Genomic DNA, 72089 nt, shown 5'->3' on the forward strand with positions numbered 1-72089 from the left:
GGGACAGCCAAATCATGAACAATGGACGCTTGCAATTCACAAACAAAGTAATAGCATGGCCTGTTGTACACACCCCTTACAGAAACTCATCCCCGGGGGACAGGCGTTGGATTGCAACACTGTCCCAATTGCCATGTACCACAACAAAACACGTACTCATATGAATATGCATACAACTCATACATGCACATAACAGAAGCTCCAGTCCATTGTGCCTCTCTAAAAAAGCACGTGCCCCATCTCATTACCTTTGTGGATGCACATAAGTACCAACATGGACATGGGTATTGACAAGGTGATGCGTCTTAGAGAAGTGCCAAGTTCTAAAGCCATGATCTAGAAGTGGGTGTACAGGTCCAGGGGTGTTGGCATTGTTTGGCCTGCATGGAACAGCAAAAGACATCCAAAGTAGTAGCTGACATGCTAAATAATGATGCTCTGTCTCTTACATCAACATGCTGCATCTAAACTCTGTGCATGCTTGACGCACACATAAGAATTTTCACCGTATCCAGGATGTTGCGTGAAACTTACCAATGCTTTACACGTGTGGTGCCGGCAACACAAGACACAGCAATGGCTGTGTCAGTCATTGTCAAGAGATTGGAAGAATGTAAATACCCCATCGTACAATTGTTTTTTCTACCACTAAATACACAACTGTACAATGTCAACAATGTATAGCTTGTGGAACAGTGATGCTGATAATGGATAACCAAACCACATGTCACTTGATATTGCCTTAACAGTGTCTGTCTCTCCCACACACAGGGCAACGTGCGGATCTCCCCCCCAGCCAGGGGGGCCAAGGATCCCAGTCCCAGGCTCAGCAGGACCCAGACCCCACCGGCAGCGCCGTCCCTCAACGCACTGTGGATGACCCCAACCAACCTGGCTCCTCTGGATCCCAAACCCCTGCAGCAACTGTACCAGCTACATCTCTGCCAACCACCGGACCTATTCCCACCACATCCCAGCAGACAGGTCGGAGCCCTGCCCATGATTCACAAGAGAGCAAGTCTGAAAATGAGGGACACCCTTTGTTGGGCGCCCCTGAGGTTGGTGACAACCTCCACCCTCCCAGCACTCGGGGGGCCCGTCGATCGGATGTGCCCACAAGCGCAGGCCGTGCTCATGTGGGTCAGGGTGGTGGGAGTGGCGCAAGGCGGAGGCGAGAATCTGGCCAGTCAGCTGCAGGGCCCGGTATGCCTAAACTCACTAACATCCTTGAGGCATACCGGCGGCACACCAGGGAGGTAAGCCAGCTTGCGGAGACCCTCAACCAGGTCAGAGAACAGCAGGCAGAGCAAATAGCCAGGCAAGACCTGCATTATGGACGGGTGGAGGCACGCCAGGCTCAGCTCTTGATGGTGCATAGGGACATTTTCCAAGTGCTACATCAGATGGCTGCCAACATGCAGCCCCCTCCCTGTGTCACAAGGCCAGCAACATCACGGCAAAGTGCAACACCAGCCACAGGGAGGGAGGAGAGGGAGGAGGAGGAGGAACCCTCTGATGTAGCGTCCCATGCACCATCCATGCCTGCACATGAGGGTCCCCCAAGGAAGGTGGGTCGTCCACGGCGAAGACGTTGAGGGCCTGTGGCCCATGGACTTCTCCCAGGACACTGGACCTAGCATATTGCCCCTGGGTGCAACAGCATCCCCTATGAGACTCTCCCACATGGACTTGCTGGTCACAGTCTGCCCAATGATGTCAGGGACTGTGGGCTGGACTCTGTTGACTGAAACTGTAAGGCATCTCATCTCCAGCTGTGAATTTTGGATTCCACCCCTTTCTGTACAGCACCTATTCACGTTTCATGCACAAGATCACCCAATAAATAATCTAAACATCATACGCATTTGGTGAGTAATCTTTGAAACAGCATACATGTATATGTGTCTGCAAATGTCAAAAATGCAAGGTATACAACAAACAGCAGTCATCCACACACTTGGATCAGAATCTGAGTGAGGACACACATTGGTCAGAAATTTCCACAAACTACATACATGGATGGTAAGACACACCTGTGTCAATGCTGGAGTGGGGATTGAATCCCAATACTGCTAGCACAGGCAGGCCCAGGAGAGTCACTTTGAGGAGTACATGTCAGTGTCACAAAAGTAGTAGTCCATGTAGGGAGTACCTACAACTGTGTCCTCAGGTATGTGAGCTACCATCAGCATGATGCATTACTGTGTATGTGATTAATGCCACACAGGATAACGGTGGCAGGACAGGACAGACTGTGGGCAATGGGCTGGAGCACTCTAGACAAGCACACCTGATTACGTGACCTACCCCTATGGAGCTACAAGTACTATACTACTGTAATGGGAGCAACGCATACAGAACAACGACACAAATCAGACAAATACCTACCCCAGAACGGCCAAATCACACCACACCCAAGAGACAGGGTCATGGTGTGTGTCCCATGTGCCAACTTGACTGACTGTGACAGCAATGTTGAAGTGGTGTGAGCATGTTGTGTTCTGGCACGTGACTGTAAGCTAACAGATTTCTGATCTAGTGGTGTTGACAAGCTAACACTGTACAATATTGTGCCTATGTAAGGTGTGTGTGTGTGTGTTGGACACGGCACATGACCTGGTGGTACGTAGACCCAATGTCATGTGAATCTGCATAGTCGTGCCAGTATGTGTTGCACACACACGCATAGCAGCAGCTATGGCTGAGTACAAAGCATTTTTATAGCACGAGGGTGAATGTCTGGTGTTGTCTGTGTGTAGGGTGGCAGGAGCATGCTCTATTAATGGATGGAAGGAGGGTCATCCTGTAGGTGTATGTGTTCCTGGATAGTGTGCGCTGCATGGTGGCTGTGTATGCAGCTGCAGCAATGAGTGAAGACATGACGGCAGGAGGGGTGTGACTAATTGCTAAACAAACACATAACACAAGGGCACCCGCAATGCACAAAGTGACATGTGGATGTGAAGGCAGGAGTGTCTGCCTCACTCAGGATCACTGACAACAAAATGGCACAGTAATCACCACAGATCACAGTCACTGGATCAGGGCCCTTACGGTCAAGTGGGGCACAAGACACACAGCGTCAGCAGGTGTATACAAGAGCTAGTGTGTTCAAATCCAAACTGCACCAACAAAGACATCTACCTCACACACAACATAGTATTCTAACCTTCACCCACCCCATGCGTGTGGTCAATATACAGTTACACACATAACAAGCATGAGGTAACTACGTTCAAAATAGTATATGTGCACATTAGAAGGACATGTGTGTTGAGCCCCAAGCAGGCACAATATTCTGTAGGAGTCAGACGTCATGCACAACATGATAATTTACATTGTGAGCCCATGGAGCTTTCACAAACATACATGTGCATTGTCAATAAGTCCAATTTACACTAATCATGATGTCACCTGCAATGCCGCATTACGAATACCTACAAGGCTGTCAACGACTGGCCGTACCTTTCTTCATCAGAGTGGTGTGATGCTCTAAGGGTTCCACCTCCAAATAGCCCATTGGTCTGAGTACAAACTACAGACACAAAAGGGTGATCAGGCGAGGGAAGGAGAGGATGGGAACTGCTGGGAGGGAGACCTGAAACAGAGGCAAATAAGCATTAGGACAACATTCTCATGTCACAGACACTTCAAAAACCTCATTAGCTACACTGTACCAGTCACACCTGTGAAGTGTACTGACTGGTGAAAAATAATGATGATTAATCATGCCATCACATGAGATACGATGCTGTGACACAGACACATAAAAACTGGGACAGTCTGTCATCCATTAGAGTCATGTGTAACGCTCACAAGTGAGCACCCATGCAAAAAGATCTATGTAGTATAAACACATTCCCAGGCACAGATGAGGTGGACCTCAGTAACAAATGGAAACATATGGAAATCCAACTACCGCTAACTCTAAAGTCTGTATCTGATATTGGTTAGCCATAAGGGCCATGTTGGCTAACTTGAGCAAATCCACAACAGCTGTTAGTATCACATATGATGAGGAAGCTAATGATCGACATGCAATGAAGGCACTCTGTAGCCAGTCTTTTGGTGTGTCAAGTATGCATCACAATGCTAAACATGATATGCAGGTACAATAAATATTAAGTGCAAGTGATGTCCATCCAAGCTACATAATCAAACCCTACCATAGCACAGTAATGGTGCCGGCGACCAGAGATTCATGTGAATGACCGCACTCCACTGGTGCAACACAAAAATTCACATATGCATCTTTCACACTTTTTACTTAGTCATGCTAAACATACATGGCATCATGTGCATCTAAACATCACTGCTACTCACTGTGAAGGCTGGCGTAGCAGTATTCTCAACCTGCACTGAGGTAACGACATGACAGTGACATGATATACTGCTGCAAGGGGCAATGCATCCATGTTAACTGATTCACAGGACAGTTGTCTTAAGATGTGGAACATACACTGGGCAACACCGACACCACATGGTTTCATGGTAATCACACTGGACTGGCCCACAAGCTGGAGGTGAGGATCCAGTCACATTCTAATGCACACAGTGAGGCTGCAATCCCCCACAGAGTCCGTGGTTGTGACCTCTGACACAATGTCATGCCATGGTATGTGCAATGTTGCTGTGGCAATGTCTACACACATTGATGCATTCACCAGAGTATCAAAGTACAACAGATGACAGAAGGGGTGACTATCCTGTCATGGGAGTGGCCATACATGTCATAAGGTACATAATGGAGTAGCATGTATGCAAGGTGACACTACATGCACATGAACATGTACCACACGTTTCTACACATACCAACGCTAAACAGCCTTATATGAGTCCTTACCCAAATTGACTTCTCCACATGTCCAAGCATGCTCCGTTGATGTGGCTGACGTTGCAATCATAATGAGCAGTAGCAGGATGACCATGATGTACCCCAACGGACAACAGGCAGGGCGAGCTGTGTTTGAGAGTGGCACACAAGGGGTCAAGTTCTGTATAATGTCATTTTGTCAATGTCTGTTGAATAGCCAGATGTAGTATGACACCTGTACATTCCAAGTGCACACATAGCACGTATGTGTGTAGCATTACAACTGAACGTGTGACACAGCACAACACACATCCAAGTGATCTTGCTTACAGTCTGTTGCATACACAGCATGCTACCCATGCAACTCTATAGTCCATCTTTTACATAAAAGATGAAATGACTCACCATCATGAAAACATGTTGCGGATGAGGTGACCGCGGATATCATCTTCACCCTCCTCGTCACTGGCATCCTGGCCAAGGCCTTCATCCTCAACGGGCGGATGTTCCAGCTCATCAGGATCCAGGTAGAGTGGCACAGCCTTCTCCACTGCCATGTTGTGTAGCATGCAGCACACGGTGAAGATGTCACACACCTTGCTGTATTGGAGGGCTCCGCCTGTCTTGTCCAGGCACCTGAACCAGCTCTTCAGGAGTCCAAAGGTCCGTTCGATCACCTGCCTGGTCTTCACATGAGCATTGTTGTAACGCTGGTCTGCAGCTGTCCTGGGGTTGCGTAGCGGAGTCATTAGCCACGGCATGTTTGGATATCCAGCGTCTCCTGCAAATTGACATCATGTACAAGAGTGAATCATATGATGCAGATCATGAAGTTGTGACATACTGACATACAGAGCTCACAGTGTATACTCACCAACTAGACATGCCCGGTGGTTGTGCAGCTGCAGCATCATCTGTGGTACCCTGCTATGCCTCATGATGAAAGCATCGTGGCACGATCCTGGATAACGTGCACAAACATGTGAGATAATCATGTTGGCAAGACACACCACCAGGGCATTTATCGAGTGGTAGTGTTTCCTGTTGCGATACGCTTGCTCCTGAGCCTGTGGTGGGACAAGAGTAACAAGTGTACCATCAATTGCACCAATTACATGTGGCATGCGGCCCAGGGCATAGAATTCCCCCTTGACATCTGTCAACTCTTCTGGAGTAGGGAATGTAATGAATTCATCAAGGTGGAGCAACATTGCTCCCAAAACATCACCCAATACCCGGCTAAACATGGTCTGAGACATCCCTCCCACATCAGCTATGGTAAATTGGAATGTACCTGTGGCAAAGAAATGGAGGGCTGCCATCACCTTTACCTTGGGTGTCAGTGCAGTTGGATACCTGTGGCGTGGTTGTAGGTGAGCCTCAAGCTTGTCCGTCAGGTCCTTGATCAACTGTCTGCCGAACCGATATCGACGGATGCAATTGCGCTCCCTCATGGCTTCCAAGTCAGGCAACGGCCTTTCCAGAGGGGGTGCCCTGCAAGACACAATTGTGAGGAAATGTCTTCGACTGTCTGACTAAGACTATAACAATGTACATGGCACAAGCAACACTGCTTCAAATAATGTAGACAATTTGGAGTGTGGCGTGGGATACACACTGATGCCAGCTCCCACACACTCCTCCGTGGAGAAGGAAAATACCTGTAGTGTGTGGAATGGATGTGACATGCATACAAACAATCAGATGGAAAGGTCTTAGTGAGCATGACAATGTATCATGTCAGTGAGACACGTCATGTCAATGTCAGTAGGAGGTTGTCTGCACATCCAGACGGCTGACTGCAATACACACACACACCACATGTGCCATCATTTGCACTGTTCAGCCTTAGTCATGTTGCGGTGTGTACTTTCAGTTACAATTACATGACCATCATCCTACAGCATGATAATTACATTTGTCACTGATGGTCTGTGATGCCATCACACATGTGAACGGGTCATTAACACACGTGGCATGGTGTGTGTACATTAGTCACCCTGCCATCACAGCAAGGACACAACATAGATGCTCCTACAGCAGATGCAGAGAACTTTCAAGGACTAGTTACTTACCTTTTGTAAACCAATATCTGTAAGGAACAGTAGGCAGTAGCAAAGTGTCACATTTCAATACATACATAGCTTAGGACTAATTAGCCTCCCTGGGTGCCATCGATCTGACCAGTGAGTGGTGGCTATCCAGGCCACACCGGAACAAAACCAGTGTTGTAGATTGGCATCCAACAAGGGCGTGGCCACGTTTTGCCCGTACCTACAACGCATACACTGGCAGCTGTTACACAAACATATCCCACAGAGAGTGTGGGTAGCAGGCAAAGATGGATGTCAAGTAGCTAAACATCACTCCCAGAGTCAGGGAGGATGATGACATCTTTGCGTAGTGCCTGTACCTCTTGGATACCCTCTACAGCGTAGCTAACGGGAATGTGTTCTGTGGTTTTGAGGCCTGGATGCAGATGCTTCCTGGGATGGGGTGGTAGGACAGGGAACATGGTCAGCCCGGGTAGGGCAGTGGGGGTCTGACAACGTGCCTATCTACAGACAAAAATGCTGCGTGGCTGTACATTCTTGCCAATATACATACAGTACTTTCATCAAGATAGGCCTGCAGAGGCTCAGCGTAGCGTTAGTGTAGTTGAAGGACCTCAGTGACAAGTTGGTCCTCACCGCAGCAACAGGGAGATGAAGGGCCATGGTTCCAACCGCCCACATAAACACAACACTGTACGTTGCCCAATCATCCAAATACATCTTTTGAGTTGAGACATCACCAGTGTCTGGCTAGGTGTCCACAACACTCGCATCCCCCAGTCCACCTGTCCTGTGGTCTTGGGACTGACACTCACGTGCCTGTGGGTCTTCATGACCCTCCCAATACTCATTAGCGCCAATTGTAATGAGGTGTGGCCAGCTCATTGATGTTTACATTCCCATGCAGCATTAAGAGCGGTGTTCTGCCACACAGTTACCACAGCGGAGCCGTACAGTGTGTGGTATCGGGGCCAGCACCACCCCAGAATGGCGCCACGGCTGACACCTGGGGGAGATCTGGCAGTGAGGTTGTGAGTTGAACCAGCGGGGACCAGGATGAACATTCCGATCATGTCTGTCACAGCGGTTCTGGGACGTATGCACCGCCTGCGTCCGTCACTCAGCGAGTGATGGCGTCAGGGGCATATCAACAGAGGCGCTACTGCCCCCAGACGGGTACGGTGGGCCAGAAGCTGACGCTGAGTCAGTGGGCGGGGTGAGGGACATCATGGACATGAGGAAGTGCACTTACTCCTCCTGTGTCACATGCAGGGCTGGGACCGTAGGTCGTGGTGCTGGCTACGACGGCTGCAATTCTGATGGAGCCGTGTGGTCGATGTCACCCTAATCCCATGCAGCATTGCACTTGCATCGTGGTTATTTGTTAATGCAATTACACATCTCTGACTTCTTTTGTTTACCTGACGAGTTTGGCCTGGGGAATGATGTACTAATAAGGGGCTCACATGTCTCCACACCCACACACATGCACTCGTCCTACATCCCAACCATGAGCTATTGTGGTGCTGTGCCAACTGCTGGAGTCTGAGTGGCTTGTGGGACAAATCACACCTGGATTCATATGTCTGGTCCCCGCAATTGGAGCAGCTCTTGTTGTTGTGCCTGACGTGAAAACCGTGGAGACACAGACGGTGAGGGTCACTCACCAACATGAGGCGTTTTCATTCCTCACAGGCTTTGTAAGTGACATCCCTATTGGCACGGTCTTGAATATGACAATAAAAGGTAAATGCTCAGAAGTGTTTGTACAATGATTTAGGGTACAAAATGTGTAGGCTTTAACTTAGACCGGACCTGCGCTGGTGTTGAGAAACAAACAGAGGACCTGACGTGTGCACGCAGAGGTGACATATGACTACTCAGATAACGTCATCAGGGCACACACAACGCCAAGGACACTTGCAGAGCCAGAGGATTTACACACCAACACACAAGTGTACGGTATTACGGAAATTGCCATGTCCAGGATGACATGTGGGGATATACTGAGGTGAGTAATACGTTACTGACCTGTTCATCGCATATGCTAACAGCATGCACAATGTCGCACATGGCACACACATGACGTGGTCACACAGGGTCATGCTGTGCGGCTATGACACCTCTGTGACAGTGGGCATGTTCCTGTCATCATGTGCCAGTTCCCTGTACTGAATTGTGGGCCATTCGAGTGTTCATGTGCCTCGCAACATGTTGCTGACGTTAATCAGGTGGAAATTGTTGAATGCATGTGATGCACATGTGCATCATGATTGATGACATGTTGTGCAAGCTATTCACACATCAACTAAGGCACAGGGTCACAATCCCTGTGCTTCTTCAATGTCTGCCACACCTGGCACATCCTGATGTATGTGTGCCATGCTGATGTATGCATCCACATCGTTGACATGAGTGTAGACTACATCCCTGCTGTGTGATTTCCTGGTGTAACTCTCCCAATGGTGACATGAAGGTGGACAGGGACGCAGCCTACACAATCGTTCACTTGACCATGTCTGACGCAATGTACCCCAATGGTACGTGCGTGTGTACGCATCGTTTCCCTATCGCATTTCGGCTCTACGCGACCTAAGCGTACCCCAATGGTACGTGCGTGTGTACGCATCGTTTCCCTATCGCATTTCGGCTCTACGCGACCTAAGCCTACCCCAATGGTACGTGCGTGTGTACGCATCGTTTCCCTATCGCATTTTGTCTCTACGCGAGCTAAGCGTACCCCAATGGTACGTGCGTGTGTACGCATCGTTTCCCTATCGCATTTCGGCTCTACGCGACCTAAGCGTACCCCAATGGTACGTGCGTGTGTACGCATCGTTTCCCTATCGCATTTCGGCTCTACGCGACCTAAGCGTACCCCAATGGTACGTGCGTGTGTACGCATCGTTTCCCTCTCGCATTTCGGCTCTACGCGAGCTAAGCGTACCCCAATGGTACGTGCATGTGTCGGGCTCGTTTCCCTATCGCATTTTGGCTCTACGCTACCTAAGCGTACCCCAATGGTACGTGCGTGTGTACGCATCGTTACACCATTCAATGTGTAGCATTGGCAATGGCAATGTCACCGTACTTGGGTGTGAATTTTAAAAAATGCATAGGGAACAACTAGGGGAACAGTGTACTGTTCAAAATGCAACCAGGTTGTCATGGATACGGAGTTTTTTTAAACTCCTACAGGTGTCCTGGAAGAATCAGTTAGGAAAAAGTATACAATGTTGCGAAAGTTGTTGTTCAGCTCTGGCTCTATTTTCAAACCATGCATATGTGTGTCATGGGCTTAGGTGTGATGTGATTGGATGGAACATAGGATGCAAATTATGGTGGCCTATCACACACTACTCTTTGGACTCACAGACCCTCTGCAGCACAGATATAAGGCAGCATGTGGCTGTGGGAGGGCACTTGCCTGCACAACATTGGTGTGGTAACCACAGCTGCTGTCTCTGAATCCTCTGGACCCTGATTAGCTGAACATTGAGAGGGCACCTGCATTCACTGATGGTGAGAACAAGGCCCTGCTGGATGCCCTCCTGCCAAACTTCAGCAAGCTGTATGGGAGACCAGAGGATCAGGTGAGTGATGTGTGCAATATCTTGGAGTGTGCACCTGTTGTGTGTGTGACATCATAGCCACTGTGTAGTAATAGTGGATAGATGCAATGTTGTTGTGAGTGAGTGCCAGGGTGCACAGTGTTGTTACAAGAGAGTTATTTGTTGTAGTGTGGTGTGTGACACCATGTCACGTGCTGCATTGCACCCAGATATAGCATATATTGTTCAGTGAGTGCCATGCTCAAAGAGTGTTTTGCAGCCCTCATGTCATCTGTAGAATTTCAATGTCATGCAAAGCAGTTGTGTTTGCACACAGGCCACATACTCCTGGACAATAATGCAAATGTGTGTGGCATACGATGCCCTGTTGTCCTCATGTATTTTGTGCACATATGGGTGTCTTGGGAACATGGACCAGGTATACTGATGTTCTGTAACTTTACATTTGTGACAGGTATCTGCCTATGAGAAGGGTGAAATCTGGGTGGACATCGCCAGGGCTGTCCGGAGAGAGGGGGGGGCTCGCAGGAGGCTTCGAAATATAAAGAAGAGGTGGCAGGACATCCGGTGCTGGAGCCGCCGCATCGCCCGAGTCCAGCTGAAGCTGGAAGCTCCACGCCGGCATGGCAGCAGCCGCCACCTCACCCCCAACATGCTCCGGGTCCTGGAAGTGGTGTTCCCAGACCTCCATAGGCAGTTGCAGGAGGGACAGCAGCACGAAGGGGGTAGGTACATGTCTGTTTGTAGTCATGTGTGTGTGAAATGGTACCTGAAGAGCTCCAAGGCATGGTCACACTCCCATAGTTTGAGTGGTGTGGTCAGAGAGGCAGTTCATGCATTGGCATTTGATTGTCCCTCTGTCAGCAGCTGCTTCTTTACATGCCTTGCCCTACTCCACATTAGAGGTTTGCTTTGGCTAATGCTTGTTTTTGACATGTACTCCTATGGTGCAGGGTCTGAGTATGCATCTTCTTTTGCACATCATCATGTTGTAGGGGGGTATGTGACACCTGTTGGTACCTTAAATGTAGCACCCCATGTGCACTATGTCTGCCCTTCTTCATATTGTGGCACTGTTCTTGAGTCTCAACAAGTGTTTTATGCACAAGTCAGGCTCAGTGGCCTTTGTCCATGGTACACTTTCTAGTTATCTTGTGTTAGCTACAGGTGCACAATGTACATGTGCTATATTTTGGGCTTCTGCATACTCACACTGGGCAGTGCGTGTGTGCATATTCTCAACATCTGTTGCATGTTCTTTGTACATAGTATTGATGGTCTGCCACACAATGTGACTTTGGATGTACAAAGCTGTGATGGCAGTGTGAGGTGATGGAACACTTGTTTCAGGTCCCAGGATGGCATCACATGGCAGTTCACCCAGGACTTTTCTAATGTGGCACAGAGTCAAAGCGAATCAAACATGACCAGGTCTTGATTTGGGTGGCAGGGTTGGCTAATGAACTGTGATGCATCATCAGCTATCCTGTTGTCAGGCAGTGGATCATGATTGTGTCTCTCATACAAGTATTTTCCTTGCCTATACCTTGTCTCCTACCTTACATTGAGCGTTGTGTCTCTGACATTTGTCCACAAGTAGACTTGTCATTATGCAGAGTTCTGTGTCATGTGACTCATGATGCATGCCATGTTGAGGAATGAGGCCAAATGATTTGCAGCTGATATGTCTGATGTGTACAGGTGACTGATATGTTTTCATTCTTCTCCTTGCTCACAGCATCATCATCTGAATCTGGAGGAGAAACAGGCGCGGATCAGGCAGAGGGACACACCGACAGTGCCACCTGCTTTGAGGTGTCAGAGGGAGGCAGTGGCACAGAGTGTGAGGAGAGTCTGCAGGCCGGACGACATGTGACTGACACATCTTACCATGCCGACGACTCCGAGTCAGACTCTCAGGAGGGGGTGGAATATGCAGCAATGGTCACTCATTCATCTTTGGCTGCCCTCCCCTCCTCCAGTCTCATCTCCAACCTCCCAGTCCTTGGTGTGCCTAGGGTCCGTGCTAGCCCCCGTGTCTCCTTTGTTCCCGGCACCGCAGCCCCTGCCCCTGTGTCCCCTGCTGCCCTCAGTGCTGAGACTGTGGACCTACTCCGGCAGATTGCAGTAGGTCAGACATCCATGCTGTCTTTCCTCCATGGACATACACAACTGATGACACAGGTTCATGGAGGGCATGTCATCAGCCATGTCTGATCTGCGTCGGAGTGTGGCTGCCATTGAATCAACACTGACGGCACCTCTCTACACCCAGCAGCATCTGTCCCCCCTCCTTCAGGGCCATCCACCTCTGCCTCTCACATACCTACACAGCATACACGCACATGCCACAGGTCAGACACACCCAGCGCACACACACAGCATAAGAAGCTCAAAGCGCCACGCACACAGTCTCAAGGGCAAGTAGGCACACCCACAGGGAGAGGGGAGACACCTCACACACGCATCCACACACCCAGTAGGACAGACTCACAGCCCTGTACCTCCACCCCCAATGTGTCCCCGAGTTCAGGTGGTAGTTTTTCCGCCCTGGCTGAGGTGTGCAGCCAGGTTTTTGAATCTACTTTCGGCGATGCCCCAACCAGTGTGGATGAATCCACTACACCTGCACCCACTCCACCTGTCCTTCCCTCTCCTGTCCATGCGGTGCCGGAGGATTCCACAGATTCTGCCCCCATAGTCAGCACAGCTGATTAAACGCCATGTGCAGGCAGGTTTGGGTGAGATGACACCCATGGAGGCACAAACTGTTGCAGAGGCTCTATTGGACTGGCCATTGGCCTTTAATGAGCGAGGACTCTCATTTGCTTTTCTTTTGTGATTCCGCTGAATAAAGCTAATTTTTTCCTTTTCAGATTTGTAGTTTGTGTGATGATGTCTGTGACTGCTGGGTGCCTGGGAGCTGGTGTGATGTTCACATTTAGGTCTGCTAAAATGTGTATCTCCTGAGGGTAATGAGGTTGACAATGGTATGTTTTTGATATACGAGCTGGGCAGTGGTGGGCACTCTGATGCTGGGAAGTGGTGGGCACTCTGATGCTGGGAAGTGGTGGGAAGTGGTGGGCACTCTGATGCTGGGAAGTGGTGGGCACTCTGATGCTGGGAAGTGGTGGGCACTCTGATGCTGGGCAGTGGTGGGCACTCTGATGCTGGGCAGTGGTGGGCAGTCTGATGCTGGGCAGTGGTGGGAAGTGGTGGGCACTCTGATGCTGGGAAGTGGTGGGCACTCTGATGCTGGGAAGTGGTGGGCACTCTGATGCTGGGCAGTGGTGGGCACTCTGATGCTGGGCAGTGGTGGGCACTCTGATGCTGGGCAGTGGTGGGCACTCTGATGCTGGGCAGTGGTGGGCACTCTGATGCTGGGAAGTGGTGTGAAGTGGTGGGCACTCTGATGCTGGGAAGTGGTGGGAAGTGGTGGGCACTCTGATGCTGGGCAGTGGTGGGAAGTGGTGGGCACTCTGATGCTGGGAAGTGGTGGGCACTCTGATGCTGGGCAGTGGTGGGAAGTGGTGGGCACTCTGATGCTGGGAAGTAGTGGGCACTCTGATGCTGGGAAGTGGTGGGCACTCTGATGCTGGGCAGTGGTGGGCACTCTGATGCTGGGAAGTGGTGGGAAGTGGTGGGCACTCTGATGCTGGGAAGTGGTGGGCACTCATGCTGGGCAGTGGTGGGCACTCTGATGCTGGGCAGTGGTGGGCACTCGGATGCTGGGCAGTGGTGGGCACTCTGATGCTGGGAAGTGGTGGGCACTCTGATGCTGGGCAGTGGTGGGCACTCTGATGCTGGGAAGTGGTGGGCACTCTGATGCTGGGCAGTGGTGGGCACTCTGATGCTGGGCAGTGGTGGGCACTCTGATGCTGGGCAGTGGTGGGCACTCTGATGCTGGGCAGTGGTGGGCACTCTGATGCTGGGAAGTGGTGGGAAGTGGTGGGCACTCTGATGCTGGGAAGTGGTGGGCACTCTGATGCTGGGCAGTGGTGGGCACTCTGATGCTGGGCTGTGGTGGGCACTCTGATGCTGGGAAGTGGTGGGCACTCTGATGCTGGGCAGTGGTGGGCACTCTGATGCTGGGAAGTGCTGGGAAGTGGTGGGCACTCTGATGCTGGGAAGTGGTGGGCACTCTGATGCTGGGCAGTGGTGGGCACTCTGATGCTGGGAAGTGGTGGGAAGTGGTGGGCGCTCTGATGCTGGGAAGTGGTGGGCACTCTGATGCTGGGCAGTGGTGGGCACTCTGATGCTGGGCAGTGGTGGGCACTCTGATGCTGGGAAGTGGTGGGCACTCTGATGCTGGGCAGTGGTGGGCACTCTGATGCTGGGCAGTGGTGGGCACTCTGATGCTGGGAAGTGGTGGGAAGTGGTGGGCACTCTGATGCTGGGAAGTGGTGGGCACTCTGATGCTGGGCAGTGGTGGGCACTCTGATGCTGGGCAGTGGTGGGCACTCTGATGCTGGGAAGTAGTGGGCACTCTGATGCTGGGCAGTGGTGGGCACTCTGATGCTGGGCAGTGGTGGGCACTCTGATGCTGGGCAGTGGTGGGCACTCTGATGCTGGGCAGTGGTGGGCACTCTGATGCTGGGCAGTGGTGGGCACTCTGATGCTGGGAAGTTGTGGACACTCTGATGCTGGGCAGTGGTGGGCACTCTGATGCTGGGAAGTGGTGGGAAGTGGTGGGCACTCTTATTCTGGGCAGTGGTGGGCACACTGATGCTGGGAAGTGGTGGGAAGTGGTGGGCACTCTGATGCTGGGAAGTGGTGGGCACTCTGATGCTGGGCAGTGGTGGGCACTCTGATGCTGGGCAGTGGTGCGCACTCTGATGCTGGGAAGTGGTGGGCACTCTGATGCTGGGCAGTGGTGGGCACTCTGATGCTGGGAAGTGGTGGGAAGTGGTGGGCACTCTGATGCTGGGAAGTGCTGGGCACTCTGATGCTGGGCAGTGGTGGGCACTCTGATGCTGGGCAGTGGTGGGCACTCTGATGCTGGGAAGTGGTGGGCACTCTGATGCTGGGCAGTGGTGGGCACTCTGATGCTGGGCAGTGGTGGGCACTCTGATGCTGGGCAGTGGTGGGCACTCTGATGCTGGCAGTGGTGGGCACTCTGATGCTGGGCAGTGGTGGGCACTCTGATGCTGGGAAGTGGTGGGCACTCTGATGCTGGGCAGTGGTGGGCACTCTGATGCTGGGCAGTGGTGGGCACTCTGATGCTGGGAAGTGGTGGGAAGTGGTGGGCACTCTGATGCTGGGAAGTGGTGGGAAGTGGTGGGCACTCTGATGCTGGGAAGTGGTGGGCACTCTGATGCTGGGCAGTGGTGGGCACTCTGATGCTGGGCAGTGGTGGGCACTCTGATGCTGGGCAGTGGCGGGCACTCTGATGCTGGGCAGTGGTGGGAAGTGGTGGGCACTCTGATGCTGGGAAGTGGTGGGCACTCTGATGCTGGGAAGTGGTGGGAAGTGGTGGGCACTCTGATGCAGGGAAGTGGTGGGCACTCTGATGCTGGGCAGTGGTGGGCACTCCAATGCTGGGCAGTGGTGGGCACTCTGATGCTGGGAAGTGGTGGGCACTCTGATGCTGGGCAGTGGTGGGCACTCTGATGCTGGGAAGTGGTGGGAAGTGGTGGGCGCTCTGATGCTGGGAAGTGGTGGGCACTCTGATGCTGGGCAGTGGTGGGCACTCTGATGCTGGGCAGTGGTGGGCACTCTGATGCTGGGAAGTGGTGGGCACTCTGATGCTGGGCAGTGGTGGGCACTCTGATGCTGGGCAGTGGTGGGCACTCTGATGCTGGGAAGTGGTGGGAAGGGGTGGGCACTCTGATGCTGGGAAGTGGTGGGCACTCTGATGCTAAGCAGTGGTGGGCACTCTGATGCTGGGCAGTGGTGGGCACTCTGATGCTGGGAAGTGGTGGGCACTCTGATGCTGGGCAGTGGTGGGCACTCTGATGCTGGGCAGTGGTGGGCACTCTGATGCTGGGCAGTGGTGGGCACTCTGATGCTGGGCAGTGGTGGGCACTCTGATGCTGGGCAGTGGTGGGCACTCTGATGCTGGGAAGTGGTGGGCACTCTGATTCTGGGCAGTGGTGGGCACTCTGATGCTGGGAAGTGGTGGGCACTCTGATGCTGGGAAGTGGTGGGCACTCTGATGCTGGGCAGTGGTGGGCACTCTGATGCTGGGCACTGGTGGGCACTCTGATGCTGGGAAGTGGTGGGCACTCTGATGCTGGGAAGTGGTGGGAAGTGGTGGGCACTCTGATGCTGGGAAGTGGTGGGCACTCTGATGCTGGGCAGTGGTGGGCACTCCGATGCTGGGCAGTGGTGGGCACTCTGATGCTGGGCAGTGGTGGGCACTCTGATGCTGGGCAGTGGTGGGCACTCTGATGCTGGGCAGTGGTGGGCACTCTGATGCTGGGCAGTGGTGGGAAGTGGTGGGCACTCTGATGCTGGGAAGTGGTGGGCACTCTGATGCTGGGCAGTGGTGGGCACTCTTATGCTGGGAAGTGGTGGGAAGTAGTGGGCACTCTGATACTGGGCAGTGGTGGGCACTCTGATGCAGGGCAGTGGTGGGCACTCTGATGCTGGGAAGTGGTGGGAAGTGGTGGGCACTCTGATGCTGGGAAGTGGTGGGAAGTGGTGGGCACTCTGATGCTGGGAAGTGGTGGGAAGTGGTGGGCACTCTGATGCTGGGCAGTGGTGGGAAGTGGTGGGCACTCTGATGCTGGGAAGTGGTGGGCACTCTGATGCTGGGAAGTGGTGGGCACTCTGATGCTGGGCAGTGGTGGGCACTCTGATGCTGGGCAGTGGTGGGCACTCTGATGCTGGGCAGTGGTGGGCACTCTGATGCTGGGAAGTGGTGGGAAGTGGTGGGCACTCTGATGCTGGGAAGTGCTGGGCACTCTGATGCTGGGCAGTGGTGGGCACTCTGATGCTGGGCAGTGGTGGGCACTCTGATGCTAGGCAGTGGTGGGCACTCTGATGCTGGGCAGTGGTGGGCACTCTGATGCTGGGAAGTGGTGGGCACTCTGATGCTGGGCAGTGGTGGGCACTTTGATGCTGGGCAGTGGTGGGCACTCTGATGCTGGGAAGTGGTGGGAAGTGGTGGGCACTCTGATGCTGGGAAGTGGTGGGCACTCTGATGCTGGGCAGTGGTGGGCACTCTGATGCTGGGCAGTGGTGGGCACTCTGATGCTGGGAAGTGGTGGGCACTCTGATGCTGGGCAGTGGTGGGCACTCTGATGCTGGGCAGTGGTGGGCACTCTGATGCTGGGAAGTGGTGGGAAGTGGTGGGCACTCTGATGCTGGGAAGTGGTGGGAAGTGGTGGGCACTCTGATGCTGGGAAGTGGTGGGCACTCTGATGCTGGGCAGTGGTGGGAAGTGGTGGGCACTCTGATGCTGGGAAGTGGTGGGCACTCTGATGCTGGGAAGTGGTGGGCACTCTGATGCTGGGCAGTGGTGGGCACTCTGATGCTGGGCAGTGGTGGGCACTCTGATGCTGGGCAGTGGTGGGCACTCTGATGCTGGGCAGTGGTGGGAAGTGGTGGGCACTCTGATGCTGGGAAGTGGTGGGCACTCTGATGCTGGGCAGTGGTGGGCACTCCAATGCTGGGCAGTGGTGGGCACTCTGATGCTGGGCAGTGGTGGGCACTCTGATGCTGGGCAGTGGTGGGAAGTGGTGGGCACTCTGATGCTGGGAAGTGGTGGGCACTCTGATGCTGGGCAGTGGTGGGCACTCCGATGCTGGGCAGTGGTGGGCACTCTGATGCTGGGCAGTGGTGGGCACTCTGATGCTGGGCAGTGGTGGGCACTCTGATGCTGGGCAGTGGTGGGCACTCTGATGCTGGGCAGTGGTGGGAAGTGGTGGGCACTCTGATGCTGGGAAGTGGTGGGCACTCTGATGCTGGGCAGTGGTGGGCACTCCGATGCTGGGCAGTGGTGGGCACTCTGATGCTGGGCAGTGGTGGGCACTCTGATGCTGGGCAGTGGTGGGAAGTGGTGGGCACTCTGATGCTGGGAAGTGGTGGGCACTCTGATGCTGGGCAGTGGTGGGCACTCCAATGCTGGGCAGTGGTGGGCACTCTGATGCTGGGCAGTGGTGGGCACTCTGATGCTGGGCAGTGGTGGGCACTCTGATGCTGGGCAGTGGTGGGCACTCTGATGCTGGGCAGTGGTGGGAAGTGGTGGGCACTCTGATGCTGGGAAGTGGTGGGCACTCTGATGCTGGGCAGTGGTGGGCACTCTGATGCTGGGCAGTGGTGGGCACTCTGATGCTGGGAAGTGGTGGGCACTCTGATGCTGGGCAGTGGTGGGCACTCTGATGCTGGGCAGTGGTGGGCACTCTGATGCTGGGAAGTGGTGGGAAGTGGTGGGCACTCTGATGCTGGGAAGTGGTGGGAAGTGGTGGGCACTCTGATGCTGGGAAGTGGTAGGCACTCTGATGCTGGGCAGTGGTGGGCACTCTGATGCTGGGCAGTGGTGGGCACTCTGATGCTGGGCAGTGGCGGGTACTCTGATGCTGGGCAGTGGTGGGAAGTGGTGGGCACTCTGATGCTGGGAAGTGGTGGGCACTCTGATGCTGGGAAGTGGTGGGAAGTGGTGGGCACTCTGATGCAGGGAAGTGGTGGGCACTCTGATGCTGGGCAGTGGTGGGCACTCCAATGCTGGGCAGTGGTGGGCACTCTGATGCTGGGAAGTGGTGGGCACTCTGATGCTGGGCAGTGGTGGGCACTCTGATGCTGGGAAGTGGTGGGAAGTGGTGGGCGCTCTGATGCTGGGAAGTGGTGGGCACTCTGATGCTGGGCAGTGGTGGGCACTCTGATGCTGGGCAGTGGTGGGCACTCTGATGCTGGGAAGTGGTGGGCACTCTGATGCTGGGCAGTGGTGGGCACTCTGATGCTGGGCAGTGGTGGGCACTCTGATGCTGGGAAGTGGTGGGAAGGGGTGGGCACTCTGATGCTGGGAAGTGGTGGGCACTCTGATGCTAAGCAGTGGTGGGCACTCTGATGCTGGGCAGTGGTGGGCACTCTGATGCTGGGAAGTGGTGGGCACTCTGATGCTGGGCAGTGGTGGGCACTCTGATGCTGGGCAGTGGTGGGCACTCTGATGCTGGGCAGTGGTGGGCACTCTGATGCTGGGCAGTGGTGGGCACTCTGATGCTGGGCAGTGGTGGGCACTCTGATGCTGGGAAGTGGTGGGCACTCTGATTCTGGGCAGTGGTGGGCACTCTGATGCTGGGAAGTGGTGGGCACTCTGATGCTGGGAAGTGGTGGGCACTCTGATGCTGGGCAGTGGTGGGCACTCTGATGCTGGGCACTGGTGGGCACTCTGATGCTGGGAAGTGGTGGGCACTCTGATGCTGGGAAGTGGTGGGAAGTGGTGGGCACTCTGATGCTGGGAAGTGGTGGGCACTCTGATGCTGGGCAGTGGTGGGCACTCCGATGCTGGGCAGTGGTGGGCACTCTGATGCTGGGCAGTGGTGGGCACTCTGATGCTGGGCAGTGGTGGGCACTCTGATGCTGGGCAGTGGTGGGCACTCTGATGCTGGGCAGTGGTGGGAAGTGGTGGGCACTCTGATGCTGGGAAGTGGTGGGCACTCTGATGCTGGGCAGTGGTGGGCACTCTTATGCTGGGAAGTGGTGGGAAGTAGTGGGCACTCTGATACTGGGCAGTGGTGGGCACTCTGATGCAGGGCAGTGGTGGGCACTCTGATGCTGGGAAGTGGTGGGAAGTGGTGGGCACTCTGATGCTGGGAAGTGGTGGGAAGTGGTGGGCACTCTGATGCTGGGAAGTGGTGGGAAGTGGTGGGCACTCTGATGCTGGGCAGTGGTGGGAAGTGGTGGGCACTCTGATGCTGGGAAGTGGTGGGCACTCTGATGCTGGGAAGTGGTGGGCACTCTGATGCTGGGCAGTGGTGGGCACTCTGATGCTGGGCAGTGGTGGGCACTCTGGTGCTGGGCAGTGGTGGGCACTCTGATGCTGGGAAGTGGTGGGAAGTGGTGGGCACTCTGATGCTGGGAAGTGCTGGGCACTCTGATGCTGGGCAGTGGTGGGCACTCTGATGCTGGGCAGTGGTGGGCACTCTGATGCTAGGCAGTGGTGGGCACTCTGATGCTGGGCAGTGGTGGGCACTCTGATGCTGGGAAGTGGTGGGCACTCTGATGCTGGGCAGTGGTGGGCACTTTGATGCTGGGCAGTGGTGGGCACTCTGATGCTGGGAAGTGGTGGGAAGTGGTGGGCACTCTGATGCTGGGAAGTGGTGGGCACTCTGATGCTGGGCAGTGGTGGGCACTCTGATGCTGGGCAGTGGTGGGCACTCTGATGCTGGGAAGTGGTGGGCACTCTGATGCTGGGCAGTGGTGGGCACTCTGATGCTGGGCAGTGGTGGGCACTCTGATGCTGGGAAGTGGTGGGAAGTGGTGGGCACTCTGATGCTGGGAAGTGGTGGGAAGTGGTGGGCACTCTGATGCTGGGAAGTGGTGGGCACTCTGATGCTGGGCAGTGGTGGGAAGTGGTGGGCACTCTGATGCTGGGAAGTGGTGGGCACTCTGATGCTGGGAAGTGGTGGGCACTCTGATGCTGGGCAGTGGTGGGCACTCTGATGCTGGGCAGTGGTGGGCACTCTGATGCTGGGCAGTGGTGGGCACTCTGATGCTGGGCAGTGGTGGGAAGTGGTGGGCACTCTGATGCTGGGAAGTGGTGGGCACTCTGATGCTGGGCAGTGGTGGGCACTCCAATGCTGGGCAGTGGTGGGCACTCTGATGCTGGGCAGTGGTGGGCACTCTGATGCTGGGCAGTGGTGGGAAGTGGTGGGCACTCTGATGCTGGGAAGTGGTGGGCACTCTGATGCTGGGCAGTGGTGGGCACTCCGATGCTGGGCAGTGGTGGGCACTCTGATGCTGGGCAGTGGTGGGCACTCTGATGCTGGGCAGTGGTGGGCACTCTGATGCTGGGCAGTGGTGGGCACTCTGATGCTGGGCAGTGGTGGGAAGTGGTGGGCACTCTGATGCTGGGAAGTGGTGGGCACTCTGATGCTGGGCAGTGGTGGGCACTCCGATGCTGGGCAGTGGTGGGCACTCTGATGCTGGGCAGTGGTGGGCACTCTGATGCTGGGCAGTGGTGGGAAGTGGTGGGCACTCTGATGCTGGGAAGTGGTGGGCACTCTGATGCTGGGCAGTGGTGGGCACTCCAATGCTGGGCAGTGGTGGGCACTCTGATGCTGGACAGTGGTGGGCACTCTGATGCTGGGCAGTGGTGGGCACTCTGATGCTGGGCAGTGGTGGGCACTCTGATGCTGGGCAGTGGTGGGAAGTGGTGGGCACTCTGATGCTGGGAAGTGGTGGGCACTCTGATGCTGGGCAGTGGTGGGCACTCTTATGCTGGGAAGTGGTGGGAAGTAGTGGGCACTCTGATGCTGGGCAGTGGTGGGCACTCTGATGCAGGGCAGTGGTGGGCACTCTGATGCTGGGAAGTGGTGGGAAGTGGTGGGCACTCTGATGCTGGGAAGTGGTGGGAAGTGGTGGGCACTCTGATGCTGGGAAGTGGTGGGAAGTGGTGGGCACTCTGATGCTGGGCAGTGGTGGGCACTCTGATGCTGGGCAGTGGTGGGCACTCTGATGCTGGGAAGTGGTGGGCACTCTGATGCTGGGCAGTGGTGGGCACTCTGATGCTGGGCAGTGGTGGGCACTCTGATGCTGGGAAGTGGTGGGAAGTGGTGGGCACTCTGATGCTGGGAAGTGGTGGGAAGTGGTGGGCACTCTGATGCTGGGAAGTGGTGGGCACTCTGATGCTGGGCAGTGGTGGGAAGTGGTGGGCACTCTGATGCTGGGAAGTGGTGGGCACTCTGATGCTGGGCAGTGGTGGGCACTCTGATGCTGGGCAGTGGTGGGCACTCTGATGCTGGGAAGTGGTGGGCACTCTGATGCTGGGCAGTGGTGGGCACTCTGATGCTGGGCAGTGGTGGGCACTCTGATGCTGGGAAGTGGTGGGCACTCTGATGCTGGGCAGTGGTGGGCACTTTGATGCTGGGCAGTGGTGGGCACTCTGATGCTGGGAAGTGGTGGGAAGTGGTGGGCACTCTGATGCTGGGAAGTGGTGGGCACTCTGATGCTGGGCAGTGGTGGGCACTCTGATGCTGGGCAGTGGTGGGCACTCTGATGCTGGGAAGTGGTGGGCACTCTGATGCTGGGCAGTGGTGGGCACTCTGATGCTGGGCAGTGGTGGGCACTCTGATGCTGGGAAGTGGTGGGAAGTGGTGGGCACTCTGATGCTGGGAAGTGGTGGGAAGTGGTGGGCACTCTGATGCTGGGAAGTGGTGGGCACTCTGATGCTGGGCAGTGGTGGGAAGTGGTGGGCACTCTGATGCTGGGAAGTGGTGGGAAGTGGTGGGCACTCTGATGCTGGGAAGTGGTGGGCACTCTGATGCTGGGCAGTGGTGGGAAGTGGTGGGCACTCTGATGCTGGGAAGTGGTGGGCACTCTGATGCTGGGCAGTGGTGGGCACTCTGATGCTGGGCAGTGGTGGGCACTCTGATGCTGGGAAGTGGTGGGCACTCTGATGCTGGGCAGTGGTGGGCACTCTGATGCTGGGCAGTGGTGGGCACTCTGATGCTGGGAAGTGGTGGGCACTCTGATGCTGGGCAGTGGTGGGCACTTTGATGCTGGGCAGTGGTGGGCACTCTGATGCTGGGAAGTGGTGGGAAGTGGTGGGCACTCTGATGCTGGGAAGTGGTGGGCACTCTGATGCTGGGCAGTGGTGGGCACTCTGATGCTGGGCAGTGGTGGGCACTCTGATGCTGGGAAGTGGTGGGCACTCTGATGCTGGGCAGTGGTGGGCACTCTGATGCTGGGCAGTGGTGGGCACTCTGATGCTGGGAAGTGGTGGGAAGTGGTGGGCACTCTGATGCTGGGAAGTGGTGGGAAGTGGTGGGCACTCTGATGCTGGGAAGTGGTGGGCACTCTGATGCTGGGCAGTGGTGGTAAGTGGTGGGCACTCTGATGCTGGGAAGTGGTGGGCACTCTGATGCTGGGAAGTGGTGGGCACTCTGATGCTGGGCAGTGGTGGGCACTCTGATGCTGGGCAGTGGTGGGCACTCTGATGCTGGGCAGTGGTGGGCACTCTGATGCTGGGCAGTGGTGGGCACTCTGATGCTGGGAAGTGGTGGGAAGTGGTGGGCACTCTGATGCTGGGAAGTGGTGGGCACTCTGATGCTGGGCAGTGGTGGGCACTCTGATGCTGGGCAGTGGTGGGCACTCTGATGCTGGGAAGTGGTGTGCACTCTGATGCTGGGCAGTGGTGGGCACTCTGATGCTGGGCAGTGGTGGGCACTCTGATGCTGGGAAGTGGTGGGAAGTGGTGGGCACTCTGATGCTGGGAAGTGGTGGGCACTCTGATGCTGGGAAGTGGTGGGAAGTGGTGGGCACTCTGATGCTGGGCAGTGGTGGGAAGTGGTGGGCACTCTGATGCTGGGAAGTGGTGGGCACTCTGATGCTGGGAAGTGGTGGGCAATCTGATGCTGGGCAGTGGTGGGCACTCTGATGCTGGGCAGTGGTGGGCACTCTGATGCTGGGCAGTGGTGGGCACTCTGATGCTGGGCAGTGGTGGGCACTCTGATGCTGGGAAGTGGTGGGCACTCTGATGCTGGGCAGTGGTGGGCACTCTGATGGTGGGCAGTGGTGGGCACTCTGATGCTGGGAAGTGGTGGGCACTCTGATGCTGGGCAGTGGTGGGCACTTTGATGCTGGGCAGTGGTGGGCACTCTGATGCTGGGAAGTGGTGGGAAGTGGTGGGCACTCTGATGCTGGGAAGTGGTGGGCACTCTGATGCTGGGCAGTGGTGGGCACTCTGATGCTGGGCAGTGGTGGGCACTCTGATGCTGGGAAGTGGTGGGCACTCTGATGCTGGGCAGTGGTGGGCACTCTGATGCTGGGCAGTGGTGGGCACTCTGATGCTGGGCAGTGGTGGGCACTCAGATGCTGGGAAGTGGTGGGCACTCTGATGCTGGGAAGTGGTGGGCACTCTGATGCTGGGCAGTGGTGGGCACTCTGATGCTGGGCAGTGGTGGGCACTCTGATGCTGGGAAGTGGTGGGAAGTGGTGGGCACTCTGATGCTGGGAAGTGGTGGGAAGTGGTGGGCACTCTGATGCTGGGAAGTGGTGGGCACTCTGATGCTGGGCAGTGGTGGGCACTCTGATGCTGGGAAGTGGTGGGAAGTGGTGGGCACTCTGATGCTGGGCAGTGGTGGGCACTCTGATGCTGGGCAGTGGTGGGCACTCTGATGCTGGGAAGTGGTGGGAAGTGGTGGGCACTCTGATGCTGGGCAGTGGTGGGCACTCTGATGCTGGGCAGTGGTGGGAAGTGGTGGATGTGTTTACTATACACCAGTTAGACAAACGTTGATATAGCAGTCGTATGTCCCATACGTCTATTGCACTGGTGATGTGCGGTGACTTACCATACCCCGTGGTCGATGACGTAGGTGCGGCCTGTCACCGTATTACACTAGTGATGTGCGGTGACATTCCGTACCCCGTGGTCGATGACGTAGGTGCGGCCTGTCACCATATTGCACTAGTGATGTGCGGTGACGTTCCGTACCCCGTGGTCGATGGCGTAGGTTCGCCATGTCACCGTATTGCTCTACTGATGTGGGGTGACGTTCCGTACCCCGTGGTCGGTGACGTAGGTGCGGCCTGTCACCGTATTGCTCTACTGATGTGCGATGATGTTCCGTACCCCGTGGTCGATGACGTAGGTGCGGCCTGTCACCGTATTACACTAGTGATGTGCGGTGACGTTCCGTAACCCGTGGTCGATGACGTAGGTGCGGCCTGTCACCGTATTACACTAGTGATGTGCAGTGGTGGGCACTCTGATGCTGGGCAGTGGTGGGCACTCTGATGCTGGGCAGTGGTGGGCACTCTGATGCTGGGAAGTGGTGGGCACTCTGATGCTGGGCAGTGGTGGGCACTCTGATGCTGGGAAGTGGTGGGCACTCTGATGCTGGGAAGTGGTGGGAAGTGGTGGGCACTCTGATACTGGGCAGTGGTGGGCACTCTGATGCTGGGCAGTGGTGGGCACTCTGATGCTGGGAAGTGGTGGGCATTTTGATGCTGGGATGTGGTGGGAAGTGGTGGGCACTCTGATGCTGGAAAGTGGTGGGCACTCTGATGCTGGGCAGTGGTGGGCACTCCGATGCTGGGCAGTGGTGGGCACTCTGATGCTGGGCAGTGGTGGGCACTCTGATGCTGGGCAGTGGTGGGCACTCTGATGCTGGGCAGTGGTGGGCACTCTGATGCTGGACAGTGGTGGGAAGTGGTGGGCACTCTGATGCTGGGAAGTGGTGGGCACTCTGATGCTGGGAAGTGGTGGGCACTCTGATGCTGGGCAGTGGTGGGCACTCTTATGCTGGGGAGTGGTGGGAAGTAGTGGGCACTCTGATGCTGGGCAGTGGTGGGCACTCTGATGCAGGGCAGTGGTGGGCACTCTGATGCTGGGAAGTGGTGGGAAGTGGTGGGCACTCTGATGCTGGGAAGTGGTGGGAAGTGGTGGGCACTCTGATGCTGGGAAGTGGTGGGCACTCTGATGCTGGGCAGTGGTGGGAAGTGGTGGGCACTCTGATGCTGGGAAGTGGTGGGCACTCTGATGCTGGGCAGTGATGGGCACTCTGATGCTGGGCAGTGGTGGGCACTCTGATGCTGGGCAGTGGTGGGCACTCTGATGCTGGGCAGTGGTGGGCACTCTGATGCTGGGAAGTGGTGGGAAGTGGTGGGCACTCTGATGCTGGGAAGTGGTGGGCACTCTGATGCTGGGCAGTGGTGGGCACTCTGATGCTGGGCAGTGGTGGGCACTCTGATGCTGGGAAGTGGTGGGCACTCTGATGCTGGGCAGTGGTGGGCACTCTGATGCTGGGCAGTGGTGGGCACTCTGATGCTGGGAAGTGGTGGGAAGTGGTGGGCACTCTGATGCTGGGAAGTGGTGGGAAGTGGTGGGCACTATGATGCTGGGAAGTGGTGGGAAGTGGTGGGCACTTTGATGCTGGGCAGTGGTGGGAAGTGGTGGGCACTCTGATGCTGGGAAGTGGTGGGCACTCTGATGCTGGGAAGTGGTGGGCACTCTGATGCTGGGCAGTGGTGGGCACTCTGATGCTGGGCAGTGGTGGGCACTCAGATGCTGGGAAGTGGTGGGCACTCTGATGCTGGGAAGTGGTGGGCACTCTGATGCTGGGCAGTGGTGGGCACTCTGATGCTGGGCAGTGGTGGGCACTCTGATGCTGGGAAGTGGTGGGAAGTGGTGGGCACTCTGATGCTGGGAAGTGGTGGGAAGTGGTGGGCACTCTGATGCTGGGAATTGGTGGGCACTCTGATGCTGGGCAGTGGTGGGCACTCTGATGCTGGGAAGTGGTGGGAAGTGGTGGGCACTCTGATGCTGGGCAGTGGTGGGCACTCTGATGCTGGGCAGTGGTGGGCACTCTGATGCTGGGAAGTGGTGGGAAGTGGTGGGCACTCTGATGCTGGGCAGTGGTGGGCACTCTGATGCTGGGCAGTGGTGGGAAGTGGTGGATGTGTTTACTATACACCAGTTAGACAAACGTTGATATAGCAGTCGTATGTCCCATACGTCTATTGCACTGGTGATGTGCGGTGACTTACCATACCCCGTGGTCGATGACGTAGGTGCGGCCTGTCACCGTATTACACTAGTGATGTGCGGTGACATTCCGTACCCCGTGGTCGATGACGTAGGTGCGGCCTGTCACCATATTGCACTAGTGATGTGCGGTGACGTTCCGTACCCCGTGGTCGATGGCGTAGGTTCGCCATGTCACCGTATTGCTCTACTGATGTGGGGTGACGTTCCGTACCCCGTGGTCGGTGACGTAGGTGCGGCCTGTCACCGTATTGCTCTACTGATGTGCGATGATGTTCCGTACCCCGTGGTCGATGACGTAGGTGCGGCCTGTCACCGTATTACACTAGTGATGTGCGGTGACGTTCCGTAACCCGTGGTCGATGACGTAGGTGCGGCCTGTCACCGTATTACACTAGTGATGTGCAGTGGTGGGCACTCTGATGCTGGGCAGTGGTGGGCACTCTGATGCTGGGCAGTGGTGGGCACTCTGATGCTGGGAAGTGGTGGGCACTCTGATGCTGGGCAGTGGTGGGCACTCTGATGCTGGGAAGTGGTGGGCACTCTGATGCTGGGAAGTGGTGGGAAGTGGTGGGCACTCTGATACTGGGCAGTGGTGGGCACTCTGATGCTGGGCAGTGGTGGGCACTCTGATGCTGGGAAGTGGTGGGAAGTGGTGGGCATTTTGATGCTGGGATGTGGTGGGAAGTGGTGGGCACTCTGATGCTGGAAAGTGGTGGGCACTCTGATGCTGGGCAGTGGTGGGCACTCCGATGCTGGGCAGTGGTGGGCACTCTGATGCTGGGCAGTGGTGGGCACTCTGATGCTGGGCAGTGGTGGGCACTCTGATGCTGGGCAGTGGTGGGCACTCTGATGCTGGACAGTGGTGGGAAGTGGTGGGCACTCTGATGCTGGGAAGTGGTGGGCACTCTGATGCTGGGAAGTGGTGGGCACTCTGATGCTGGGCAGTGGTGGGCACTCTTATGCTGGGGAGTGGTGGGAAGTAGTGGGCACTCTGATGCTGGGCAGTGGTGGGCACTCTGATGCAGGGCAGTGGTGGGCACTCTGATGCTGGGAAGTGGTGGGAAGTGGTGGGCACTCTGATGCTGGGAAGTGGTGGGAAGTGGTGGGCACTCTGATGCTGGGAAGTGGTGGGCACTCTGATGCTGGGCAGTGGTGGGAAGTGGTGGGCACTCTGATGCTGGGAAGTGGTGGGCACTCTGATGCTGGGCAGTGATGGGCACTCTGATGCTGGGCAGTGGTGGGCACTCTGATGCTGGGCAGTGGTGGGCACTCTGATGCTGGGCAGTGGTGGGCACTCTGATGCTGGGAAGTGGTGGGAAGTGGTGGGCACTCTGATGCTGGGAAGTGGTGGGCACTCTGATGCTGGGCAGTGGTGGGCACTCTGATGCTGGGCAGTGGTGGGCACTCTGATGCTGGGAAGTGGTGGGCACTCTGATGCTGGGCAGTGGTGGGCACTCTGATGCTGGGCAGTGGTGGGCACTCTGATGCTGGGAAGTGGTGGGAAGTGGTGGGCACTCTGATGCTGGGAAGTGGTGGGAAGTGGTGGGCACTATGATGCTGGGAAGTGGTGGGAAGTGGTGGGCACTTTGATGCTGGGCAGTGGTGGGAAGTGGTGGGCACTCTGATGCTGGGAAGTGGTGGGCACTCTGATGCTGGGAAGTGGTGGGCACTCTGATGCTGGGCAGTGGTGGGCACTCTGATGCTGGGCAGTGGTGGGCACTCTGATGCTGGGCAGTGGTGGGCACTCTGATGCTGGGCAGTGGTGGGCACTCTGATGCTGGGCAGTGGTGGGCACTCTGATGCTGGGCAGTGGTGGGCACTCTGATGCTGGGAAGTGGTGGGAAGTGGTGGGCACTCTGATGCTGGGAAGTGGTGGTCACTCTGATGCTGGGCAGTGGTGGGCACTCTGATGCTGGGCAGTGGTGGGCACTCTGATGCTGGGAAGTGGTGGGCACTCTGATGCTGGGCAGTGGTGGTCACTTTGATGCTGGGCAGTGGTGGGCACTCTGATGCTGGGAAGTGGTGGGAAGTGGTGGGCACTCTGATGCTGGGAAGTGGTGGGCACTCTGATGCTGGGCAGTGGTGGGCACTCTGATGCTGGGCAGTGGTGGGCACTCTGATGCTGGGAAGTGGTGGGCACTCTGATGCTGGGCAGTGGTGGGCACTCTGATGCTGGGCAGTGGTGGGCACTCTGGTGCTGGGCAGTGGTGGGCACTCTGATGCTGGGAAGTGGTGGGAAGTGGTGGGCACTCTGATGCTGGGAAGTGGTGGGAAGTGGTGGGCACTCTGATGCTGGGCAGTGGTGGGCACTCTGATGCTGGGCAGTGGTGGGCACTCTGATGCTGGGAAGTGGTGGGAAGTGGTGGGCACTCTGGTGCTGGGAAGTGGTGGGAAGTGGTGGGCACTCTGATGCTGGGAAGTGGTGGGCACTCTGATGCTGGGCAGTGGTGGGCACTCTGATGCTGGGAAGTGGTGGGAAGTGGTGGGCACTCTGATGCTGGGCAGTGGTGGGCACTCTGATGCTGGGCAGTGGTGGGCACTCTGATGCTGGGAAGTGGTGGGCACTCTGATGCTGGGCAGTGGTGGGCACTCTGATGCTGGGCAGTGGTGGGAAGTGGTGGATGTGTTTACTATACACCAGTTAGACAAACGTTGATATAGCAGTCGTATGTCCCATACGTCTATTGCACTGGTGATGTGCGGTGACTTACCATACCCCGTGGTCGATGACGTAGGTGCGGTCTGTCACCGTATTACACTAGTAATGTGCGGTGACATTCCGTACCCCGTGGTCGATGACGTAGGTGCGGCCTGTCACCGTATTACACTAGTGATGTGCGGTGACGTTCCGTACCCCGTGGTCGATGGCGTAGGTTCGCCATGTCACCGTATTGCTCTACTGATGTGCGGTGACGTTCCGTACCCCGTGGTCGATGACGTAGGTGCGGCCTGTCACCGTATTGCTCTACTGATGTGCGATGATGTTCCGTACCCCGTGGTCGATGACGTAGGTGCGGCCTGTCACCGTATTACACTAGTGATGTGCGGTGACGTTCCGTAACCCGTGGTCGATGACGTAGGTGCGGCCTGTCACCGTATTACACTAGTGATGTGCGGTGACGTTCCGTACCCCGTGGTCGATGACGTAGGTTCGCCATGTCACCGTATTGCTCTACTGATGTGCGATGACGTTCCGTACCCCGTGGTCGATGACGTAGGTGCGGCCTGTCACCGTATTGCTCTACTGATGTGCGGTGACATTCCGTACCCCGTGGTCGATGACGTAGGTGCGGCCTGTCACCGTATTACACTAGTGATGTGCGGTGACGTTCTGTACCCCGTGGTCGATGACGTAGGTTCGCCATGTCACCGTATTGCTCCACTGATGTGCGGTGACGTTCCGTACCCCGTGGTCGATGACGTAGGTGCGGCCTGTCACCGTATTGCTCTACTGATGTGCGGTGACGTTCCGTACCCCGTGGTCGATGACGTAGGTACGGCCTCCCTCCGTATTACACTAGTGATGTGCGGGAGTGTGTGGCGCAACATACCCAGACATTACAATCGTGCAATGGCGATGTGGCCATCTGGCTACACGTACAGGTATGTTGGACTTCGTTGTGCTCACCTTCTGCGCCGTCGTCGGTTTCTAAGTACGAGGTGGTTGCCGTACAGGATAGGGATGAGACGGACGATGGCGTTCATGTCCTCCTTGTCGTGTACCGGGTGCCAGTTTTGCCGGAGTGTGGGTTTACGGTAGTTTAGAGCTCTCGTAGCAAAAGAGCCGTACGGAGTGTGTTCAACACGGATCGTACTTCCTGGTTCGGAAGGCGCGGTCTATTTACGTACGGACGCTGCGTGGTGCGTCAGCCGACTGCAATTCGTATGGATTTTCGATTTGTAAGGTCTTTTTTACGAGTCGTACGGAGTGACGCTTTAATTTGTGATCGTACTTGCTGAATCGTACGGGGACGCCTACAGGTGTGATTCGTACGGGGAAAAACGCTCCGAACAGCAATTCAGAGCGCTTTTTACCGGATCGGAATGGACGCCTCAGTGTGATTCTGGACAGAAATTTTAAAACCATACATTTTACCAAAACACATTTACTTCAGTAAAGGGTTTAAGTGACAGAACACAGCCCATGTATATGAGCACTACATTACAGTACAGAAACCTGACTCATTTTCAAAATATATTTTTAATTGACAGCATTACTTTTTTGCCAGCATTACATCCAAACATGAGACAGAACACAACAAGAAAGAGGCCCAAGCTGCTTGTAAATCTGCCCAAGAGTGTATGCAGCGCTCTATCTATATTTACAGGTGCATTGTTAAGAGGAGGTATGATAAAACAGAGAGGATTAAGAGGGCAGAAGAGGGAGTATAAAAAGAAGGGGGAACATTAGGGGACAGGAAAGACAATGACGATAGAGGGAGACAAAGAAGACAGGAGGCAGTTTGAAAAGAAGCAGCACTATCAAGAAAGACAAGTACAAATATGGAAAGAGTGGAAATATCAGAAGAGAGAGGACAGTATAAGCAGAGAGAGGTAGACAGTGAGTAGAGACAGGTGAGATTATAGAAAAAGGTGCAAATATAATTCTTTCATTTACACAGACACTCAGTGTGATTCTGGACAGAAATGTTAAAACCATACATTTTACCAAAACACATTTACCTCAGCAAAAGGTTTAAGTGACAGAACACAGCCCTTGTATATGAATACCACATTACAGTGCAGAAACCTGCAGCATTACTTTTTTGCCAGCATTACATCCAAACATAAGACAGAATACAACAAGAAAGAGGCCCAAGCTGCTTGTAAATATTCCTAAGAGTGTATGCAGCACTCTATCTATATTGACTGGGGCATTGTTAAGAGGAGGTATGATAAAACAGAGAGGATTAAGAGGGCAGAAGAGGGAGTATAAAAAGAAAGCGGAACATTAGGGGACAGGAAAGACAATGACGATAGAGAGAGACTAAGAAGACAGGAGGAAGTTTGAAAAGAAGCAGCACTATCACGAAAGACAAGTGAAAATATGTAAAGAGTGGAAATATCAGAAGAGAGGGGACAGTATAAGCAGAGAGAGGTAGACAGTGAGGAGAGACAGGTGAGATTATAGAAAAAGGTGCAAATATAATTCTTTCATTTACACAGACACTCAGTGTGATTCTGGACAGAAATTGTAAAACCATACATTTTACCCAAACACATTTACCTCAGTAAAAGGTTTAAGTGACTGAACACAGCCCATGTATATGAGCACTAAATTACAGTGCAGAAACCTGACTCATTTTCAAAATATATTTTTAATTGACAGCATTACTTTTTTGCCAGCATTACATCCAAACATGAGACAGAACACAACAAGAAAGAGGCCCAAGCTGCTTGTAAATCTGCCCAAGAGTGTATGCAGCACTCTATCTATATTGACTGGGGCATTGTTAAGAGGAGGTATGATAAAACAGAGAGGATTAGGAGGGCAAAAGACGGAGTACAAAAAGAAAGGGGAACTCTAGGGGACAGGAAAGACAATGACGATATAGGGAGACTAAGAAGACAGGAGGCAGTTTGAATAGAAGCAGCACTATCTCGAAAGACAAGCAAAATATGGAAAGAGTGGAAATATCAGAAGAGAGAGGAAAGTATAAGCAGAGAGAGGTAGACAGTGAGGAGAGACAGGTGAGATTATAGAAAAAGGTGCAAATATGATTCTTTCATTTACACAGACACAGTGTGATTCTGGACAGACATTTTAAAACCATACATTTTACCAAAACACATTTACTTCAGTAAAAGGTCTAAGTGACAGAACACAGCCCATGTATATGAGCACTACATTAGGTATACACCTGTTACAACGCAATTTTTACTCCGCACTACCACTACAACGCGACCATTACTCCGCATACCATTACAACGCATTGCGCTGGGGGGCGCTCTAGGATAGGGAATAAGTTTAATTTTCTATCCAACACCTTCCCTAGTGTCCACGGGGACTGGAGTTGGAATAGAAAATTATACTTACCACTATCCAGCACCTCTAAGCGCTATGCGTTGTAACGGTATTCGTTGTAAATACCGCGTTGTAATGGTATGCGGAGTAAAAGTATGCGTTGTAACGTCATACATCCCTACATTACAATGCAGAAACCTGACACATTTTCAAAATACATTTCCAATTTGCAGCATTACTTTTTTGCCAGCATTACATCCAAACAGGAGACAGAATACAACAAGAAAGAGGCCCTACCTGCTTGTAAACCTGCCCACGAGTGTATGTAGCACTCTATCAATATTGACTGGGGCATTGTTAAGAGGAGGTATGATAAAACAGAGAGGATTAAGAGGGCAGAAGAGGGAGAATAAAAAGAAGGGGGAACATTAGGGTACAGGAAAGACAATGACGATAGAGGGAGACTAAGAAGACAGGAGGCAGTTTGAAAAGAAGCAGCACTATCACGAAAGACAAGTGAAAATATGGAAAGAGTGGAAATATCAGAAGAGGACATTATAAGCAGAGAGAGGTAGACAGTGAGGAGAGACAGGTGAGATTATAGAAAAAGGTGCAAATATAATTCTTTCATTTACACAGACACTCAGTGTGATTCTAGACAGAAATTGTAAAACCATACATTTTACCAAAACACATTTACCTCAGTAAAAGGTTTAAGCGACTGAACACAGCCCATGTATATGAGCACTACATTACAGTGCAGAAACCTGACTCATTTTCAAAATACATTTCCAATTTGCAGCATTACTTTTTTGCCAAGATTACATCCAAACATGAGACAGAATACAACAAGAAAGAGGCTCAAGCTGCTTGTAAATCTGCCCAAGAGTGTATGCAGCACTCTATCTATATTGACTGGGGCATTGTTAAGAGGAGGTATGATAAAACAGAGAGGATTAAGAGGGCAGAAGAGGGAGTATAAAAAGAAGGGGAACATTAGGGGACAGGAAAGACAATGGCGATAGAGGGAGACTAAGAAGACAGGAGGCAGTTTGAAAAGAAGCAGCACTATCACGAAAGACAAGTGAAAATATGGAAAGAGTGGAAATATCAGAAGAGAGAGGAAAGTATAAGCAGAGAGAGGTAGACAGTGAGGAGAGACAGGTGAGATTATAGAAAAAGGTGAAAATATAATTCTTTCATTTACACAGACACACAGTTTGATTCTAGACAGAAATTGTAAAACCATACATTTTACCAAAACACATTTACTTCAGTAAAAGGTGTAAGTGACAGAACACAGCCCATGTATATGAGCGCTACATTACAGTGCAGAAACCTGACTCATTTTCAAAATACATTTCCAATTTGCAGCATTACTTTTTTGGCAGCATTACATCCAAACAGGAGACAGAATACAACAAGAAAGAGGCCCAAGCTGCTTGTAAATCTGCCCAAGAGTGTATGCAGCACTCTATCAATATTGACTGGGGCATTGTTAGGAGGAGGTATAATAAAACAGAGAGGATTAAGAGGGCAGAAGAGGGAGTATAAAAAGTAGGGGGATCATTAGGGGACAGGAAAGACAATGACGATAGAGGGAGACTAAGAAGACAGGATGCAGTTTGAAAAGAAGCAGCACTATCACGAAAGACAAGTGAAAATATGGAAAGAGTGGAAATATCAGAAGAGAGACGACAGTATAAGCAGAGAGAGGTAGACAGTGAGGAGGGACAGGTGAGATTATAGAAAAAGGTGCAAATATAATTTTTTCATTTACACAGACACTCAGTGTGATTCTGGCTAGAAATTTTAAAACCATACATTTTACCAAAACACATTTACCTCAGTAAAAGGTTTAAGTGACAGAACATAGCCCATGTATATGCGCACTACATTACAGACTCATTTTCAAAATACATTTCCAATTTCCAGCATTACTATTTTGCCAGGATTACATCCAAACATGAGACAGAATACAACAAGAAAGAGGCCCAAGCTGCTTGTAAATCAATCAATCAATCAATCAATCAATCAAGAACATTTGCAAAGCGCGCTACTCACCCGCTAGGGTCTAAAGGCGCTGGGGGGGCTGCTACTGCTCGAAAAGCCAGGTTTTGAGTTGCTTCCTGAAGGAGAGATGGTCCTGGGTGAGTCGTAGCTGGGTGGGGAGGGTGTTCCAGGTCTTGGCTGCCAGGTAGGTGAAGGATCTTCCTCCGGTGGTGGTTCTGTGGATCTGTAGGATGGTGACGAGGGCGAGGCTGGCAGAGCGGAGCTGGCGGGTTGGCGTGTAGAACGTGAGGCGGTTGTTGAGGTATTCGGGGCCGAAGTCATGGAGAGCCTTGTGTGCGTGGGTGAGGAGTCTGAACGTGATCCTCTTGCTGATGGGGAGCCAGTGCAGGTCCCTCAGGTGGGCGGGGATGTGGCTGTGTCGGGGGATGTCCAAGACGAGTCATGCTGAGGCGTTCTGGATGCGCTGGAGTTTTTTCTGTAGTTTGGCGGTGGTCCCAGCGTAGAGGGCGTTCCCGTAGTCCAGACGGCTGGTGACGAGGGCCTGAGTGACCGTTTTCCTGGTTCCAGTGGGGGATCCAGCGGAAGATCTTGCGGAGCATGCGGAGTGTGTTGAAGCCTGGCCATCGTGAGGGAGGAGTCAAGGTTGAAGTCCAGGTTGCGTGCGTGGTCCGTGGGCTTGGGTGGGGGGCCCAGAGCAGGGGGCCACCAGGAGTCGTCCCTGGTGGAGATGGATGGGCCGAGGATGAAGACTTCCGTCTTGTCTGAGTTTAGTTTCAGGCGGCTGAGCTTCATCCAGTCTGCTATGTCTTTCATTCCATCCAGGAAGCTGGCTCTGGCGGAGGTGGGGTCATTGGTGAGGGAGAGGATCAGTTGGGTGTCGTTGGCGTAGGAGATGACATTGAGGTTGTGCTTGCGTGCGATGGCTGCGAGGGGGCTCATGTATACGTTGAAGAGGGTGGGGCTGAGCGAGGAGACTTGAGGTACGCCGCAGATGATCTTGGTGGCTTCTGCGAGGAAGGGCGGGAGACGGACTCTTTGGGTTCTGTCGGAGAGGAAGGAGGTGATCCATTCCAGGGCCATTCCTTGGATCCCGGCGTGGCGGAGGCGGGTTGTCAGGGTGCGGTGGCAGACCATGTCGAACGCGGCCGAAAGGTCGAGCAGGAAGAGGGCGGCGGTTTCTCCGTTGTCCAGCAGGGTCCGGATGTCATCGGTGGCCGTGATGAGGACGGTCTCGGTGCTGTGGTTCGCTCGGAATCCGGACTGCGATGGGTCGAGGGAGCTGTTCGTCTCCAGGAAGGCTGTCAGCTGTTTGTTGACGGTTTTCTCGATGACTTTTGCAGGGAAGGGGAGGAGCGAGATTGGGCGGAAGTTCTTGAGGTCTGAGGGGTCTGTGGTGGGTTTCTTCAGGAGGGCGCTGATCTCTGCGTGCTTCCAGCTCTCCGGGAAGGTGGCGGATATGAAGGAGTTGTTGATGATGTCCCGAAGTTTGGGTGCGATGATGGAGTCGGCCTTGTTGAAGATGTGGTGTGGGCAGGGATCGGCTGGGGAGCTCGAGTGGATGGTGTTCATCGTGTGGGTGGTATCTTCCGTGCTGACCTGAGTCCTGGCGCAAAGGGTGGTGGTGCGGGGTGTAGGTTCAATGGTGGGGTACGAGTTCTGAGCGCCGAAGCTGTCGTGTATGTCGACGATCTTACGGTGAAAAAAGGTGGCCAGAGAGTTGCAGAGGTCTTGAGAAGGCGTGATGTCGTTGTTTCTGGTGTTGGGGTTGGAGAGCTCTTTCACGACGTTGAAGAGTTCCTTGCTGTTGTGGGTGTTGTCGTCCAGTCGTTCTCTGAAGGATGACCTTTTGGTGGTGCGGATCAGCTGGTGGTGTTTGCGGGTTGCGTTCTTGAGGGCTGTCATGTTTTCCGTTGACTGGTTGTGGCTCCAGGTTTTCTCGCGGTCACGGCAGGATTTCTTGCAGTCTTTGAGATCGTTGGTGAACCACGCGGCTTTCTTGCTGTTGAGGTTGCTGGGAGGGTTTTTCAGTGGAGCAAGGGTGTCGGCGCAGTCGGTGAACCACTGTGTGAGGTTGCGGGCTCCTTCGTTGGGGTCTGTGGTGTTGGTGGGAGGGTTTAGGCTCAAGGAGGTGGTGAGTCGGTCGGTGGTGATCTTGCTCCAGCATCTTTGGGGGGTTTGTTGAGGAAAGAGTGGAAATATCATAAGAGGACAGTATAAGCAGAGAGAGGTAGACAGTGAGGAGAGACAGGTGAGATTATAGAAAAAGGTGCAAATATAATTCTTTCATTTACACAGACACTCAGTGTGATTCTGGACAGAAATTTTAAAACCATACATTTTACCAAAACACATTTACCTCAGTAAAAGGTTTAAGTGACTGAACACAGCCCATGTATATGAGCAATACATTATAGTGCAGAAACCTGACTCATTTTCAAAATACATTTCCAATTTGCAGCATTACTTTTTTGCCAAGATTACATCCAAACATGAGACAGAATACAAGAAGAAAGAGGCCCAAGCTGCTTGTAAATCTGCCCAAGAGTGTATGCAGCACTCTATCTATATTGCCTGGGGCATTGTTAAGAGGAGGTATGATAAAACAGAGAGGAATAACACCTTCAATGCTAAGGCAATTCCCCCCCCCGGTGCTGATGTCTCCTGGATCCCATTGTTCATGACAAGGTCAGCTCGTCATAAGCACACGACCAGTGTACTGCATGACGAGCTGAGCTCGTCATGAGCATAGAAGGGGTTAAGAGGGCAGAAGAGGGCGTATAAAAAGAAGGGGGATCATTAGGGGACAGGAAAGACAATGACGATAGAGGGAGACTAAGAAGACAGGAGGCAGTTTGAAAAGAAGCAGCACTATCACGAAAGACAAGTATAAATATGGAAAGAGTGGAAATATCAGAAGAGAGAGGACAGTATAAGCAGAGAGAGGTAGACAGTGAGGAGGCACAGGTGAGATTATAGAAAAAGGTGCAAATATAATTCTTTCATTTACACAGGCACTCAGTGTGATTCTGGACAGAAATTCTAAAACCATACATTTTACCAAAACACATTTACCTCAGTAAAAGGTTTAAGTGACTGAACACAGCCCATGTATATGAGCACTACATTACAGTGCAGAAACCTGACTCATTTTCAAAATACATTTCCAATTTGCAAAGAGGCCCAACCTGCTTGTAAATCTGCCTAAGAGTGTATGCAGCACTCTATCTATATTGACTGGGGCATTGTTTTTTTTTTTATAAAACCTTTATTATATTTATGCATAATACACAGCTGTCAGCCTACAACCCAATGGGCCGGCCGCTATGACATCGGACATTACACATTTCACGCAAGCGAGGCTCCCCGGCTGCCTACTCAGGGGTAGGCGGTGTAGCATTATAACCGCGCACATGGCGTAAAATCAAGAATCAAATATTGTAGGTTTTGATTTTGAAATTTCTTTGAAATTAAACTAACAACATAAAACACATTCACATTGTGAATAAACATGTACAGGGAGTCAAAGGGACAGGGTGGAAGGATCTGAACAGCACAGTATGATAGAACATACATCTCGGGATGAAGGGTGATGAGGAGATAGCTCAGTATACACTAATAGCAAATAGGAGCCTGGAACGCCAACTAAGGAGACAACTAGACGTCAAAGGTGTATTCTAGAGGGGGAGTGCAAAAATTCCCTCTGTAAGTGTTCCACAGGGACCAAATTCTACCCCATTTCTTGGGTTTGCCCTGGGCCACATACACCGTCTTTTCTCTGAACATACACCAGTCCATGTACTCCTTCCAAGCCGCTATAGTAGGTGATCTTTGGGAGCCCGAAGCTGTGCAATGTCCCTCTTGGCCACCATGTTACCAAGAGTCTCCCAAAAAGTCTGGGCCGTGTTGTAGTCCGTAGGTTCCCAGACATTGAGAATACATCGTCTGGCCTCAGGTAAGAGAGAGACCCCGGTGACTCGTCCCATTATAGCATGCACTCTAGACCAGAAAGCAGCCACATCCGGACACTCCCAAATAATATGCAAAAAGGTTCCACTCATACCACAGCCACGCTTACATAACCCATCAAGAGAGTAACCCATTCGCACCAGGCGCGGACCAGTGACATATATACGATGGAGGATCTTCAGCTGGACGAAACGGAGGCGGGCTGGGATGGCCACCTCCTTTGGGGAGGAGACGGCCAGCTGCCAATCCTCATCATCCAGCTCCAAGCCGTCTGCGGTCCACGAGGCTCTGAGGCACTCAAGCAAGTCAACTCTGTTATTGATAAGCTTTTTATAAAGCAAAGGTATTGTACTATCTGGCACGTGGCCATCGAGGATGAGGTCTTCTAGAGGCGAGGATTCAGGGATCTCCGTCCCCGTAGCGAAGACAGAGGTCAAGGCGTGGCGCACCTGAATGTACCTGAAATATTCCTTGTCATCTAGCTCATATTCAATTTTGAGCGCCTCAAAAGTCTTAACACTACCCTTGGACCAGAGATCCTCCACCTTGCTTATACCAATCGTGTCCCATTTATCAAATCCTTTCGTTCTCCACAAATTACCCAAACGGTCAGAATCATACAGTGGGGTTGCCCGTGTTAACCGATCACTCCAACCCATGGCAGCATTCGCGTCACGCCAGACTCGCACAGCAATTTTCGTGGGACCAGTCAGGGTACCAAGTGGCTTCCTGGAATACAGGGCCCTATTAAAATTCCCACCCGGAAGGAGATGTTTATCCATTGCAAAAGCAGGAGTATGACCAGGGGCGTATGTCACGTGATTGACAGCACTAAGCTGCGAGGCCCAATAGTAGCGTTTAATATCTGGGAGGGCAATGCCACCATCATTCCATGGCAGGGTAAGCTTGGGCAAAGAGATTCGAGCACGCCCATCCCAAATTAGTTGCCTCTGAAGGCCCTCAACTTCACGGAAATACCCCGGAGGTACAGGATCAAAGAAGTTCTGAAGTGCGTATAAGAACCTGGGGAGCGACATCATCTTAACCCCTTCGCTGCTAGGCCTCTTCCCCTCCTGTGCTAAGGCTTTTTTTAGCGTTTTGTGGTAGTGCGCGCTTAGGCCCTTGTAACTTTTTGACCACATAAGGTATCCACGCCAAATTTGCGTCCTTTTCTTCCAACATCATGTGGATTCTAAAGGCGCCCAGGGTTTGTGGATTCCCTTGGAGGGGTCCCAGAAATTAACCAAAATATAGTGATTTTTTTGTTTTTTTCAGAAAAATGGGAAAAACGGGCTGCAAATGAAAGCCTCTGGGTTTTTCCCTGAAAATGTTATCTAAAAAGGGTTTGTGGGGCTGAAATTTCCATTTTCTCAGCTTTTAGGGAATGACAGTCTTTTGTCAGAGAACCGACATTTTTCACACAGTTTTGGCATTTTTCTGGGACATAGCCTATTTTTGCTATTTTTAGAGCTTTCCACCTCCTTCCAGTTAATGGTCAAAATGAGTTTGAAAGCAATAATGGATCCTGGAAAGCTGTACATTTTCGAAAAGTAGACAAAATTCTGAATTCAGAAAGGGGTCATTTGTCTAAATCCATGAAGGTTTCTTTATAGAAACTAACAGTTAAATATTGGAATAATTGAAAATGTGTTGAAAAAAACAGCCTTTTGTCTCAACGTTTTCACCTATAACTTCTTGTAATTTTGACATCTCTTGGACCTGTTAGACCTTCCTGGTTATGGGGATATATAGGACTTGTAGTTTCACCAAGAACCCGACGAACCCAGATCCAAAAACTGAGCAGCAACTTGCAATGGTATTTTTTCATTTACTGGGTATAGAGCACTTTGTCCTGGAAAATGTATACATGGAAAAATCTGTATGAAAGACACCTATGTATTTCTGAATTGGGTACAAATTATAGAGTTCAGAAACAGTATATAATTGCACATTTTCAAAATTGGGAATACTCATACTAGCATGAGAATTATTGGTCATTTTTCAAAAAGATTTTTTTTTTTACACAATGTCTTTCATTGAAAGGGAGAAATGCATGGAAGCTCAATTGGTAATAACAGTTGATTTACAAATCTGAATTACCCCAAGTCTCCCGATAAAAACGGTACCTCACTTGTGTGGGTCGGCCTTGTGCCTGCGACAGGAAACGGCGCAAAATGCAACGTGGTCACACCTAAATTTTGCAGTTACAAGTTGACCCTTTTTTGGCAAAGTGCCTACCTGTAGTTTTTGCACCCTAGCTCTGCCGGCACCTAGGGAAACCTAGCAAACCTATACATTTATGAAAAGTAGACACCCAGGGGAATTCAGGATGGGGTGACTCTACTGCCTACCACCAGGTTTTGTTACCCAGAATCCCTTGCAAAGCTAAGAATTTGACAAAAAAAACACATTTTCCTCACATTTCTGTGGTGGAAAGTTCTGGAATCTGCGTGGATCAACAAATTTCCACCCACCCAGAGTTCCCCCAGGTCTCCTGAAATAAATGGTACCTCACTTGCGTGGGTAGGCATAGTGGCTGTGACACGAAACAGCGCAAAACACAACGTGGTCGCACCTCAATTTCCCAGTGAAATCTTGCGCTCTTTGGACAAAGAGACTACCTTTTGTGTTTGAGCCCTAGCTCTGCCAGCACCTAGGGAAACCTAGCAAACCTATACATTTTTTAAATGTAGACACCGAGGGGAATTCAGGATGGGGTGACTCGACTGCCTACCACCAGGTTTTGTTACCCAGAATTCCTTGCAAAGCTAAGAATTTGACAAAAAAACACACATTTTCCTCACATTTCTGTGGTGGAAAGTTCTGGAATCTGTGTGGATCAACAAATTTCCACCCACCCAGCGTTCCCCCAGGTCTCCTGAAATAAATGGTACCTCACTTGCGTTGGTAGCCATAGTGGCTGTGACACGAAACAGCGCAAAACACAACGTGGTCGCACCTCAATTTCCCAGTGAAATCTTGCACTTTTCGGACAAAAAGACTACCTTTTGTTTTTGCGCCCTAGCTCTGCCAGCACCTACGGAAACCTAGCAAACCTCTACATTTTCGAAAACTAGACACCCAGGGAAATTAAAGATGGGGTGACTCGTCTGCCTACCCCCAGGGTTTGTTACCCAGAATCCCTTGCAAACCTAAAAATTTGACAAAAAAAACATCTTTTCCGCACATTTCTGTGGTGGAAAGTTCTAGAATCTGCGTGGATCAACAAATTTCCACACACCCAGCGTTCCCCCAGGTCTCCTGAAAAAAATGGTACCTCACTTGCGTTGGTAGCCATAGTGGCTGCGACATGAAACAGCGCAAAACGCAACATGGTCGCACCTCAATTTCCCAGTGAAATCTTGCGCTTTTTGGACAAAGAGACTACCTTTTGTTTTTGTGCCCTAGCTCTGTCAGCACCTTGGGAAACCTAGCAAACCTATACATTTTTGAAAAGTAGACACCCAGGGGAATTCAGGATGGGGTGACTCGACTGCCTACCACCAGGGTTTGTTACCCAGAATCCCTTGCTAAGCTAACAATTTGTAAAAAAAAAACACATTTTCCTCACATTTCTGTGGTGGAAAGTTCTGGAATCTGTGTGGATCAACAAATTTCCACCCACCCAGCGTTCCCCCAGGTCTCCCGTAAAAAATGGTACCTCACTTGCGTGGGTAGGCATAGTGGCTGCGACATGAAACAGCGCAAAACGCAACATGGTTGCACCTTAATTTCCCAGTGAAATCTAGCACTTTTTGAACAAAAAGACTACCTTTTGTTTTTGCGCCCTAGCTCTGCCAGCACCTAGGGAAACCTAGCAAACCTATAAATTTTTGAAAACTAGACACCCAGGGGAATTTAGGATCGGGTGACTCGTCTGCCTACCCCCAGGTTTTGTTACCCAGAATCCCTTGCAAACCTGAAAATTTAACAACAAAAACACATTTTCCGCACATTTCTGTGGTTGAAAGTTCTGGAATCTGCGTGGATCAACAAATTTCTAGCCACCCAGCGTTCCCCCAGGTTTCATGAAAAAAATGGTACCTCACTTGCGTGGGTAGGCATAGTGACTGCGACATGAAACAGCGTAAAACGCAACATGGTCGCACCTCAATTTCCCAGTGAAATCTTGCACTTTTTGGACAACAAGACTACCTTTTGTTTTTGCGCCCTAGCTCTGCCAGCACCTAGGGAAACCTAGCAAACCTATACATTTTTAAAAACTAGACACCCAGTGGAATTCAGGATGGGGTGACTCGTCTGCCTATTCCCAGGTTTTGTTACCCAGAATCTCTTGCAAACCTACAAATTTGACAAAAAAAACACATTTTCCTCACATTTCTGTGGTGGAAAGTTCTGGAATCTGCATGGATCAACAAATTTCCACCCACCCAGCGTTCCCCCAGGTCTCCCAAAAAAAATGGTACCTCACTTGCGTGGGTAGGCATAGTGGCTGCGACATGAAACAGCGCAAAACGCAACATGGTTGCACCTCAATTTCCCAGTGAAATCTAGCACTTTTTGGACAAAAAGACTACCTTTTGTTTTTGCGCCGTAGCTCTGCTAGCACCTAGGGAAACCTAGCAAACCTATACATTTTTGAAAACTAGACACCCAGGGAAATTCAGGATGGGGTGACTCGTCTGCCTACCCCCAGGTTTTGTTACCCAGAATCCCTTGCAAACCTAAAAATTTGACAACAAAAACACATTTTCCTCACATTTCTGTGGTGGAAAGTTCTGGAATCTGCATGGATCAACAAATTTCCACCCACCCAGCGTTCCCCTACGTCTCCCATGAAAAATGGTACCTCACTTGCGTGGGTAGGCATAGTGGCTGTGACATGAAACAGCGCAAAACGCAACATGGTCGCACCTCAATTTCCCAGTGAAATCTTGCACTTTTCGGACAAAAAGACTACCTTTTGTTTTTGCGCCCTAGCTCTGCCAGCACCTAGGGAAACCTAGCAAACCTATACATTTTTAAAAACTAGACACCCAGGGGAATTTAGGATGGGGTGACTCGTCTGCCTACCCCCAGGGTTTGTTACCCAGAATCCCTTACAAACCTAAACATTTGACAAAAAAAACAAATTTTCCGCATATTTCTGTGGTGGAAAGTTCTGGAATCTGCGTGGATCAACAAATTTCCACCCACCCAGCGTTCCCCCAGGTCTCCCAAAAAAAATGGTACCTCACTTGCGTGGGTAGGCATAGTGGCTGCGACATGAAACAGCGCAAAACGCAACATGGTTGCACCTCAATTTCCCAGTGAAATCTAGCACTTTTTGGACAAAAAGACTACCTTTTGTTTTTGCGCCCTAGCTCTGCCAGAAGCTACGGAAACCTAGCAAACCTCTACATTTTCGAAAACTAGACACCCAGGGAAATTCAGAATGGGGTGACTCGTCTGCCTACCCCCAGGGTTTGTTACCCAGAATCCCTTGCAAACCTAAAAATTTGACCACAAAAACACATTTTCCGCACATTTCTGTGGTGGAAAGTTCTGGAATCTGCGTGGATCAACAAATTTCCACCCACCCAGCGTTCCCCCAGGTCTGCTGAAAAACAATGGTACCTCACTTGCGTGGGTAGGCATAGTGGCTGCGACATGAAACAGCGCAAAACGCAACATGGTCGCACCTCAATTTCCCAGTGAAATCTTGCACTTTTCGGACAAAAAGACTACCTTTTATTTTTGTACCCTAGCTCTGCCAGCACCTAGGGAAACCTAGCAAACCTATACATTTTTTAAAACTAGACACCCAGGGGAATTTAGGATGGGGTGACTCGTCTGTCTACCCCCAGGTTTTGTTACCCAGAATCCCTTGCAAACCTAAAAATTTGACCAAAAAACACATTTTCCGCACATTTCTGTGGTGGAAAGTTCTGGAATCTGCGTGGATCAACAAATTTCCAGCCACCCAGCGTTCCCCCAGGTTTCATGAAAAAAATGGTACCTCACTTGCGTGGGTAGGCATAGTGACTGCGACATGAAACAGCGTAAAACGCAACATGGTCGCACCTCAATTTCCCAGTGAAATCTTGCACTTTTTGGACAAAAAGACTACCTTTTGTTTTTGCGCCCTAGCTCTGCCAGCACCTAGGGAAACCTAGCAAACCTATACATTTTTAAAAACTAGACACCCAGTGGAATTCAGGATGGGGTGACTCGTCTGCCTATTCCCAGGTTTTGTTACCCAGAATCCCTTGCAAACCTACAAATTTGACAGAAAAAACACATTTTCCTCACATTTCTGTGGTGGAAAGTTCTGGAATCTGCATGGATCAACAAATTTCCACCCACCCAGCGTTCCCCCAGGTCTCCCAAAAAAAATGGTACCTCACTTGCGTGGGTAGGCATAGTGGCTGCGACATGAAACAGCGCAAAACGGAACATGGTTGCACCTCAATTTCCCAGTGAAATCTAGCACTTTTTGGACAAAAAGACTACCTTTTGTTTTTGCGCCGTAGCTCTGCTAGCACCTAGGGAAACCTAGCAAACCTATACATTTTTGAAAACTAGACACCCAGGGAAATTCAGGATGGGGTGACTCGTCTGCCTACCCCCAGGTTTTGTTACCCAGAATCCCTTGCAAACCTAAAAATTTGACAACACAAACACATTTTCCTCACATTTCTGTGGTGGAAAGTTCTGGAATCTGCATGGATCAACAAATTTCCACCCACCCAGCGTTCCCCTACGTCTCCCATGAAAAATGGTACCTCACTTGCGTGGGTAGGCATAGTGGCTGTGACATGAAACAGCGCAAAACGCAACATGGTCGCACCTCAATTTCCCAGTGAAATCTTGCACTTTTCGGACAAAAAGACTACCTTTTGTTTTTGCGCCCTAGCTCTGCCAGCACCTAGGGAAACCTAGCAAACCTATACATTTTTAAAAACTAGACACCCAGGCGAATTTAGGATGGGGTGACTCGTCTGCCTACCCCCAGGGTTTGTTACCCAGAATCCCTTACAAACCTAAACATTTGACAAAAAAAACAAATTTTCCGCATATTTCTGTGGTGGAAAGTTCTGGAATCTGCGTGGATCAACAAATTTCCACCCACCCAGCGTTCCCCCAGGTCTCCCAAAAAAAATGGTACCTCACTTGCGTGGGTAGGCATAGTGGCTGCGACATGAAACAGCGCAAAACGCAACATGGTTGCACCTCAATTTCCCAGTGAAATCTAGCACTTTTTGGACAAAAAGACTACCTTTTGTTTTTGCGCCCTAGCTCTGCCAGAACCTACGGAAACCTAGCAAACCTCTACATTTTCGAAAACTAGACACCCAGGGAAATTCAGAATGGAGTGACTCGTCTGCCTACCCCCAGGGTTTGTTACCCAGAATCCCTTGCAAACCTAAAAATTTGACCACAAAAACACATTTTCCGCACATTTCTGTGGTGGAAAGTTCTGGAATCTGCGTGGATCAACAAATTTCCACCCACCCAGCGTTCCCCCAGGTCTGCCGAAAAACAATGGTACCTCACTTGCGTGGGTAGGCATAGTGGCTGCGACATGAAACAGCGCAAAACGCAACATGGTCGCACCTCAATTTCCCAGTGAAATCTTGCACTTTTCGGACAAAAAGACTACCTTTTATTTTTGTACCCTAGCTCTGCCGGCACCTAGGGAAACCTAGCAAACCTATACATTTTTTAAAACTAGACACCCAGGGGAATTTAGGATGGGGTGACTCGTCTGTCTACCCCCAGGTTTTGTTACCCAGAATCCCTTGCAAACCTAAAAATTTGACCAAAAAAACACATTTTCCTCACATTTCTGTGGTGGAAAGTTCTGGAATCTGCATGGATCAACAAATTTCCACCCACCCAGCGTTCCCGCAGGTCTCCCAAAAAAAATGGTACCTCACTTGCGTGGGTAGGCATAGTGGCTGCGACATGAAACAGCGCAAAACGCAACATGGTTGCACCTCAATTTCCCAGTGAAATCTAGCACTTTTTGGACAAAAAGACTACCTTTTGTTTTTGCGCCGTAGCTCTGCCAGCACCTAGGGAAACCTAGAAAACCTATACAGTTTTGAAAACTAGACACCCAGGGAAATTCAGGATGGGGTGACTCGTCTGCCTACCCCCAGGTTTTGTTACCCAGAATCCCTTGCAAACCTAAAAATTTGACAAAAAAACAACATTTTCCTCACATTTCTGTGGTGGAAAGTTCTGGAATCTGCGTGGATCAACAAATTTCTACCCACCCAGCATTCCCCCAGGTCTCCCCAAAAAAATGGTACCTCACTTGCGTGGGTAGGCATAGTGGCTGCGACATGAAACAGCGTAAAACGCAACATGGTCGCACCTCAATTTCCCAGTGAAATCTTGCACTTTTTGGACAAAAAGACTACCTTTTGTTTTTGCGCCCTAGCTCTGCCAGCACCTAGGGAAACCTAGCAAACCTATACATTTTTGCAAACTAGACACCCAGGGGAATTCAGGATGGGGTGACTCGTCTGCCTACCCCCAGGTTTTGTTACCCAGAATCCCTTGCAAACCTAAAAATTTGACAAAAAAAACACATTTTCCTCACATTTCTGTGGTGGAAAGTTCTGGAATCTGCATGGATCAACAAATTTCCACCCACCCAGCGTTCCCCCAGGTCTCCCAAAAAAAATGGTACCTCACTTGCGTGGGTAGGCATAGTGGCTGCGACATGAAACAGCGCAAAACGCAACATGGTTGCACCTCAATTTCCCAGTGAAATCTAGCACTTTTTGGACAAAAAGACTACCTTTTGTTTTTGCGCCGTAGCTCTGCCAGCACCTAGGGAAACCTAGAAAACCTATACAGTTTTGAAAACTAGACACCCAGGGAAATTCAGGATGGGGTGACTCGTCTGCCTACCCCCAGGTTTTGTTACCCAGAATCCCTTGCAAACCTAAAAATTTGACAAAAAAACAACATTTTCCTCACATTTCTGTGGTGGAAAGTTCTGGAATCTGCGTGGATCAACAAATTTCCACCCACCCAGCGTTCCCCCAGGTCTCCCCAAAAAAATGGTACCTCACTTGCGTGGGTAGGCATAGTGGCTGCGACATGAAACAGCGCAAAACGCAACATGGTTGCACCTCAATTTCCCAGTGAAATCTAGCACTTTTTGGACAAAAAGACTACCTTTTGTTTTTGCGCCCTAGCTCTGCCAGAACCTACGGAAACCTAGCAAACCTCTACATTTTCGAAAACTAGACACCCAGGGAAATTCAGAATGGAGTGACTCGTCTGCCTACCCCCAGGGTTTGTTACCCAGAATCCCTTGCAAACCTAAAAATTTGACCACAAAAACACATTTTCCGCACATTTCTGTGGTGGAAAGTTCTGGAATCTGCGTGGATCAACAAATTTCCACCCACCCAGCGTTCCCCCAGGTCTGCCGAAAAACAATGGTACCTCACTTGCGTGGGTAGGCATAGTGGCTGCGACATGAAACAGCGCAAAACGCAACATGGTCGCACCTCAATTTCCCAGTGAAATCTTGCACTTTTCGGACAAAAAGACTACCTTTTATTTTTGTACCCTAGCTCTGCCAGCACCTAGGGAAACCTAGCAAACCTATACATTTTTTAAAACTAGACACCCAGGGGAATTTAGGATGGGGTGACTCGTCTGTCTACCCCCAGGTTTTGTTACCCAGAATCCCTTGCAAACCTAAAAATTTGACCAAAAAAACACATTTTCCTCACATTTCTGTGGTGGAAAGTTCTGGAATCTGCATGGATCAACAAATTTCCACCCACCCAGCGTTCCCGCAGGTCTCCCAAAAAAAATGGTACCTCACTTGCGTGGGTAGGCATAGTGGCTGCGACATGAAACAGCGCAAAACGCAACATGGTTGCACCTCAATTTCCCAGTGAAATCTAGCACTTTTTGGACAAAAAGACTACCTTTTGTTTTTGCGCCGTAGCTCTGCCAGCACCTAGGGAAACCTAGAAAACCTATACAGTTTTGAAAACTAGACACCCAGGGAAATTCAGGATGGGGTGACTCGTCTGCCTACCCCCAGGTTTTGTTACCCAGAATCCCTTGCAAACCTAAAAATTTGACAAAAAAACAACATTTTCCTCACATTTCTGTGGTGGAAAGTTCTGGAATCTGCGTGGATCAACAAATTTCTACCCACCCAGCATTCCCCCAGGTCTCCCCAAAAAAATGGTACCTCACTTGCGTGGGTAGGCATAGTGGCTGCGACATGAAACAGCGTAAAACGCAACATGGTCGCACCTCAATTTCCCAGTGAAATCTTGCACTTTTTGGACAAAAAGACTACCTTTTGTTTTTGCGCCCTAGCTCTGCCAGCACCTAGGGAAACCTAGCAAACCTATACATTTTTGCAAACTAGACACCCAGGGGAATTCAGGATGGGGTGACTCGTCTGCCTACCCCCAGGTTTTGTTACCCAGAATCCCTTGCAAACCTAAAAATTTGACAAAAAAAACACATTTTCCTCACATTTCTGTGGTGGAAAGTTCTGGAATCTGCATGGATCAACAAATTTCCACCCACCCAGCGTTCCCCCAGGTCTCCCAAAAAAAATGGTACCTCACTTGCGTGGGTAGGCATAGTGGCTGCGACATGAAACAGCGCAAAACGCAACATGGTTGCACCTCAATTTCCCAGTGAAATCTAGCACTTTTTGGACAAAAAGACTACCTTTTGTTTTTGCGCCGTAGCTCTGCCAGCACCTAGGGAAACCTAGAAAACCTATACAGTTTTGAAAACTAGACACCCAGGGAAATTCAGGATGGGGTGACTCGTCTGCCTACCCCCAGGTTTTGTTACCCAGAATCCCTTGCAAACCTAAAAATTTGACAAAAAAACAACATTTTCCTCACATTTCTGTGGTGGAAAGTTCTGGAATCTGCGTGGATCAACAAATTTCCACCCACCCAGCGTTCCCCCAGGTCTCCCCAAAAAAATGGTACCTCACTTGCGTGGGTAGGCATAGTGGCTGCGACATGAAACATCGCAAAATGCAACATGGTCGCACCTCAATTTCCCAGTGAAATCTTGCTCTTTTCGGACAAAAAGACTACCTTTTGTTTTTGCGCCCTAGCTCTGCCAGCACCTAGGGAAACCTAGCAAACCTATACATTTTTGAAAACTAGATACCCAGGGAAGTTCAGGATGGGGTGACTCGTCTGCCTACCCCCAGGGTTTGTTCCCCAGAATCCCTTGCAAACCTAAACATTTGACAAAAAACACATTTTCCGCATATTTCTGTGGTAGAAAGTTCTGGAATCTGCGTGGATCAACAAATTTCCACCCAACCAGCGTTCCCCCAGGTCTCCCCAAAAAATATGGTACCTCACTTGCGTGGGTAGGCATAGTGGCTGCGACATGAAACAGCGCAAAACGCAACATGGTTGCACCTCAATTTCCCAGTGAAATCTAGCACTTTTTGGACAAAAAGACTACCTTTTGTTTTTGCGCCATAGCTCTGCCAGCCCCTAGGGAAACCTAGCAAACCTATACATTTTTGAAAACTAGACACCCAGGGGAATTCAGGATGTGGTGACTCGTCTGCCTACCACCAGGTTTTGTTACCCAGAATCCCTTGCAAACCTAAAAATTTGACAAAAAAGACACATTTTCCTCACATTTCTGTGGTGGAAAGTTCTGGAATCTGCGTGGATCAACCAATTTCCACCCACCGAGCGTTCCCCCAGGTCTCCCGAAAAAAATGGTACCTCACTTGAGTGGGTAGGCATAGTGGCTGCGACATGAAACAGCGCAAAACGCAACATGGTCGCGCCTCAATTTCCCAGTGAAATCTAGCACTTTTTGGACAAAAAGACTACCTTTTGTTTTTGCGCCGTAGCTCTGCCAGCACCTAGGGAAACCTAGCAAACCTATACATTTTTGAAAACTACACACCCAGGGAAATTCAGGATGGGGTGACTCGTCTGCCTTCCCCCAGGTTTTGTTACCCAGAATCCCTTGCAAACCTAAAAATTTGACAACAAAAACACATTTTCCTCACATTTCTGTGGTGGAAAGTTCTGGAATCTGCGTGGATCAACAAATTTCCACCCACCCAGCGTTCCCCCAGGTCTCCCCAAAAAAATGGTACCTCACTTGCGTGGGTAGGCATAGTGGCTGCGACATGAAACATCGCAAAATGCAACATGGTCGCACCTCAATTTCCCAGTGAAATCTTGCTCTTTTCGGACAAAAAGACTACCTTTTGTTTTTGCGCCCTAGCTCTGCCAGCACCTAGGGAAACCTAGCAAACCTATACATTTTTGAAAACTAGATACCCAGGGAAGTTCAGGATGGGGTGACTCGTCTGCCTACCCCCAGGGTTTGTTCCCCAGAATCCCTTGCAAACCTAAACATTTGACAAAAAACACATTTTCCGCATATTTCTGTGGTAGAAAGTTCTGGAATCTGCGTGGATCAACAAATTTCTACCCAACCAGCGTTCCCCCAGGTCTCCCCAAAAAATATGGTACCTCACTTGCGTGGGTAGGCATAGTGGCTGCGACATGAAACAGCGCAAAACGCAACATGGTTGCACCTCAATTTCCCAGTGAAATCTAGCACTTTTTGGACAAAAAGACTACCTTTTGTTTTTGCGCCATAGCTCTGCCAGCCCCTAGGGAAACCTAGCAAACCTATACATTTTTGAAAACTAGACACCCAGGGGAATTCAGGATGTGGTGACTCGTCTGCCTACCACCAGGTTTTGTTACCCAGAATCCCTTGCAAACCTAAAAATTTGACAAAAAAGACACATTTTCCTCACATTTCTGTGGTGGAAAGTTCTGGAATCTGCGTGGATCAACCAATTTCCACCCACCGAGCGTTCCCCCAGGTCTCCCGAAAAAAATGGTACCTCACTTGAGTGGGTAGGCATAGTGGCTGCGACATGAAACAGCGCAAAACGCAACATGGTCGCACCTCAATTTCCCAGTGAAATCTAGCACTTTTTGGACAAAAAGACTACCTTTTGTTTTTGCGCCGTAGCTCTGCCAGCACCTAGGGAAACCTAGCAAACCTATACATTTTTGAAAACTACACACCCAGGGAAATTCAGGATGGGGTGACTCGTCTGCCTTCCCCCAGGTTTTGTTACCCAGAATCCCTTGCAAACCTAAAAATTTGACAACAAAAACACATTTTCCTCACATTTCTGTGGTGGAAAGTTCTGGAATCTGCGTGGATCAACAAATTTCCACCCATCCAGCGTTCCCCCAGGTCTCCCATGAAAAATGGTACCTCACTTGCGTGGGTAGGCAAAGTGGCTGCGATATGAAACAGCGCAAAACGCAACATGGTCGCACCTCAATTTCCCAGTGAAATCTTGCACTTTTCGGACAAAAAGACTACCTTTTGTTTTTGCGCCCTAGCTCTGCCAGCACCTAGGGAAACCTAGCAAACCTATACATTTTTGCAAACTAGACACCCAGGGGAATTTAGGATGGGGTGACTCGTCTGCCTACCCCCAGGTGTTGTTACCCAGAATCCCTTGCAAACCTAAAAATTTGACAACAAAAACACATTTTCCTCACATTTCTGTGGTGGAAAGTTCTGGAATCTGCATGGATCAACAAATTTCCACCCACCCAGCGTTCCCCTACGTCTCCCATGAAAAATGGTACCTCACTTGCGTGGGTAGGCATAGTGGCTGTGACATGAAACAGCGCAAAACGCAACATGGTCGCACCTCAATTTCCCAGTGAAATCTTGCACTTTTCGGACAAAAAGACTACCTTTTGTTTTTGCGCCCTAGCTCTGCCAGCACCTAGGGAAACCTAGCAAACCTATACATTTTTAAAAACTAGACACCCAGGGGAATTTAGGATGGGGTGACTCGTCTGCCTACCCCCAGGGTTTGTTACCCAGAATCCCTTGCAAACCTAAACATTTGACAAAAAAAACAAATTTTCCGCATATTTCTGTGGTGGAAAGTTCTGGAATCTGCGTGGATCAACAAATTTCCACCCACCCAGCGTTCCTCCAGGTCTCCCAAAAAAAATGGTACCTCACTTGCGTGGGTAGGCATAGTGGCTGCGACATGAAACAGCGCAAAACGCAACATGGTTGCACCTCAATTTCCCAGTGAAATCTAGCACTTTTTGGACAAAAAGACTACCTTTTGTTTTTGCGCCCTAGCTCTGCCAGAACCTACGGAAACCTAGCAAACCTCTACATTTTCGAAAACTAGACACCCAGGGAAATTCAGAATGGGGTGACTCGTCTGCCTACCCCCAGGGTTTGTTACCCAGAATCCCTTGCAAACCTAAAAATTTGACCACATAAACACATTTTCCGCACATTTCTGTGGTGGAAAGTTCTGGAATCTGCGTGGATCAACAAATTTCCACCCACCCAGCGTTCCCCCAGGTCTGCCGAAAAACAATGGTACCTCACTTGCGTGGGTAGGCATAGTGGCTGCGACATGAAACAGCGCAAAACGCAACATGGTCGCACCTCAATTTCCCAGTGAAATCTTGCACTTTTCGGACAAAAAGACTACCTTTTATTTTTGTACCCTAGCTCTGCCAGCACCTAGGGAAACCTAGCAAACCTATACATTTTTTAAAACTAGACACCCAGGGGAATTTAGGATGGGGTGACTCGTCTGTCTACCCCCAGGTTTTGTTACCCAGAATCCCTTGCAAACCTAAAAATTTGACCAAAAAAACACATTTTCCTCACATTTCTGTGGTGGAAAGTTCTGGAATCTGCATGGATCAACAAATTTCCACCCACCCAGCGTTCCCCCAGGTCTCCCAAAAAAAATGGTACCTCACTTGCGTGGGTAGGCATAGTGGCTGCGACATGAAACAGCGCAAAACGCAACATGGTTGCACCTCAATTTCCCAGTGAAATCTAGCACTTTTTGGACAAAAAGACTACCTTTTGTTTTTGCGCCGTAGCTCTGCCAGCACCTAGGGAAACCTAGAAAACCTATACAGTTTTGAAAACTAGACACCCAGGGAAATTCAGGATGGGGTGACTCGTCTGCCTACCCCCAGGTTTTGTTACCCAGAATCCCTTGCAAACCTAAAAATTTGACAAAAAAACAACATTTTCCTCACATTTCTGTGGTGGAAAGTTCTGGAATCTGCGTGGATCAACAAATTTCCACCCACCCAGCGTTCCCCCAGGTCTCCCCAAAAAAATGGTACCTCACTTGCGTGGGTAGGCATAGTGGCTGCGACATGAAACATCGCAAAATGCAACATGGTCGCACCTCAATTTCCCAGTGAAATCTTGCTCTTTTCGGACAAAAAGACTACCTTTTGTTTTTGCGCCCTAGCTCTGCCAGCACCTAGGGAAACCTAGCAAACCTATACATTTTTGAAAACTAGATACCCAGGGAAGTTCAGGATGGGGTGACTCGTCTGCCTACCCCCAGGGTTTGTTCCCCAGAATCCCTTGCAAACCTAAACATTTGACAAAAAACACATTTTCCGCATATTTCTGTGGTAGAAAGTTCTGGAATCTGCGTGGATCAACAAATTTCCACCCAACCAGCGTTCCCCCAGGTCTCCCCAAAAAATATGGTACCTCACTTGCGTGGGTAGGCATAGTGGCTGCGACATGAAACAGCGCAAAACGCAACATGGTTGCACCTCAATTTCCCAGTGAAATCTAGCACTTTTTGGACAAAAAGACTACCTTTTGTTTTTGCGCCATAGCTCTGCCAGCCCCTAGGGAAACCTAGCAAACCTATACATTTTTGAAAACTAGACACCCAGGGGAATTCAGGATGTGGTGACTCGTCTGCCTACCACCAGGTTTTGTTACCCAGAATCCCTTGCAAACCTAAAAATTTGACAAAAAAGACACATTTTCCTCACATTTCTGTGGTGGAAAGTTCTGGAATCTGCGTGGATCAACCAATTTCCACCCACCGAGCGTTCCCCCAGGTCTCCCGAAAAAAATGGTACCTCACTTGAGTGGGTAGGCATAGTGGCTGCGACATGAAACAGCGCAAAACGCAACATGGTCGCACCTCAATTTCCCAGTGAAATCTAGCACTTTTTGGACAAAAAGACTACCTTTTGTTTTTGCGCCGTAGCTCTGCCAGCACCTAGGGAAACCTAGCAAACCTATACATTTTTGAAAACTACACACCCAGGGAAATTCAGGATGGGGTGACTCGTCTTCCTTCCCCCAGGTTTTGTTACCCAGAATCCCTTGCAAACCTAAAAATTTGACAACAAAAACACATTTTCCTCACATTTCTGTGGTGGAAAGTTCTGGAATCTGCGTGGATCAACAAATTTCCACCCATCCAGCGTTCCCCCAGGTCTCCCATGAAAAATGGTACCTCACTTGCGTGGGTAGGCAAAGTGGCTGCGATATGAAACAGCGCAAAACGCAACATGGTCGCACCTCAATTTCCCAGTGAAATCTTGCACTTTTCGGACAAAAAGACTACCTTTTGTTTTTGCGACCTAGCTCTGCCAGCACCTAGGGAAACCTAGCAAACCTATACATTTTTGCAAACTAGACACCCAGGGGAATTTAGGATGGGGTGACTCGTCTGCCTACCCCCAGGGTTTGTTACCCAGAATCCCTTGCAAAGCTAAACATTTGACAAAAAAACAAATTTTCCGCATATTTCTGTGGTGGAAAGTTCTGGAATCTGCGTGGATCAACAAATTTCCACCCACCCAGCGTTTCCCCAGGTCTCCCCAAAAAAATGGTACCTCTCTTGCGTGGGTAGGCATAGTGGCTGCGACATGAAACAGCGCAAAACGCAACATGTTCGCACCTCAATTTCCCCGTGAAATCTTGCACTTTTCGGACAAAAAGACTACCTTTTGTTTTTGCGCCGTAGCTCTGCCAGCACCTAGGGAAACCTAGCAAACCTATACATTTTTGAAAAATAGACACCCAGGGAAATTCAGGATGGGGTGACTCGTCTGCCTACCCCCAGGTTTTGTTACCCAGAATCCCTTGCAAACCTAAAAATTTGACCAAAAAAAAACATTTTCCGCACATTTCTGTGGTGGAAAGTTCTGGAATCTGCGTGGATGAACACATTTCCACCCACCCAGCGTTTCCCCAGGTCTGCCAAAAAAAGTGGTACCTCACTTGCGTGGGTAGGCATAGTGGCTGCGACATGAAACAGCGTAAAACGCAACATGGTCGCACCTCAATTTCCCAGTGAAATCTTGCACTTTTTGGACAAAAAGACTAGCTTTTGTTTTTGCGCCCTAGCTCTGCCAGCACCTAGGGAAACCTAGCAAACCTATACATTTTTGAAAACTAGATACCCAGGGGAATTTAGGATGGGGTGACTCGTCTGCTTACCCCCAGGTTTTGTTACCCAGAATCCCTTGCAAACCTAAAAATTTGACAAAAAAACAAATTTTCCGCACATTTCTGTGGTGGAAAGTTCTGGAATCTGCGTGGATCAACAAATTTCCACCCACCCAGCGTTCCCCCAGGTCTCCCGAAACAAATGGTACCTCACTTGCATGGATAGGCATAGTGGCTGCAACAGGAAACGGTTCAAATCGTACGGTGGTGAATTTACAATACCCTATTGCAAAACTACCTTGATTTTGGGGGGGGCACCTGAGTTTTTGGCCCGGCGCTCGGTGGCCATCTTTGGAAACTACCAAACCCAAACAGTTCTGAAAACTAGACACCTGGGGGAGTCGAGGGAGGTATGGCAAGCGTGGGTCCCCCAATGTTTTCCTACCCAGAACTCCTTGCAAACCTTAAAATTAGGTAAAAATATCACTTTTCCAAACTTTTTTGCGTGGGATCTCCGTGTCGGCAAAAATGTCCTACCACCCAGCGTTCCCCTTGTTCTCCCGAGTAAAAGGATACCTCACTTGTGTGGGTGCCCCAAAGCAGAACAGGCCAAAATTGAATTTTGAAAAAAGTAGTATTTAAGTTTTACAAATGAAGCCCCCCTGCCTTGGTCACAGGCCTTTGGCCCACGCACACAAGTGAGGTATCATTTTACTCGGGAGAACAAGGGGAACGCTGAGTGGTAGGACATTTGTGCCGGCAGCGAGATCCCACCCAAAAAAGTACGGAAAAGTGGGTTTTTTAACCTAAATTTAAGGTTTGAATGAATTACGTTTTCAGATGGAGAACGTGCGATTCAGGGGACAATATCGCATGAAAATTGTGACAGACAATTTCACGTTTGCAAGAGATTGTGGACAAAAAACAACAATAGAATTCACCAGAAAGACATGACCATATACTACCATGAATTACCAATAATATCTAAATTTAGAAAGTTATTTATAGCTATAATACACACCATAACTGAGTTACTCAAAAGACAAAGAATCAAGCACGGCTATCTATTCCTCAAAGACACACACATACAGGTTGGCTTTGGCACGAGGGCGAGTGATGGTTCAGTACATAAAATGTTATTAACATGATATTTTAAAAAAATGAAATGCTCTGTTAATAAATAAATGCATAAAAACCGAACCAGTGACTCGCAACTCGTGAGCTGTAAAGCCACGACAAGGCACCAACCGTTTTACAGGCCATTCACGCACCTTTCATACCTGATACAAACCAGACCACTGACACCATCTGGAAGGAAAAGCAACACATTACAACAATCACAATAAGGGACAAGGTACACCCTACTGCAGAAAGAGAAAACATTTTTTTTTACTGCACAGCCATCTAATCCGCAAGCACCCACACATACTGGTTGGATTTGGCATGAGGGTGAGTGATGATTCAGTACATACAATTGTATTCGCAAGTATTTTCACAAAAAATGAAATACATTGCGTATAATTGAAAGTATGATTAACTGAACCACTGACTCACAGCTCGTGAGCTGTAAAGCCACGTCAAGGCACCAACCTCTTTACAGGCCATTCATACACCTTTCGTACGTGTGACACATTCAATACATTCACACCGCCAGACGCCGACCCATCACATTTCAACACTCACACCATCAAACAGCGCCATTCAAGGGCCCATCACTTTCACACGCCCACATTTCTGACACTGCAACTCCACAAAATGATGGACTGCGTGGAGTGTCACTCAACTAGCAGTGTGTGTAGTGACCAACAGAAAGTAACTAATCACACACCGCCAGCCGAGCACCAGTCCACCCACACCACCATCCAAGCACCAGACCATGCACACCGCCAGCCAAACACCACTCAGCGCACACCCCCAGCCAAGCACAACTCCCTGCACAGACAGCCAAGTACCACTCCACACACACCACCAGCCAAGCGCCACTCCACACACACCGCCAGCCAAGCACCACTCCCTGCACAGACAGCTAAGCACCGCTCCACGCACACCATCCAGCCAAGTACCACTCCACACACACCGCCAGCCAAACACCACTCCACACACACCACCAGCCAAACACCACTCCATGCACAGACAGCCAAGTACCACTCCACGAACATCACCAGCCAAGCGCCACTCCACACACACCGCCAGCCAAGCACCACTCCGTGCACAGACAGCCAAGTACTACTCCACAAACACCACCAGCCAAGCACAACTCCGTGCACAGACAGCCAAGTACCACTCCACACACACCACCAGCCAAGCGCCACTCCACACACACTGCCAGCCAAGCACCACTCCGTGCACAGACAGCTAAGCACCGCTCCACGCACGCCATCCAGCCAAGTACCACTCCACACACACTGCCAGCCAAACACCACTCCACACACACCACCAGCCAAACACCACCCCATGCACAGACAGCCAAGTACCACTCCACGAATACCACCAGCCAAGCGCCACTCCACACACACCGCCAGCCAAGCACCACTCCGTACACAGACAGCCAAGTACTACTCCACAAACACCACCAGCCAAGCACAACTCCACACACACCGCCAGCCAAGCACCACTCCACACACAACACCAGCCAAACACCACTCAGTGCACAGACAACCAAGTACCACTCCACGCACACCACCAGCCAAGCGCCACTCCACACACACTGCCAGCCAAGCAGCACTCCGTGCACAGACAGCAAAGTAGCACTCCACGCACACCACCAGCCAAGCGCCACTCCACACACACCGCCAGCCAAGCACTACTCCTTGCCCAAGGAGTCGCTTCCTATAAACTAAATTTAAATTCCCTGGTGCTAGTGGGCATTTTCTGCCCCCCCCCCTGGGGACAAAACGGCAAAAAAAACGGGCCGATTTGCCCCCAGGGTGGACAGAAAAACAAAAACACAATCATGGCCACCTGGAAGCGACCCTTACCCAAGGGGTCGCTTCCTAAAACAAACACATTGCCCCAACAAAAATCCCTGGTGCTAGTTGGAAATTTCTACCCCCCCTGGGGGCAAAACGGCAGAAAAACAGGCCGATTTGCCCCCAGGGGGGGAAACAAAAAGTTAAGTGTGAGGCCACCTGGAAGCGATCCTTGCCCAAGGGGTCGCTTCCTAAAAGCTAAAAACAAAATCCCTTGTGCTAGTGGGCATTTTCTGTCCCCCCTGGGGGCAAAACGGCAAACAAAAAACAGGCCGATTTGCCCCCAGGGGGGACAGAAAAACATAAACAAAAAATATGGCCGCCATCTTGGCTTCAGAAAACAACCCTGGTGCTAGTGGGGAATTTCTGCCCACCCTGGGGGCAAAATGGCCGAAAAAACGGGCCGATTTGCCCCCAGGGGGGGCAGAAAAACGAAAACATTATCAGAGCCTGCCTGGAAGCGACCTCAGTAAAAGGTTTAAGTGACAGAACACAGCCCATGTATATGAGCACTACATTACAGTGCAGAAACCTGACTCATTTTCAAAATACATTTCCAATTTGCAGCAATTTACATCCAAACATGAGACAGAATACAAGAAGAAAGAGGCCCAGGCTGCTTGTAAATCTTCCCAAGAGTGTATGCAGAACTCTATCTATATTGACTGGGGCATTGTTTATAGGAGGTATGATAAAACAGAGAGGATTAAGAGGGCAGAAGAGGGAGTATAAAAAGAAAGGGGAACATTAGGGGACAGGAAAGAAAATGACGATAGAGGGAGACTAAGAAGACAGGAGGCAGTTTGAAAAGAAGCAGCACTATCACGAAAGACAACAGAAAATAATGGAAAGAGTGGAAATATCCGAAGAAAGAGGACAGTATAAACAGAGAGGGATGTATGACGTTACAACGCATACTTTTACAACGCCTACCTTTACAACGCGGTTTTTACCACGCATACCATTACAACGCATAATGTTTTTAGGCGCTGGATAGTGAATAGTTTAATTTACTATTCCAACTCCAGTCCCCGTGGATAGTAGGGAAGGTTATTGGATAGTAAATTAACCTATTCCCTATCCTAGAGCGCCCCCCAGAGCAATGCGTTGTAATAGTTTGCGTTGTAAAAGTTGCGTTGTAATGGTAGTTCATTGTAAAAGTTTCGTTGTAAAGGCTGGATCCCGCAGAGAGAGGTAGACAGTGAGGAGAGACAGGTGAGATTATAGAAAAAGGTGCAAATATAATTCTTTCATTTACACAGACACTCAGTGTGATTGTGGACAGAAATTTTAAAACCATACATTTTACCAAACCACATTTACCTCAGTAAAATGTTTAGGTGACAGAACATAGCCCATGTATATGAGCACTACTTTACAGCCTCATTTTCAAAATACATTTCCAATTTGCAGCATTACTTTTTTGCCAGGATTACATCCAAACAAGAGACAGAATACCACAAGACACAGGCCCAAGCTGCTTGTAAATCTGCCCAAGAGTGTATGCAGCACTCTATCTATAGTGACTGGGGCATTGTTAATAGGAGGTATGATAAAACAGAGAGGATTCAGAGGGCAGAAGAGGGAGTATAAAAAGAAGGGGGAACATTACGGGACGGGAAAGACAATGACGATAGAGGGAGACTAAGAAGACAGGAGGCTGTTTGAAAAGAAGCAGCACTATCAGGAAAGACAATTGAAAATATGGAAAGAGTGGAAATATCAGAAGAGAGAGGACAGTGCGCGATCGTGAGGCAGAAATGCCCTGCAAAGAGACATCAGGGGAGAGGAAAATCTCTTTCCTCTCCCCTGATGCCTCTTCGCTGCCCCAAACCCCCGCCAGCCACGAAAAACCCACCTTCTCTCGATGTGCGCAGGAAGCAAATGGCTTCCCGAGCGCTGGGAATCCCTGATGATGTCAGCGCGCGCTGTGTGCGCTGACGTCATCAGGGATTCACAAGGGGGGTGGCGGGGCGCCGCCCCCACCAGAACAACCACGATCGGAGACCCTCGGGGGGAGCGCCAGCGCTTCCCCCGAGGGTGGGGCAGATGACGAGCTGGCCTTGTCATCAGCGCACGACAGGTAAGCGCCATGACGAGCCTAGCTCGTCATTAGCCCCGAAGGGGTTAAAGAGAGCGGCACGTCCCAATGGGGAAAGGGGCAGATGACGCCACCGCAGGACGTCAAGTTTGAGCCGCTGGAGGGGGGCTCGGAGGTTACGTTCGTAACGGATGACAGAGTCCAGCGAGACATAAACCCCCAGGTACTTAAAACCAGTCTCAGCCACCTGAATCGAAAATCTACGGGGCAGCGGGGGGAGAACCCCAGCCAAAACGTAGACACATGACTTGGTCCAATTGATGACGAGACCGACCGGGGCATTGTTAAGAGGAGGTATGATAAAACAGAGAGGATTAAGAGGGCAGAAGAGGGAGTATGAAAAGAAAGGGGAACATTAGGGGCCAGGAAATACAATGACGATAGAGCGAGACTAAGAAGACAGGAGCCAGTTTGAAAAGAAGCAGCACTATCACGAAAGACAAGTGAAAATATTGAAAGAGTGGAAATATCAGAAGAGAGAGGACAGTATAAGCAGTGAGAGGTAGACAGTGAGGAGAGACAGGTGAGATTATAGAAAAATGTGCAAATAAATTCTTTCATTTACACAGACACTCAGTGTGATTCTGGACAGAAATTTTAAAACCATACATTTTAGCAAAACACATTTACCTCAGTAAAAGGTTTAAGTGACAGAACACAGCCCATGTATATGAGCACTACATTACAGTGCAGAAACCTGACTCATTTTCAAAATACATGTCCAATTTGCAGCATTACTTTTTTGCCAGGATTACATCCAAACATGAGACAGAATACAACAAGAAAGAGGCCCAAGCTGCTTGTAAATCTGCCCAAGAGTGTATGCAGCACTCTATCTATAATAACTGCAGCATTGTATAAGTGACTGTACATATTCTATATTTTTTTAGTGCTGCACTTTATTTAACAAAGCTGACTAACTAAATACATTAACTTACCAAATGACTTACCACAAAAGTTATCCAAAACCAAACAAACTGCAAATATGATTCAGCAAACGTTTTAAGAGTAAACACTTTACTTTAAAAAAAGAAAATGCACCATATACATTCCCTTACAACTTTTCGACTCACCTGTCAAACAGATTAGTAGATTAAGAAGAATGCCACTCACACAGCAGATAGCTTTATACAGAATCTCTCTGCTCCAGTGCTTGCAGCAGAACCAAAGAAATGGCACATTTTCTCTCAATTTACACATATATAAACATTACTAACAAATCAAATTCCTTTACACAATAATTCAAAACCAACCACACATTTCTATTGGTTCAATATTTCAAACCTTTCCAGCTGACATATCTTCCCACCCTACCCCCAACACATCATGCAAAAGTCTACTGTAAACAGAGGTCAAATGTTCAGCACACTGTAAAACACTAGTCCTCATCAAGTTTAGACTATGCATAAGTACTTTCTTATAAGTACCAATAAACAGAAAAACTCTGTTTACAACCAACCAACACATAAACCCTTAAACTGGAAAGATATATGTAAAATATACTTTTTAAAATGATTTTTTTCATGCTAGGGTGCGCTTCTGGGACGATTTCCGAAATTTACCCAGTACGCGTACAGTGCATCTATCTAAAAAAAAATAGCGTCTATTACAAATTTTTCATAAGCCCTGGGGACCCCATACCCCAGTGTTAAAAAAAACATTGGGGACCGTTGGGGGAGCCCCAATGCCCCCACGGTCCCAGCCAGCTCCCCACATCCTTTGGGAGCCGGCATTGCTTTTTGTCAGAGAGAACAGCTAACATGCTGCTCTCTCTGACGAAAAGCAGTTTGCTTTGGTAGGGTGGGAGCTCTTTTTTTTACAATAGATGCACTGTACGCGTACCGTGCAAATTTTGTAATTAGTTCCGGAAGCGCACCCTAGCATGAAAAAAATAATTACAAAAATATATTTTACATATATCTTTCAAGTTTATGTGTTTAGATGTTGGTTGGTTGGTTCATTGTAAAACCCCCTAATTAACCCAAGGCAGTCTAAAAATCCTATAGCAAACAGTAAACAATTCCTGTCAATCTACACATTGAAACCACACACACATATACAAATAAATAACAAATCACATTTATTCACACATTTAAAATGAAACACATTTTAAAATGCTGGAACTTTTCAACCCTTTCCAGCTCACAAAACTTTAAACCCTTCCCCCAACCACATTCTGCCAGTTACCATAGAAACACTTCAGGGAACACCTAACTGACAATACAGGTGAAACGTTCATCATACATTGTTGCAAATCAAAACAGCAAGTGTGCTTGATTTCTCAATATACCAGCTTATCTTAAGTAATGTTCTTTACTATCACTTTTTCCTAACCAATAAATAACAGGATTTTAAAAAACCAGAAAATTACACCCTACTTTTGTAGCTAGTAACATTCCAAACAACCAATCAATTCTTTGCTGTTTTCAAAACTCCACTTATCCACCATTTTAGAATAAAAACATCTTCAAACTTCCCTTTCATTTACAGAGACCATCTCAGTGCATCCAGACCTCTCTTCAAGATGTTTTATGTGTGGATTGTAGGACACAGCTATATTTTCTGGAGTGAAAGGTACGCACAACAGAAAGGAACTCACAAAGATCTACGTTTATCAAATGTGCACATTAAATGGATTGGACAGAGAGGGTTAAAGTGGCCCCAATTGATGCCATTAGTGAAATCCTTTATGCATCTCCAACACCCTGACCTCATAATTGTGCACTGTGGTGGCAATGACCTAGGCACTTTGACTGGGGAAGGTCTGGAAATGTTTATGAAGGACACCTTTCAACAACTGATGGAACTTTCCCCCCAAAATTGCCTTTGTCTATTCTAATATATGCCAAAGGAAGAAATGGAACTGGTCCAACAAATATTGTCCACAGATTGAAAAAGCTAGGAAACATGTGAATAAATCTGTTTCTGCTTTTTTCCAAGACTATAGAATGGGGTCCATTTACAACAACAATCTGCGTTTCAATATGCAAGGCATCTTGAGGAGAGATGGTGTACATTTTACAGATGAAGGGAACAGAGTCTTCCTCATGAACTTAAGACTCTGCATTGGTACTTACCTGTAGGTACTAAAATCTCTCAATAAACACAAAGGCTCTTTTTAGAGCCACCCAACATCTAAACACATAACCTTGATAGATATCTGAAAAATATTTTTCTTTTTCTTGCTTGGATATGGGTACCCGGACGCCTTATAAATTGGGCAGCATATGAGGTACAATATGCGTACCCAACGCGTGCACACCAGAGGGCACGCTGAGCGCCGTGCTGCATACGCGTATCCTAAGTTTACCGTAAAAATAAAAAATAATCTGCCCTTAATTTAAATATTTAGTGCCCCGGAGAGGTGGCGCACCTCGGGGCTTTGGGGGGCCTTTTACCCCTCCACACATTTGCTCATATTAAACAAAAGCCTGGGGAGTGGCGGTCCCCGGGGCTGTAGGGGGGGACCCTGAGCCCCCCCACATATATTTAAAAAGAAGCCCCAGGGGTGGCGGTCCCCGGGGCTGTGGGGGGCCTGAGCCCCCCCACATATATTCTGTTAAAGCCCTGGGGGTGGTGTTCCCTGGGGGGGGGCCCTCTGAGCCCCTCATTATTATTAAAAAAAAGAAGCCCCGGGGGGTGGTGGTCCCCGGGGCTGGGGGGCCCCTCTGGGCCCCCATTATAATAAATCACATTGCTCCCAGGACTTGGCCCCCTCGGGGGCTAATTAGCACTAAAGCGGGCTTTGGTTTTTTTGGGTTTTCACGCGATACGTGTATCCGACGCGTATCCCGCGATTTAAAAAAAAATTGGGCCTTGGGGGTCCTTGTGGGAACCCCTGAGCAGGCCTAGGGGGTCAGGAAGTTTCTACCATGCCCCCTTTGCGTCTTATGCGCACTTGTTTTTCAGTTTTCTTGTGCCTCGATTCTCCCGAGACACAAGATGGCTGCCAACACTTCCTGGTTTGGAGTGTTGAGAGACAGTTGACAGCCAATTAGCATGCAGCTCGTGCTCGTAAGGGTACGCGCATAATCCTCGGAGGGTATGCGTACCCTACGTCGTCCATAGATATATCTAAGATTTTACTTTTGATTTTCTCAGGAACTACTGCACGGATTTACACCATTTAACAAAAAGCATGATCTGTGAACCAAACTCTACCTTTTTGCCAAATTCGGTGTAATTCAGTTTGACAGTTCAGGCTGTAGCTGTGTCTAAATGTCCCTATGGAAAATTGCATGGGGAAACACGTTTTGGGACCTCCCTTTTTTCTCGGCCCCCGCTTGACGAATCACTCCGAAACTTTCAGGATAGTAGAGGATATATGTATATATACATACAAACTTACCTTACCCACTTTTACAAAGTATATCCCTATACCACGCATGCCTTTGCGTTGTAATGGCATGCGTGGTAAAGGCATATGTGATGTAAAGTATGCGTTGTGATGGAAATGCGTTGTAACAGCACTTGCATTGTAACAAATGCATTGTGATGGTATGTGTGGTGTTGACATGCGGGGTAAAATCATATATTCAAGTGGAACATCCTCTTACCATGCCTTCTATTTGCCTACAGGAAGGTACCACAGAAGGGGATTGTCTTCAGCCTTTTTGAGCTTCTGTATGGGCACCCTGTGAGAGGATCTCTCAGTTTGGTAAAGGAGGGATGAGAGCAAGCTCCTAGGAAGCCACCCCAATATGTATTCCGTTACATCCTGGCCTTCTGGTAGCAGACAGCATACTTCAGGAAACTCACCCAACAGAACCTATAAGCTAGTTAGGAGGATATGAAACCCTGGTATTACGATAATACCACTCTGGCTGAGTTTCAGCCCAGTCAAAAGGTGTGGGTGAAGGAGCCAGTAGAGCCCAGCGCTCTATAATGCAAGTGGTCTGGCACATTTGAGGTGAAGGAATGCAAGAATGTGAGGACTGTATGCGAAGACTGACTATGTCCATAAACTAACCAAGTACTAGGTGCGGCGGTCGACATGGGCCTGAATCCATTTTTGATGAATCAGACTGCAACCATGGATTGGTAATCAACATTTATATTACCAAGATCAAAATCTTGTGACTTGAATCATGGAGAAGATAGAGTGTATCATAAATAAGGAAATTAATATACAAGAACAAGCCCTAAAGAAGTTCCAAGACGTAACGTAACTCGTTGGCTACTTTTGGAGGACCTATCATTTGTAAAGAATAAAGAGTTTCAGAACTTACAAAAATGTCTCCATGGATCTAATTGCGACTTATCAAATGTGATTTTGATAACATGTATTGAGGTCTAATCAGTATCACAACAGTCTATCTCAATGTTGATGCATTATTGAAATCGTTTGAAAATAGTGGGTGCTGATTGTCTTCTTGTTTGAGAAAGACAGCACCTACCTGGTAGACTTGCAGATTCCTAGGAACCCCCTTGAGGATACTGCTTGTGAACCGCTTCAAGCCCCAATTTGAGAGGTCTGAGGTGACCATGCTCTTGGCTACTGATGATGGGGTGGAAGAGCAGAGTTAACATCTACTCTGCCTGCCCAGGAGCACGGTAGGTCAGTAGAAGGTGTGATCCTCTTCCCTACACTGACCCTAGAGCAACAGAGTGACTTTCACCAATTTCTGGGATAGTTTGCAACTCTGTTTTCATTCACCCCAGGAGTCGCCCATTGGTACACTTATGACATCGACACAGGGGATGGTACACCTGTGAAACACAAGATTTACAGGCTGGCTGACAGAGAGAAGGCTAGGAAGAGGTTTCCAAGATGTTAACCCTAGGGGGCACTCCATTAGTCCGTGGTCCATCCCAGTTATCTTGGTTCCAGAGGCTGCCCGTTCGGTGTCACTCAAGAACTGCGTCCTGCATGTACCACTATGAGCTCAGTGCCATCACCAAGACTGATGCACACACCATTGCCAGAGCTGATGAGCTCATTGATAGGCTGGGAGCTGCCAAGTTTCTCAAAACATTTAAATGAAAGTCTGGGTACAGGCAGATTGCCCTGACCAAAGAGGCCATGGAGAGGTCTTTTTCACAATGCCAGAGGGGCACTTTAAGTTCGGTGTAATGCAATTTGAATTGAAGAACGTTCCTGCCAAATTTCAGAGGATGATCAACCAGGTCCTGGCCTGATTGGTGGCCATATGCACAGCCCCTGTGCTCAAGGCTACTGACTTTTCCAAGGAGTTTGCAATCCATACCTATGCCTCAGAACATGATGTGGAAGCCATGCTTTCAAAGCTGAATGAAGAGGCCCTAGATGAACCTATAGCCTTCTTTAGTAGGAGGTTACTTCCCTTGGAACAGAGGTGGAGCTCAATTGAAATGGAAGCTTTTGCTGTGGTCTGGGCGCTGAAGAAGCTAAGACCCTACTGTTTGGGACTCACTTCCGGGTTCTGACAGTCACTGGCCCCTCAGATGGTAAATACAGATGGCTGTGAGAACCCAAAACTGCTGAGGTGGTCCATCTCCCTACAGGGAGCAAACTGTACCATAGAACACCGCCTTGGAACAGAACATGCTAACGCTGATGGTTTGTCCAGGTTCTTCTACCTTAGTGAAGAGAACTCCCATGAGGTTGGGTAGTTCTCCCCACTTTCAGCTAATGGGGGCACGTGTTTGATCTGGCATCTCTTGGCTTGATTTCCCCTGGGTTTTTGTTTCTGGCCTCCTGTTTTTAAATGTGTCCTGCATTTTGTTTTTTTCTGGTTTTAGATTTCTGGGCATTTTACCACTGCTGACCAGTGCTAAAGTGCAAGTGCTCCCAATCTAAATTGTATTGATGTTTGGTTTATCCCTGATTTGCATATTTGATTTACTAGTAAATGCCTTATACAGTGCACCAGGTGTGCCAGGGCCTGTAAATCAAATGCTACTGGTGGGCCCGCAGCGCTGACTGTGCTACCCACATGAGTAGCCCTGCAAACATGTCTCACACCTGCCTGTCCAGTTCCTAGGCCCTTGGAAGTGCAACCTGGTGATTTTATAAAGAAAATCTATGCATTGATTCCCAGAATCTGTTTCATCGATGCACCGCTGTAAAAGATTACCACATCTTTGCTTCCTTCCCCAAAGCATGATCCCAGCTTGATGCATCGAGGACAGCTTTTACCCCAGGCCCCAACTTGCCATTGCAGGGAGTCAGAATAACCACCGCAGTGTGAGTTTCGAGCCCCATGTAACTGATGTCTGTGGCGACCACTCCTACTTCAACAGCACCTGGCTCGCGGATCTGGAATCGACGCAGCACCTGTTTCACTGCTATCTGATCAATGCAGCGAGTCTGGATTTTCAACGCATCATCCCTGTGCACCCATTCTTCATTGACACCGCAACAAAGAACTGAGGCAGAGTGTCAGGAACCGACGCATCCCCTCCTCTGCCAGAAAGAAACCAATGCACCACCTCCCCTGCGTAGTAAGTAACCTACGTATCACTGTGCTTTTCAAGTGCCTCACTTCCCCTGCGTCTTGCATCTAAGGTACTTTGTTCTTTAACAACTGCATTCATTGATTTCCATGGACTAGACTTGCATAATCGTTTAAAAGTGATATTGTGACTTCTGTGTGTTGGATTTTTGTCATTTTGTTCTTTTATTCAGATAACTATTGGCTAATTTCTGAACTGGTGTGGATTCTTTTGTAGTGTTTTCACTGTGTTACTGTGTGTGTGTGTGTGTACATACTTTACACATTGCATCTGATATTAGCCTGACTGCTTGTGCCAGGCTACCATGGGGGTGAGTAGGGGTTATCTTAGCTGTGTGACTCCTTTACCCTGACTAGAGTGAGGGACCCTACTTGTACAGGGCGCAAACCACTGCAAACTAGAGATCCCAGTTCTAACAAAAACAGCAGAGGTAACACAAGTTTGGTGCTACCATGTATTTTTGATTACCTCGTTTCTGGATAGCCAGCCTCCATTCCTTTTGAAACCAGAGAAACATTTAAAAGCTAAAAGCAACTTCCTTGCAGACAATATAACACTTCACATTCTGGATGTCTTACTAGTCAAAACCACTATCACACCAGAAGAGGGTAGGCTTATGAATCTCAAAAGTAATGTGCAAAAGCACGTTTACACTTTGTGTGTTGAGCCAAGAATAGGTGTCTTTATGCACATCTTCGAGATATATTTCATGGACGTAGTGTACATTTCAACAAACTCACTTTTCTCTAAAACTAATCAGAAGTACTTCAGACAAAAGCTTTTTTTTTTTTGAAAATGTCTTTATTATTTTTCCAACAAACAATTTCGGTATGTTCGACCAACCAGCCTGGAACAGACCATACAAAAATGAGCAATTAGTCATAGTTACATTTCAAAGCATATTTCCTTGAACAATCGTCCCCATGTCTTCTTCTTCCCAAATATCTGACAGGATACATAAATTGCATTCTCATGCACGTATGCTATATCAAAGCAATTACAGAGGGTACAATGTTATACATTTATGACTTCAAGAAAACCAACAGCACTTCCTCCTGCTCAATCGACACACCAAATACAGCCTCCCTCGCCCACTGTAGTGGCCCATGAATAGGGCATATACAGACAGCAGATGTACTCTGAGTTCTGTGGACTCCCCACCATTAGGTCTTTAACTTCTGATTTGTCGCTAGTGTTCCAAGCAATGAACGGCCCCAAATATCCTGTGGTCTAGAGGAGCGTGGCAGTAATTCCCAGAAAGTAGCGAGTTGTGTGTGTCCATATGTAACATCCCTAACCCAATCCCCAATAGAGTGCACTAGTTTTCTACCCCAGTGGACTATGACGTGACGTTTCACAAACAGGAGAAGAGCATGGAGCTTGCGCAGTTTGGGCTGAGTGTCCCGTACATATCCCAATATACCGAGAATGGGGGACGCCTCTAGTGACACCCCCAACATACCGTGTATGGACTCGAAAACCTTCGCCCAGAAGTCCGCAAGTCTGGGACAGTGCCACACCACGTGCATAAACGTGGCCGGTGCATAGCCACATCTCCAGCAGTTGCTGTCAGCTCGGAGACCCATCCGATGCAGACTGACCGGTGTTCTATAATATCTATGCAGATTCTTGAAGTGAATCAGCCTGAGTTTATAATATGGAGAAAGCTCCGAGAGTTGCCCACAGCAGTAGTCCCACTGCGCGTCAGTCCGCTGTGGATCAAGCTCTTCATTCCAGTGCCGCGTGACCAGCTTGCGTGGGGACGGGAACTTTAGCACATTTTGTAGCGCATGTAGAGTCGGCGGTGCTTTCAGGAAGTCCTCCCCAAGGGAGCGACACGCCGTGCGAATTCTATGATACAAGAAAAGGCATATGTGATGTAAAGTATGCGTTGTGATGGAAATGCGTTGTAACAGCACTTGCATTGTAACAAATGCATTGTGATGGTATGTGTGGTGTTGACATGCGGGGTAAAATCATATATTCAAGTGGAACATCCTCTTACCATGCCTTCTATTTGCCTACAGGAAGGTACCACAGAAGGGGGTTGTCTTCAGCCTTTTTGAGCTTCTGTATGGGCACCCTGTGAGAGGATCTCTCAGTTTGGTAAAGGAGGGATGAGAGCAAGCTCCTAGGAAGCCACCCCAATATGTATTCCGTTACATCCTGGCCTTCTGGTAGCAGACAGCATACTTCAGGAAACTCACCCAACAGAACCTATAAGCTAGTTAGGAGGATATGAAACCCTGGTATTACCATAATACCACTCTGGCTGAGTTTCAGCCCAGTCAAAAGGTGTGGGTGAAGGAGCCAGTAGAGCCCAGCGCTCTATAATGCAAGTGGTCTGGCACATTTGAGGTGAAGGAATGCAAGAATGTGAGGACTGTATGCGAAGACTGACTATGTCCATAAACTAACCAAGTACTAGGTGCGGCGGCCGACATGGGCCTGAATCCATTTTTGATGAATCAGACTGCAACCATGGATTGGTAATCAACATTTATATTACCAAGATCAAAATCTTGTGACTTGAATCATGGAGAAGATAGAGTGTATCATAAATAAGGAAATTAATATACAAGAACAAGCCCTAAAGAAGTTCCAAGACGTAACGTAACTCGTTGGCTACTTTTGGAGGACCTATCATTTGTAAAGAATAAAGAGTTTCAGAACTTACAAAAATGTCTCCATGGATCTAATTGCGACTTATCAAATGTGATTTTGATAACATGTATTGAGGTCTAATCAGTATCACAACAGTCTATCTCAATGTTGATGCATTATTGAAATCGTTTGAAAATAGTGGGTGCTGATTGTCTTCTTGTTTGAGAAAGACAGCACCTACCTGGTAGACTTGCAGATTCCTAGGAACCCCCTTGAGGATACTGCTTGTGAACCGCTTCAAGCCCCAATTTGAGAGGTCTGAGGTGACCATGCTCTTGGCTACTGATGATGGGGTGGAAGAGCAGAGTTAACATCTACTCTGCCTGCCCAGGAGCACGGTAGGTCAGTAGAAGGTGTGATCCTCTTCCCTACACTGACCCTAGAGCAACAGAGTGACTTTCACCAATTTCTGGGATAGTTTGCAACTCTGTTTTCATTCACCCCAGGAGTCGCCCATTGGTACACTTATGACATCGACACAGGGGATGGTACACCTGTGAAACACAAGATTTACAGGCTGGCTGACAGAGAGAAGGCTAGGAAGAGGTTTCCAAGATGTTAACCCTAGGGGGCACTCCATTAGTCCGTGGTCCATCCCAGTTATCTTGGTTCCAGAGGCTGCCCGTTCGGTGTCACTCAAGAACTG

This window comes from Lissotriton helveticus, chromosome 1_1, assembly GCF_964261635.1.
Source record: "Lissotriton helveticus chromosome 1_1, aLisHel1.1, whole genome shotgun sequence".
In the NCBI taxonomy this organism is placed as follows: Eukaryota; Metazoa; Chordata; class Amphibia; order Caudata; family Salamandridae; genus Lissotriton; species Lissotriton helveticus.